Source organism: Lissotriton helveticus, chromosome 5_1 (genome assembly GCF_964261635.1).
Source record: "Lissotriton helveticus chromosome 5_1, aLisHel1.1, whole genome shotgun sequence".
NCBI classification, from domain to species: Eukaryota; Metazoa; Chordata; class Amphibia; order Caudata; family Salamandridae; genus Lissotriton; species Lissotriton helveticus.
Genome location: NC_136065.1, coordinates 437227799 through 437299887, shown reverse-complemented (window position 1 = coordinate 437299887; position 72089 = coordinate 437227799).

The following is a 72089-nucleotide window of genomic DNA, read 5'->3' as shown; positions in this document are numbered from 1 at the left end:
TGTTTCTGAGACAATCGTGTGAATAAACATGGAGGCAACACATCATTGAGTGTGTAAGTGAAATTTATTTACAGGTTGTGCATTGGTGCTGGTGGATATATACAAGTAAGTGTTGGGTGGGGGAGTGTGAGTTGAAGGTCATGGTAGATGAAATGTCCATGCTGACACCACATTGGGTGATGTCCCGCTAGTCCAGCAGACCTGTGCCAATACTTGGCGTAGTGGGACAGGATAGTTTGCGGGTGGATGGCAGCCTCAGGCAGTGTTACATTCATTGTCGGCCCCTCTTTGAGCGTGTAGATGGAGGTTCCCCACTGCTCTCAGCTCCATCCAGCCTCGGACGGCCCCTCCGTCTTGGAGGCGCTACGGAGTCAGCTTGTGGGGCAGGTTGCTCAGGGGCCACATCCATGTCCAGGGGCACAGGTGGCGGTGGCGGTGGTGTTGCAGACCGTGGCGGCTGGACACTTGGTTGAGGGGGTGCGGGGGGGTGTTGCGGTCTAACCATACCCTCCACAGTGATGTGTGCTGGCCCAGGAGGTCCACTATTTGGTCAAGGCGGCTGTCAATGGACCGCAACACATTGGTGTTATCAACCGAGTCCTGGTGGGCACGATCAGCGTGTCCCTGCCCACGCTCATAGGAAGCCTGGACTCTGCCGAGGGCTTCCAGTGTCTCAGCGGCAGGATGGGGTGGGTGTCCTTCCCCAGCTCACCGGTGTGAGGTACTCCTGCTTGGGGGATGTTGTCTCGGCTCTCTCCTTTCCCGTCCTCTCTCCCTGCTTGCCTGGGATGTTGATGGCCCTGCGTCTTGCGGTGGGTCAGGCAGGGTGGCACAGGCAGGAGTGGTGGTAATGGTGGTGGTGGAGGTGGTGGTGGTGGGTCTACAGCTCACTGTGGCAGGTGTTGCAGGAGTGAGACAGGCCACGGTTGTTGAGGTAGGGATTTCCAGTGAGCCAGATGGCCCTGGCTGTGTGCATTGGCCCGCTCCCTCCTCCGCACCGGAGCTGGCTGTGGCATCGTCACAAGAGAGTCCTGGATGTGAGTGAGGAGAGTGTGGCGGCGGGTTGCTGGTTTCACCAGTCAAATTGCGATCACCTGTGGGAAAAGATTTTGGTGATCAATACTTTGGACATGACATGTTTTGATTGACATACATTACTTTTCAGTATCCTCTCGCACACACTCCACCCTCCACCACCCTCTCCTTGTGGACATGGAGGCCTGTTGGGAGTTTTAGTGCTGGTCTCTCACACACCCCACCCACCACCACCCTCCCTGTGGACATGGGGGCCTGTTGGGAGTTGTAGTGCTGGTCTCTCACACACCCCACCCTCCACCACTCTCCCTGTGGACATGGGGACCTGTTGGGAGTTGTAGTTGTGACCTCTCTCACACACCCCACCCTCCACCACCCTCCCTGTGGACATGGGGGCCTGTTGGGAGTTGTAGTGCTGGTCTCTCACACACCCCACACACCACCACCCTCCCTGTGGACATGGGGGCCTGTTGGGAGTTGTAGTGCTGGTCTATCACACACCCCACCCACCACCCCCCTCCCTGTGGACATGGCGGCCTGTTGGGAGTTGTAGTTGTGACCTCTCTCACACACCCCACCCCCCACCACCCTCCCTGTGGACATGGGGGCCTGTTGGGAGTTGTAGTGCTGGTCTCTCACACACCCCACCCACCACCACCCTCCCTGTGGACATGGGGGCCTGTTGGGAGTTGTAGTGCTGGTCTCTCACACACCCCACACACCACCACCCTCCCTGTGGACATGGGGGCCTGTTGGGAGTTGTAGTGCTGGTCTCTCACACACCCCACCCTCCACCACCCTCCCTGTGGACATGGGGGCCTGGTGGGAGTTGTAGTTGTGACCTCTCTCACACACCCCACCCTCCACCACCCTCCCTGTGGACATGGGGGCCTGTTGGGAGTTGTAGTGCTGGTCTCTCACACACCCCACACACCACCACCCTCCCTGTGGACATGGGGGCCTGTTGGGAGTTGTAGTGCTGGTCTCTCACACATCCCACCCACCACCACCCTCCCTGTGGACATGGGGGCCTGTTGGGAGTTGTAGTGCTGATCTCTCACACACCCCACCTACCACCACCCTCCCTGTGGACATGGGGGCCTGTTGGGCGTTGTAGTTGTGACCTCTCTCACACACCCCACCCTCCACCACCCTCCCTGTGGACATGGGGGCCTGTTGGGAGTATTAGTGCTGGTCTCTCACACACCCCACCCACCACCACCCTCCCTGTGGACATGAGGGCCTGTTGGGAGTCGTTTACATTTTGGTGAGTATGTAGCCCACATGCATGGGTTGGAGCCTGGGAGCTTTTTCTTCTCAGTTGTGTGAGGCAGGCCATGTCTATGTGCTCGTGGTGCTTGGTTTGTACTTACCAGCCTCTTCTCCTTCCTCAATTCCTTCCAGGCTCTCTGGGTGCAGTAGGCCCAGCACCTTTTCCTCCCAATCAGTATAGGGTATGGGCTCCGGGGGTGTGCCACCGCCAGTGTGATGTGCTCGGAGATGGTTTTTAGCACGGATGCCTTTGACCCTGGTTTTTAGGTCTGGATCTCGTGCTTTGTCCTTGGCACGGTCCCTGACGCATTCACCCGAGTTACTATCCTGTCCCACATGTGATTTTTCTGGGCCACGGTGGTCTGCTGGACTAGTGTCCCGAATAAGTGGGGTTCAACACGGACGATTTCATCCACCATGACCTTCAACTCTGTCTCTGTGAATTTTTGTTTTTTTTTGGGTGCCATGGTGTGTGGTGCTCAAGGTGTGGGTTGATTGTTTTGGGAGGTGCAGGTTTGTAGTGTGTAGGAATGGTGTGGTGGGTGTTTGTGTGGTGGGTGTGTTTGGGTGGTGGTTGTATGTGTGTAATTTGTCTCTGCTGTCAGTCGTCTCGGCCCTCTTGCTAGCAGCTATGCTGTGATGCAAAGGATTGTGGTAGTGGGTGGGAGTAATTTTATAGTCTGTGTCGTGGTTGTGTCCCAACGGTTGATGGCAGTCCGGTGCTAGGTGGGTGTGTTGACTAGTGTGGAATAGTAGGTGCTTGGGGGGTTGTCATTGTGGCTTGTGATTGGTGTGGGTGTTTCAGGTGGGTGTCCTGTGTAGTGTGTTTTGTATTTACTTACGTCTGCCATTTGTAAATTGGTTTGACGGTAGGGATGGTGTCCGTGTTGTCCTTCCACTGGGATGCTGGGTTTCTCGTTGCATTGTTTCCGCAGCGGTCGTGGAAGGAGGTGAGTTCCGTGGGACTGGCGGCGTGATCCTAATTGCGGGAACGGAGCATCCGCAGGTATTGCGGTGGCTGTGCCTGTTCCCGCGGTCATGTTCGTCCGCAGCGGACGGAGTTTCTTAGGTTCCGTCCGCTTGCGGCGGTCTCAGGTGTACTCCGTTCGCCGCGGACGGGGTTTGATGTACTCGGTCCGCCGCGAACGGAGTTTCATGGCATTATTATCCTAATCGCAACGGCGGTTTCTCCGCGGAGCGATCAGGAGTATCTTGGCCGCGTCCTTGGCGGACGGAACCCGTTTCCGTCCGCCATCCTAATCGACCCCTACATATCTCTATGCAACATTTATTTAATGTGGAAAGAAAAAAGAAAAATTACTGAAGGAGCCAAATTTATAACTTCACAGAAAGGCAAAATGCTTTTATGGTATATGGGCTATACATATACCCAAGAAAAACAACATGAAATGAAAGTGTTTTGGTAATGCAGCAAATATTACAGTAACAAATGTTATGGTCGAGCTATAACACAGGAAACAACTCTAACCAATATCACAGAACATAACCACCCTCCCAACGTGACAGAAATAGAAATTAGACAAATGCTTGACTCACTAAAAGAAGCAAGTACTAGTACAGACCTCCCTTCTACAACTATCCTTAAAGAACACTTAAAAGTTCTCCCCCAACATACATCAAGCCAACTACCTTCCATCGAATCGCTAAAAAGGACAATAGCTAGGCAAAAATGAACAACTGCAGCTACTCCACTTGCCCCAAAAACCTTTGAGCAAGTCCAAATTCCCCCTGAACTGAGATTAACTCATAATGACGAATCATTCATCCTATACGACAATGCATGTAAAGAAAAAAAGAATTATAATATTTGTTACAGCGGACAATATGGTGAAATTACACCAATGCGAAACATGGATGATGGATGGCACATTCTCTGAATACCCAAAACCTTTCTATCAATTATACACCATCCATGGACACTATCAGAACTGCAATATTCCCTTCATATATAGCCTACTATCCAACAAACAGCAAACTACGTTGAACTACTAAATAAAATAAAAGAACAAACAAATAATTACTTCCCCCAAAAATTATCATTGACTTTGAGAAAGCAATGATAAATTCAATTCTAAAACCCTACCCTCACACAGCAATCCAAGGTTGCTACTACCATTTTAACCAATGTATATGGAAACATATACAAAATTCAGCTCTAATCTCCCAATACTGCAATGACAGCACTTTTGCCTACCAGGTAAAAAAATTAATAGTGCTAGCCTACGTTCCTGTTACAGACGTAGCAGAACATTACAACCTACTGACAGATAGCCCCTAATATAAAAAAACGAAACAAAATTAAGCCCTCTATTATACTACTTCGAAGACACATGGGTAGGAAGGCTACACAGATCAGGACACAGAAGGCAACCAAAATTTCAAATCCCCTGGTGGAAAGTCTACCTTAGTACCCTAAATAAATAGGCTAAAAGTAACAACGCTGTCCAAGGATGGCACAATGCTTTGAAAGCAACTACAGGCCGAGGTACCCCCACACTACATCAACTACTCCAATCATTACAAAAGGAGCAAAGTTACCAATAACTTCGAATTGAGCAATCTGTAACAAAAAATGTACAATACCTTACAAGACCATGTAACCCTATTCCCAACTACCAGAGGCCTACAATATATGTCTATGATAGCAAAAACAATTCTTTAAACATATCTAACATACCTATACTGAGCAAATATTAAACATAAAATATATATATTAGATACATGTTAGAAACTGTAACAAAACTGTCAAATATAATAATAACATTTATTTACATATATCTGAACAGATTTCTTACAATTTCTAACATGTAACATAAAATAATTAAACAAATAAAATGACAATCCCACCCAAAAAATAAATAAATAAGAATTAGAAATCCCTCCCAACCCGCCCTGCTGACTCCGCCCACCCCCTCGTCACTAGCCTATTTAGGCTCCGCCCTCTTTTTCCCCAGTGTACACGAGCAGCCCTGTGGCAGAGGGCTCGCTCGCGGGTTGCACTGGAAATTTATTTTTAAAATACCTTTCTGCTCCCTCTGCTGACTACGAGCAGCGCAGCTTCTTTGTCCCGCTGATCAAGAGCGGTCGACGTTACTTTTTTTAGAAATCCCTCCCAACCCGCCCTGCTGACTCCGCCCACCCCCTCGTCATTAGCCTATTTAGGCTCCGCCCTCTTTTTCCCCAGTGTACACGAGCAGCCCTGTGGCAGAGGGCTCGCTCGCGGGTTGCACTGGAAATTTATTTTTAAAATACCTTTCTGCTCCCTCTGCTGACTACGAGCAGCGCAGCTTCTTCGTCCCGCTGACCACGAGCGGTCGACGTTACTTTTTTTAGAAATCCCTCCCAACCCGCCCTGCTGACTCCGCCCACCCCCTCGTCACTAGCCTACTTAAACGTCCCCTATGCGTCAGCGCAGCGGGCGCGCCGTAGGCGCGCCGGAGTTGCGCCAGAGTTAAGCCCGTCTGCGCCGTCCGCAGCCGGACGGGCCCAGGGGCTAGGGACGCCGCCACTGTTATCTCCTACTCCCGCTCTGCTCTTACGAGCCTACATGCTTCAGCTTGCCCCCTATCTCCCGACACATGGACCAGGATCTCCTCACTGGGGATTGCAGGTTACTCCCCCCCCCATCTGGGGCCAGCGCGATCACTCATTGCTCCCGCTCCTGTTGAGTCACAGCTCCGGGTATTATATCTAAACACTCGCTCTCTGGTCAGGCATCAAGCCGATATTTTCCATCTTCTCATGGCGGAGAGGCCAGACACCCTCTTACTATCTGAGACCTGGCTTACCGACGATTCCCTCCCTGACATTCTCGCCGCACTTCCCCCAGACTATTTTCTGTTGAACACCAATCGTCCCGGAGGCCGCCCCGGAGGAGGGGTGGCAGCGGTAATACGTAAGAACCTTAAGATTATCGCATCCGCCAGCATGTCCCTCCCCGAAGTGGACAACCTGGTCCTCCGTCTTGGGACCGAGGTAGGCGCAGTCTCCCTCATGGTACTTTATCGCCCCCCCACCCCATGCCTTCTTTCCCTTCCTCCTTTATTGAACAGCTGACTAACCTTGCCACCTCCTCCCCCCGCACTGTCATCGTTGGTGACTTCAACTACTGGTTTCAGAGCGGGGACGCTGGCCCCCATGCCATCGAGTTGTTTGATGCCCTCTCGAGCCTGAACTTCACGCAATTAGTCAGGTCCGCCACTCACAGTGGCGGCCACATTCTCGACCACATCTGGGTCCATGGGGTCAAGTCCTCCCGTCCACTTATTACACCCTGTGTGTGGTCCGATCATTTTTTGATTGACACCACCTTCTCGGCCGTTGGCCAGATCAGGATCCCACTGCTGGAGGGCGGCACCGCCCGCAAGTGGAGAGCCGTCGACTCCTCTAAATTTCTACCCCACCTCTCCCTAACCCGTCCCCTGCTCCCTAACGACTTAAGCACCAACGAGCTTCAGGGGCATATTTCTGACTGGCTCACGACTGCCAGCAATATCTTTGCCCCTCTAACCAAGTTTCCCCGATCCCGACACCATCACTCCCACAAATGGTTCACTCCTTACCTCAAGACCTTGCAGTTGGAACTCCGCCGATCCGAGCGCAGGTGGAGGCGCGACTATTGCTCGTCTAGCAGAGGCGTATATGTGGCCGCGCGCAATAATTACAAAACTGCCATCTCCGCAGCCAAAAAAGCCTACGCCTCAGGAAAAATCTTATCCGCCCCCTGCAAGCCCAAAGAGATTTTTAAAATTCTTAACGAATTCACTTCTGACCCCAGGACACTCCCTACTCAGGCCCCCACACAGGAATCTTGTAATGCGCTGAGCAAGTTCTTTGTTCAGAAAATTGCTCTGATTAAAGATACCATCCCGACTACTCCCCCTGGCGTGGGCTCTGTCTCTCCCCCTCACAATGCCTCCTCTTTTACTCAGTTTCCTCCCTTAGACCCTATGGCCCTGGCCACATTAGCCACTCATGTTAAGTCTGGCTCTCCAGACGACTGTTGTCCCCCAACCATACTACGAGACATCTGCCACTCTTTACCCGACTGCATCCTCCCCCTGCTGAATTCCTCTCTTTCGTCCGGTACGGTACCCTGCTCCTTTAAGGAGGCCGTGTTGGTGCCTCTATTGAAAAAGCCTGGGGCTGATCCCGCCGTCCCGGCGAATTACCGCCCCATCTCCCTTCTGCCTTTCTTCTCTAAAATCTTGGAAGCCCACGCCACCGCCTGTCTCTCACAGTTCATCGAGAGCTCCAACTTTCTCTAGGCCAACCAGGCCGGCTTCAGACCCGGCCACTCTACGGAAATTGTAATCTTGGCTGTGTTGGATGCCCTGAGAGACGGCGCTGACAAGGGTACCCCCCAGGCCCTGGTGTTATTAGATCTGTCGGCCGCGTTCGACACGGTGGACCACAACATCCTTCTCCACCGTGTCGAGCAAGCTGGCATCCAGGGCCTGGCGCTGGCATGGGTCAAATCCTTCTTGACCGGGAGGTCTCAGACCCTCAGCCTGGGCACTCTCAGAGCTCCTAGGGAATACTTGCCCTGTGGGGTCCCTCAGGGCTCCTCCCTATCCCCTCTTCTCTTCAACATCTATCTTCGACCCCTCCTTTTCTCTCTGAGGCAGTGGGACGTCACCGTGTTGAACTACGCGGACGACCTACAACTCATCTTTCCTCTCAACTCCCCCTCTGCTATTCCTAACTTCCAGGCAGTCATGTCCCACATTCTACAGTGGATGTGCCAAAACCAGCTCAAACTGAATCCAGGAAAGACGGAGCTCCTTCTTCCTGGTAGGAGCTCTACCTACTGGGGCCTGCATTTTTGGCCGAAAGAACTTGGCCACCCCCCACCCCTGCGGCCTCGGTAAAAAGTCTAGGGGTCACTATTGACTCCGGTCTCTCCCTCGGGCCCCAAGTGGGGACAGTAGTCTCCTCCTGCATGTTCCAGCTGCGCAGGATCAGGAAGGTGGCTTATCTCCTTACTCCTGAAGCCCTTCTGCAAGTAATCATGGCCCTTGTCCTCTCCCGCTTAGATTTTTCGAACGCTATTTACCACGGTCTGCCCAAAACATCTCTCTCCAGACTACAATCTGTTCAAAATCAAGCGGCGAGACTGGCCCTCGGGATTCCGAAATGGCAATCCGCCAAACCCCTTCTCTCTAAACTGCACTGGCTCCCTGTCATCTCCAGGGCGGCCTTCAAGATCGGCTGCCTCACCTTCAAATCTTTATTTGGCTCCTGTCCCGCCTTTTTGAAATCCCTTATCAGGTCCTAATGCCCTTCACGGAATCTGAGATCTTCCCACCTCCACCTTCTTTCCATCCCCCCCGTCAAACTTTGTAGATCCGGAGGCCGGAAATTCGCATTCCTGGCCCCTAAACTTTGGAACTCCTTTCCCCTTTCTCTCAAAATCTCTAACTCTCTCACCCTTTTCCGTAAATCCCTAAAAACATGGCTCTTCCCTCAATCAGGCTAAACCCCTCTGGTCCCTCAGTACTCAACCAGCGCCAAGAAACCCATGGTGTTAGCGCGCTTTACAAATTCCCCTTACAATACAATACAATACAACTTACTCACTTTGTTGCTGCAGATAATCCTTTGTAACCAAAGAAATCCTTCCATACTAGTAATCCATCCAAACAATTCAAAGGATCCCATAAAAAATGCAAAAAATTACAAAAACAATCTGCTCCAATACCATTCAGTAGATAACCCTTAAAAACCCGAAAATAGTCATCAAAAATAAAAAAAACGCTCCAAGGAAACCAAATGTAAAAATTAAAAATAAAAACACATCCTTAACGAATCTTCTCCAAAATCAATCGAACGATAAACCATTAAAAACTCAAAAATAGGTTAAAAATTAAAGAAACGCTCCTAGAAAACGCGAAAATGTAAGAAAGTGTGTTTAAAAAAGAATAAATAATATTCTACACACTTCTTACTAAAAAAAACGCAATCTTCTCCCAAAAACGACATCTAAGCGAAATGACTACCGCCTAAAACATTCACATCCTACAACTACCCAACACTAGAAAACCTATACACACTCCACAAACACTCAAACTATGGGGCCCATTAGGATGTCGGGCGGATTGCACCCGCCAGGCTGGCGGTAGCCACCGCCAGCCTGGCGGGGGCAATCCGCCCGACATTCTCACTCGTTTTCCCCCCGCCATATTAGTATGGCGGGGGGGACCTCGGCAGACGGAAAGACCGTCCGCCGCTTTTCCGCCTCGGTCGCCTTGCGGCCGGGGCGGAAAAGGAATAATATGGTGGCGGTGTCTATCAGACACCGCCAGCCATATTATGATGGGCATTTTACAATGCCTTTCCGTGGCGGCAATGCCGCCGCGGAAAGGCATGCGGTCCTCACTTTGGGGCCCCCTGTGGGCCCCCAAAGTGAAGGAGGGGTGGGGGGTGCACACGGGGGGTACCTGTGGTACCCCCCTACATTTGCATATACAATGCGGTAGGCACCTCGCGGTGCCTGCCACATTGTGGGGCCGATTCCGATCCTGGAAAAACGCTGTACAAATTGTGGTATGGAGCGTTTTCCCCATACAACTCGTACTTGTAAGGAGGCCTCTACAACCTAGGAAGTACGATCCGTACAAATAGACGCACTCCATACAAATTGTAAAAAAGACCATACAACTCGTATATACAAGCAATTCCGATTCGGATTGCTCTGTACACAACGTTCCCATGTATTCCCGGCAGCAGTTTACAACCCGGCAAGTACGATTCGTACAAACGGCACTCCATACAGCTCTTTTTTTACAAGAGCCAAAAAGTGCCGGAAAAACCTTGTACGCCCCGAAAACAGTATGAGACAGACCCCCTCATGTACGCGTCGTACACCCCATGAATACAGGGGTACGGTGCGTATGTACGGTGCGTACGGATGGCACGGAAAGTGGGGTACGGTGCGTACATACGCGATGAAGGGGTACTGGTCGTGTACGCACCGTACCCCAAAATCGCGTATGTACGCACCGTACCCCAAAATCGCGTACGTATGCGCCGTACCCCAAAATCGTGTATGTACACACCGTACCCCAAAATCGCGTATGTATGCAGTGTACCCCAAAATTGCGTACGTACGCACCGTACCCCAAAAACATGATTTTGGGGTACGGTGCGTACATACGCGATTTTGGGGTACGGTGCGTACACACGCGATTTTGGGGTACACTGCGTACGTACGCGATTTTGGGGTACGGTGCGTACATACGCGATTTTGGGGTACGGTGCATACGTACGCGATTTTGGGGTACGGTGCGTAAGTACGCGATTTTGGGGTACGGTGCGTACGTATGCGATTTTGGGGTACGGTGCTTGTACGGTGCGTACACGACCAGTACCCCAAAATCACGTACGTACTTTGCGTACATGCGCGATGTTGGGGTACGCACCATACACACGCCTCGCATGTGGGGGGACCCCTGTACGCCTCATACCCCTATACGACCCGTACCCCGGTATGAGTCGTACCCCCAGAACGAGTCATACTAGGGTACAAGGCGTATAGGGGTTCGCTTCGTTGCCTGGTACAAGTCATTCCCCGTATACAGGCCATTTTCCATACAAATCGTATGCTGACAACCCGGTACGAATCGTACTTGACGGGTTGGACAGCCTTTTTACAAATTGTATGGTCTTTTTTACAAGTCCGGGTCGTACAGCTTTTCCCGATCCGATTTGTAAGGATCGGGCCGATCTGTATGTATTTTTCACGTACGAATCGTACTACACGGGTTGGAAGGGACTTTTACAATTTGTATGGAAAAAAATACAAATCCTATTTGTATGGAAAATAAAAATCCAGGATCAGAATCGGCCCCTGTGTATGCAAATGCATACATGCATTTATGCCATTGTGGCGGGCGGTGCAGAGAGCACTGCCCGCCACAATGTTATAAATGCAGGATGCGGCCGCCACTGTGGCGGCCACATCCTAATACCACCCACGGGACCCCGCCCTTATGGCGGGCGGTCCCAATCCCCGACAGGATAGCGGGTGGGCAAAGTCCGCCCGCCATCCTAATAACCCCCTATATATCTAACTTAAATGAAATACTTAAAATTAAACTTACCCTTCCACACGCGAAGCAGCCTCCAACTGCAAGCTCTTCCACGTCGAAATGACCCAAAATAACATAACGCGGTTACAAAATAGTCCCTAACAAACAAATAGTCCCATTCATATTAACATTAAATAACCTTCTAAAATTATTTGATACATGTTTCAATAAACATTATCTAACTGTTGTATTTTTTTATTAAAACAATTTAAAAATGTAATAAAAATTATTTACAATGTCTTATATGTTGTTTTCAATTACTTTATATTAATTAACCAAACATTTGCCTTAATAAAAAATATTTACATGACAGTAAGAATATTAAATACTGTAATACATGTTACTATTATTTACTCTTTATATGTACAAATAATGTACCCAAAAACCTTACCTGTGTAATAATTCTTTACCTATGTAAAAATTATGATTATTAATATTTTATGTATTATTAATAATAATTTCTTCCCAAAAATATAATTGTAAATTATATATCAATGTTAACAATACCTACTTGTTTTTGCTTATATATATATAAATATGTTTGCTTCAAAAAATGTGTAAATATACAAAGACTGTATTATAAAATTATTTTAAAAAAAATTCTATATGACTTATAAAATAAATCTTTATTTTTACAATAATCAACGTGAAATAAACAAACAAATGTACACTGAATAAATGTTAATTTTCTTAAAAATGATTGTATTAAAAATGTGTCTACAATACAATTTGTTTTCACCAATATACAACTGTGACTATAATGTAAATATGTTATTAAACTATATATCATCAAAATAAAAATGTGTACTTAACATTGAAAAATGTCAATACCATTTTATTCTCATTTTATTACCATCTTTTGAACATAACAAAATCTTTAAAACATGCTTTGAGTCCGATTTATTTAATTTCACTTACTGTCAATTATAATAATTAATAATACTTTTATATACATTTTACTGTATAATTTGTATTTAAATACTGAAAATATCATTGTATATACACTTACAAAATGCTGGACAGTCAACCCATATAAAATACTATTCCCCCTCCACCTAGTATAAAGTCAGGGAAGGTGCTGGACACTAAACCCATATAATTTAATATTCCCACTCCACCAAGTATAAATTCAGGGAAGGTGCTGGACACTAAACCCATATAATTTACTATTCCCACTCCACCAAGTATAAATTCAGGGAAGGTGCTGGACACTAAACCCATATAATTTACTATTCCCACTCCACCAAGTATAAATTCAGGGAAGGTGCTGGACACTAAACCCATATAATTTACTATTCCCACTCCACCAAGTATAAAGTCAGGAAAGGTGCTGGACACTAGACCCATATAATTTACTATTCCCACTCCACCAAGTATAAAGTCAGGGAAGGTGCTGGACAGTCAACCCATATAATTTACTATTCCCACTCCACCAAGTATAAATTCAGGGAAGGTACTGGACAGTCAACACATATAATTTACTATTCCCACTCCACCAAGTATAAATTCATGGAAAGTGCTGGACACTAAACCCATATAATTTACTATTCAAACTCCACCAAGTATAAATTCAGGGAATGTGCTGGACACTAAACCCATATAATGTACTATTCCCACTCCACCAGGTATAAATTCAGGGAAGGTGTTGGACACTAAACCCATATAATTTACTATTCCCACTCCACCAAGTATAAATTCAGGGAAGGTGCTGGATAGTCAACCCATATAATTTACTATTCCCACTCCACCAAGTATAAATTCAGAGAAGGTGCTGGGCACTAAACCCATATAATTTACTATTCCCACTCCCCCAAGTATAAATTCATGGAAAGTGCTGGACACTATACCCATATAATTTACTATTCCCATTCCACCAATTATAAATTCAGGGAAGGTGCTGGACACTAAACACATATAATTTACTATTCCCATTCCACCAAGTACAAAGTCAGGGAAGGTGCTGGACACTAAACCCATATAATTTACTATTTCCACTCCACCAAGTATAAAGTCAGGGAAGGTGCTGGACAGGCAACCCATGTAATTTACTATTCCCACTCCACCAAACATAAATTCAGGGAAAGTGCTGGACACTAAACCCATATAATTTACTATTCCCACTCCACCAAACATAAATTCAGGGAAAGTGCTGGACACTAAACCCATATAATTTACTATTCCCACTCCACCAAGTATAAAGTCAGGGAAGGTGCTGGACACTAAACCCATATAATTTACTATTCCCACTCCACCAAGTATACAGTCAGGGAAGGTGCTGGACAGTGAACCCATATAATTTACTATTCCCACTCCACCAAGGATACAGTCAGGGAAGGTGCTGGAAACTAAACCCATATAATTTACTATTCCCATTCCAACAAGTATAAACTCTGTAAAGGTACTACATAGTAAACACATATAAATGAATATTTCCACTCCAAAAACTATATACTTAAGAAAGCTGCTAAACAAAAAAAAACATTGAATTTACTATTCCCAACTCCACCAAGAATATACTCTGAGAATGCGCAGAACAATAAACACATATAATAAAACTTCATAAATAATACATACCTCTTACATCACAATTATTTTAAAAATATTAAACATAATCCAAATTCTCAATTAAAAATTAATATTAACAATATTTTTCTAATTTTGTATCATTAATACAATTTTTTTTATAATTTTGAAATATATTTCTAAAAATTTAAAATAATTTTAAAATACTTTGTACCTATTTACATAATTTCTAACAATACTGCGAGAAAAACTTTACATTTTAAATACATAATAACATTATTTTTCGCAAAACTTTTCCAAAAAATAAATATGTTAAATTATTCTAAATTATAGCACAATTCTTAAAAACATAATACTTTATTTACACTATCATGAATTTGTATAATTCATATTTTTAAAATTGTCAAAATAAATTAACTTTTTAATTTTTAAATTAAAAAATTTAATTTTAACAAAACAATATTACACAACAAACACACAAAACCCCCAAAATAAATGGCAACATTTAACATTTTAATTTAATTTTTATAAATATTTCCTAAAACATATATTTTTTAAATTTTATATTCTCTTATCCAAAATGAAAATTTCAATATTTTTTTAAAATAAAAACATTTTTTAAAAATAAATTTCTTTTTTTAAAAAAATACACACCCTACACACCTAAAAACATAAATAACACACCAAATTCAAAAAAATTCCAAATTTTTTTTATTTAAATTTGTAAATTTACAAAAACATTTTTTTAACACACTCCCCACCCACATCCCAGTCCTAAAATTGATTATAAATGTTATTAAAAAAATAAATTTTTTAAAAATATTTATAAATAATTTTTTTTAAAAAATTCAAATTCACATTTTTAAAACATTCCCTACCCTATTCCCCGAAAAACCCACATCCCGCTCCTAAAATGTATTGTACATTTTTTATATTATTTTTTTTTAATTTTTAAAATTTTAGATAAAAAAAATTCAAAATCACATTATTAAAACACTCCCCGCTCTATTAACCTGAAAAACTACAACCCACCCCTAAAACATAAAATAAAAAAATAAAAAAATAAAAATATTCAAATATATATATTTTAAAACACTCCCCACCCTATTCCCCTACAAACCCGCATCCCACTCCTAAAATGTATTATACATTTTTTTTAATAATTAAAAATGTTAATAAAATTATACAAATTTAAATACAAAATTAGATATATTTAATTTTATAAATTAACAAACATATATATTTTTTTTACAAATACCCAACTTTTTTGACATTTTTAACAGTCTATATTTCAAACATCGATATTATTATACTCTATATTTTGACTTTCGATATTTTGACACTATGGGCTCCATTAGGATGACGGGCGGACATTGTCCGCCCGCCACCCTATCGCAGAACGGGACCGCCCGCCATAAGGGCGGGGGTCCCGTGGGGGGAATTAGGATGTGCCCGCCACAGTCCTGTAGTTTTAGCATTGTGGCGGGCGGTGCACTCTGCACCGCCCGCCACAATGTGAAAAAAATGCTTTTTTGCATTTGCAGGCCCCGCGGTGCCTGCCGCTTTGCATATGCAAATGTGAGGGGGTACCATAGGTACCCCCCATGTGCCCCCCGACAGTGGTGGCAACCTGGGGGCCCTGCAGGGGGCCCCCGCACCAATCTCCGCCTGCCTTTCCGTGGCGGCATTGCCGCAGCGGAAAGGCCTCTACATATTGCCATTGTAATATGGCTGGCGGTGTCCATTGGACACCGCCACCATATTAATCTATTACCGCCGCAAAGCGGCGGACGGTCTTTCCGTCCGCCATTGTCCCCTCCGCCATCCTAATCAGGCGGAGGGGAAAACGAGAGTGGTTGTCGGGCGGATTGCCTCCGCCCGATATTGTAATGGAGCCCTATATTTTAAGTTTAGATATTTTTAACTAACATAAAATAACGATATTTTAATCAGTCGATATTACCTACTCGATATTTCTAACTTCGATATTTATTTTAAAAAAAGAATCGATAAAACATACCTCGATATTACTTACCTCAATATTACTGCCATCTCACTATTTCTCATTCGATATTCTGTCCAATCGTTAAAAATGACTCGATATTTAGACTGCACACCGTTTTCACTCTTTAATCTATTCAACGTCTACCCATCCATGCTTACAAGCAACCTTTCACCCTTGCTTCAATATATCTTTTCATCAATTGATCCTTCCATCAAAAGATAATTTTACCAATCTCCCAATCCTTTCATCTGTCATCCATGAAGCCTTCCTTCATTCGCTCTTTTCAACCTCCAATTCACCAAACCCTTTTTTTTCTTCCATATTTGTGCTAGCATTTGCTCACCTCCATATTGAGAGGCTTGGGCTCCAGTTTTTCATGATTTGTTAAAAAAATATAGAGCCTCAATCCATCTAATGAAAAATGGTCTGCCCAATAAAAAATATAGGTGTTCAGGGTAACTCAAACAATCATGCTAACCTATAATTGGTAACAAGAGAAATATATCGTGACAATGGATCAGCTCTGTTATCACTTTACAAATTTAATTAGGCCTTTATCTAATATTTGGTAGTATTCTGGTCTATACTACCCCCAAAGTGTTTACACCTGTGCATTATTTCCTTACATCTCATGTTATACTAAAAATAAGATTACAAATCCTCACCCAGTAGATGTGTCATTTGTTTTAATAATATTATGGTTTGCTCCTCCCCATGGTTAGTATTATTCTATCCATGGTGGAATTTGATGAAGTTCTTCGGAGATCTCAATGTAGAGTCACACAAAAGTGCAGAGTGAATTAGTTCTACTCTCCAACAGATGATATTATTTTTACACCTCCCATAAGGATAGGTCTTTTGCAATAGCACAAACATGAATGCCTCGATAAAAACATGAGTGTCTTTATTAAAGCTTTCAAGTCTGTTGTGTCAACATGATTCTGCTCAGATCAATGTTGTCAGGACATGGTGCCTGAAGTGCAAAGCATTTTAATGGTCGAAAACCCTCATAATCATAAAATTGTAGGATATGCGACCACTAAACTACTCTATTTATTGTATTAACCCCAATTAATAATACAGGAAAGTTTTCCAAATCATTAAATGGGTTAAGTAAACATTAAGGAATTGCTATTTGGAAAGGGGTGTGTTAAGAGCATTCCTGCCAGATACAATTGCTTGAGGTATGTATTAATATTTTTCGAAATCTGGTTGCAAAACATTAGCATTTTTCTACCAACTGAAAATTGATAGCAGCCCACTCGCAACGGGGAAGTGACATCTTCCCCTTTGAGAATGTTGATAAAACACTTTTTTAGGAGTAGGCAAGTTTTTTTTAACGGATCATTCTTTTTAACACATGTCTCTGCAGTAAAAACAAAGGATTGCTTTATATCAAAGCCATCACAGACATAATTGCCTACTTACCTCCACAAGCCACCATACCTGTGATGGCTGTGAGTCATAGTAGATTGCAATTTGCAATCTACCCTATTAGTACTCATGAGGCTGGTTGAATATCCACCAACGACAATTTGGTATTTTGCGAACCGATCTATTACTACATAGGCCAGTTTACAAAATACCACACGGACTGCAAAAATACTGGTCGCAATTTACCAGTGCTTTGTACATCTGTCCCCTGGTCCTCTCCCTACTCCATGCCTAACACTTAGGGGTCCATTAGGATGACCAGCGGACTTTGTCCGCCCGTCATCCTACCGGTGAATGGGACCACCCGCCATAAGGGCGGGGGTCCCGTTTTACATATTAAGATGCGCCCGCCACAGTGGCGGGCGCTTCCCGCATATCTAGCATTGCGACGGGCGGTGCAGAAAGCACCGCCCGCCGCAATGCTAAAAATGCATGTTTTGAATTTCAATGCACAGCATGACAGGCACCGCGAGGTGCCTGTCATGTTGTGCATTGAAATGCAGGGGGGTACCATAGGTACCCCCCATGTGCATCCCCCACCCCCACGGAGTCCCTGGGGGCCCGCAACTGGCCCCCGCAGGGGGACTCCGCATGCCTTGCCACGGAAAGGCATTCCCAAATGCCTATCCTAATATGGCTGGAGGTGTCTAATAGACACCGCCACCATATAAACACTTTTCCGCCCCGGCCGCAAGGCGACCGGGGCGGAAAAGCGGCGCACGGTCTTTCCGTCCGCCGCGGCCAACCATGCCATGATAATATGGCGGGGAGGTTTTTAGTCAGGATGGCGGGCGGATTGCCCCCGCCAGGCCGGCGGTGGCTACCACCTGCCTGGCGGGGGCAATCCGCCCACCATCCTAATGGACCCCTAAGTCTAGAGTGCCTTGTGTGTTTGGTATGTGTTTTTTTTTTACAAAATGACACACCTGTATCTTGTTGTTGCTCGTCTTGCTGAGAAGGAGTGCATTTGTCATGCTCACATTCAACATCTTCTAGACTCTGTCCTTTGCAGGCCAAACCTCCATTAGATGGTGTTGGGTTATTGCAAAGCCTGTCTCTTCTCTTCTTTCCAGAGCAGTTACTGGGACAAGGAGACCATGGCGACCATTCAGACCACTGACCATTTACTGGAAAAACAAACAGGTAAGGAAACGCTTACCATCAGAAACATTGAAGTGCAGTGATGAAACAGCTGTACATTTTGAATCATATGACACAATGGTAAATAAGATTTGTAAAAAATTATACAGAATTGGAAAAATGCAGATTGTAATATATGAGGTATGGAGTGCTTTCCCAGGTCTTCTGATAAGCATTCAGCAGGATGGATCAGTAGTTGGTTGGGGCCATCTCCTAGGTGGAATATTTATGATTTATAAATCCAGCCCGAAAGGGGCCACCAGGTTTTCCTACCCTTCTGCCTTGCCCTTGTTCCCTAGTGCTCATACAGTGCTATTTCCAAATTAAAAAAAGTTTTGTACTATTGGGCTTGCAAACTAGTGGAGCAAAGAACAGTGTGCCTCAGCTCCAACGAGTCATACAAACTAAGATGGTCAGACCTGAATCTTTGCTGCCATTTAGTAGTAGGTTTATCCAGATTGTCCAAGGATCACCCTCTAGGCATGTATACAATTTAGTAATCGTGCAGTGTACCTCTGCGAGTAATAAGAGCAGCAGGGTCACCCAAGAAAACCCAGCAAAACCACCCACTTTCCTCTGCAAAAAATCCCTCACTTAAAGGTATTTCAAAAAAATCTTTCAACCCGATATCGAGTCTAACCCGAAGATCTGCAAAGGGAACCAGGTGAAGTCCAAGGTAAAAGTTCCAGAGCCTTCCAAACCCATGCCTCAAGCACCTTAATATACATGACTCCTTAAAACTATCTGGCAACGGCCTGTTCCTCTAGATAGGAGTATACCAGCTATACTTCCCCAAACCCAGTTTATTCCGGCAGCCGGACTAGTTTTTAAAAGCAGACATCAGGATCTTCAACCGTGATTTTTGGTCGTAACTGGGCTCAAATATTTTAAGGAAACATCCCTTGGCAACTTCCCCAATAAGCAGCTCATGAATAGATGGAACATAATCCTTAGACCCTTGACCCCCTGCAATGTTATCAAACAGTGGGTGCATATATTTTGAAGCTGTAGCTAGATAATAGAATTTAAGGTTAGGTAGTCTGCATCCGCCCTCTAGCCATGCAAGGTTAAAAATATGTTTGCCTTCCTGATTTTCCACAGGACCAGATAAACCTGGAAACTATGACATCTATTAGTTTAAACCATGAGCTCTCAAATTCGAGTTGAATAGTAAAAAAACTAGTACAACACTTTTGTGAGAAATAGCATTTTTGCTATATTACACCTACCTATGATCGATAAATACAAGTTATCCCATCTTAAAAAATATTTTATAACTTTGCTAATAACTGGAGCCATATTGATCTCAACGATCTGTTCCAATTTGTAGTAATAGTGACCGCTAAATAAACTGCCCGCTCTACCACCCAATGATCTCGGGTTACCGTAAATCTATCCACCACTAACTGTGTTTTGTTGCTGTTTAATAAGTACCCTGACAGTTTACCAAAATCAGTGGCCGTATCCTCCATTGATTGCAAAGCCCTGTCGGGGTCCACCGCAATTGCAGCTATGTCGTCTGCACAAGCTAGAGTTTTTGTCTCCCACCCGTACTGCCTGACAGGTGTAATATCCAAGTCTCCTCATGCTTGCGGACAAAGGGATCTATATACAAAGCACACAATAATGGGGAGCAAAGACACCCATACCTAGTTCCACTATCAATTGGAATCGGCCCAGATAATTTTCCCATCATCTGCAGGCGAGCTGCAAAACATCGCCTGAATTGCATTAATAAAAGATACCCCCACCTCCGAAGCTCAAACGCGCACATTGTCGTCCATAGGTAATTCTAGGCATCCTGTTGAATGCTTTTTCGGCATTCAACAGGGCTACCACCATGGGCCGTTTGCAACCTCCATTGTGTCCAGGAGAGCAATCACCTGGAGAACATGATCGGAGGTATCCCTCCCGGGAATTAAGTCATGCTGCTTTGCTGCAACTAGTCTAGAGATGATACGCCTCAAACGATTAGATATAAACTTTGAGTACACATTTATAGCAGTATTTATTAATGTGATTGGCCTATACAAGCCGGGATTATTCTGTACTCCCTTTTTAAAAAAAAAACAATAATGTTTGCTAAGGCCCAAGAGTCATAGGAGAGCGGAGTCCATTCTTGACCTGAAAAAAGAGCTCCTGAATATCAGCAAGCAGTACCTGTGAAAATACTTTATAAAATTCTAAGGGGGTCTGGATAGGACCCACTGCCTTCTCCGTGACAAGATCCTGCAGTGCTAGTTGGATTTCGTCCACAGAAAAATCTCTCCCAGGAGATCACGATCTTCCTGAGTGGCCTTTTCTAGAGCTATCGAACTAAAAAATTGTTCCAGATTCTCTACCCCAAAAGGACTCTGCACATTATACAAACTACTATAATATTTTCAAAAGACTTCCCGTATCCCATCCAGATTGGTTACTGTTATCCATTGATCATTCAGTATATCACTGATATACCCCGCAGCCAACTTTTGTCTGGTCCACGCCGCCTGTGCACGCCCTACCCGTTCATTATATTCAAGGCACTCTTCTTTCCTAGCCAGAAATTTTACAGCCATCTTTTTAACTTTCATTTCATACAGTGTTCATTTTATAAATGAAATTTGAGGTTCAGCGGGGGAGCGATCACTTAAGGTATGCATTAATATTTTGTGAAATCGGGTTGCAAAACATTAACATTTTACTACCAATTCAAAATTGATAGTAGGCCATTCGCAAATAGGACAGTACCTCTTCCCCTTGGAGAATGTTGATACAAACATGTTTTTAGGAGTAGGCATTAGTCCATAGGATCACTGCCTACTTCCAGACTTTCTTAATATTTTTAAACACATTTTTCTGCAGTTGAAGGAAAAAAGGATTGCCTTATTTAAAAGCAATCACAGACATGATTGTCTACTTACCTCAGCAGGCCACCATTCCTGTGATGGCTGTGAATCATAGTAGATTGCAATTTGAGACCTAACAAATTAGTACTCATGAGGGTGGTTGAATATCCACCAACTACGATTTGGTATTTTGCGAACCGATCTATTACTACATAGGCCAGTTTGCAAAATATCACAATGGCTGCAAAAATACTGCTTGCAATTTGCCAGTGCTTCGTACATCTGTCCACCAGTCCTCTCTCTACTACATACCTAACTCTAACCGTAGAGTGTCTTGTGTGTTTGGTAAGTGTAATTTTAACAAAAAGGACACACCTGTATCTTGTTGTAGCTCACCTTGCGGAGAAGGAGTGCATTTGTCATGCTCACATTCAGCAGCTTCTAGTCCCTGTCCTTTGCAGACCAAACCTCCATTAGATGGTGTTGGGTTATTGCAAAGCCTGTCTCTTCTCTTCTTTCCAGAGCAGTTACTGGGACAAGGAGACCATGGCGACCATTCAGACCACTGACCATTTACTGGAAAACAAACAGGTAAGGAAACGCTTTCCATCAGAAACATTGAAGTGCAGTGATGAAACAACTGTACTTTTTGAATCATATGACACAGTGGTAATAAAGATTTGTAAAAAATTATACAGAATTTGAAAAATGCAGATTGTAATATATGAGGTATGGAGTGCTTTCCCAGGTCTTCTGATAAGCATTCAGCAGGATGGATCAGTAGTTGGTTGGGGCCATCTCCTAGGTGAAATATTTATGATTTATGAATCCAGTCCGAAGGGGCCACCAGGTTTTCCTACCCTTCTGCCTTGCCCTTGTTCCCTAGTGCTCATACAGTGCTATTTCCAAATTTAAAAAGTTTTGTACTATTGGGCTTGCAAACTAGTGGAGCAAAGAACAGTGTGCCTCAGATCCGAGTCATAAAAACTAAGATGGTCAGACCTGAATCTTTGCTGCCATTTAGTTTTAGGTTTATCCAGATTGTCCAAGGATCACCCTCTAGGCATGTATACAATTTAGTAATCGTGCAGTGTACCTCCGCGAGTAATAAGAGCAGCAGGGTCACCCAAGAAAACCCAGCAAAACCACCCACTTTCCTCTGCAAAAAATCCCTCACTTAAAGGTATTTAAAAAAAAATCTTTCAACCCGATATCGAGTCTAACCCGAAGATCTGCAAACGGAACCAGGTGAAGTCCAAGGTAAAAGTTCCAGAGCCTTCCAAACCCATGCCTCAAGCACCTTAACATACATGAATCCTTAAAACTATCTGGCAACGGCCTGTTCCTCTAGATAGGAGTATGCCAGCTATACTTCCCCAAACCCAGTTTATTCCGGCAGCCGGACTAGTTTTTAAAAGCAGACATCCGGATCTTCAACCGTGATTTTTGGTAGTAACTGGGCTCAAATATTTTAAGGAAACATCCCTTAGCAACTTCCCCAATAAGCAGCTCATGAATAGATGGAACATAATCCTTAGACCCTTGACCCCCTGCAATGATATCAAACAGTGGGTGCATATATTTTAAAGCTGTAGCTACATAATACAATTTAAGATTAGGTAGTCTGCATCCGCCCTCTAGCCATGCAAGGTTAAAAAAATGTTTGCCTTCCTGATTTTGCCACAGGACCAGATAAACCTGGAAAATATGACATCTATTAGTATAAACCATGAGTCTCAAATTCGAATTGAATAGTAAAAAAACTAGTACAACACTTTGTGAGAAATAGCATTTTTGCTATATTACACCTACCTATGATCGATAAATACAAGTTATCCCATCTTAAAAAATATTTTATAACTTTGCTAATAACTGGAGCCATATTGATCTCAACGATCTGTTCCAATTTGTAGTAATAGTGACCGCTAAATAAACTGCCCTCTCTACCACCCAATGATCTCGGGTTACCGTAAATCTATCCACCACTAACTGTGTTTTGTTGCTGTTTAATAAGTACCCTGACAGTTTACCAAAATCAGTGGCCGTATCCTCCATTGATTGCAAAGCCCTGTCGGGGTCCACCGTAATTGCAGCTATGTCGTCTGCACAAGCTAGAGTTTTTGTCTCCCACCCGGGCTGCCTGACTGGTGTAATATCCAAGTCTCCTCATACTTGCGGACAAAGGGATCTATATACAAAGCACACAATAATGGGGAGCAAAGACACCCATACCTAGTTCCACTGTCAATTGGAATCGGCCCAGATAATTTTCCCATCATCTGCAGGCGAGTTGCAAAACATCGCCTGAATTGCATTAATAAAAGACAACCCCACCTCCCAAGCCCAAACGAGCCCATTGTCGTCCATAGGTAAATCTAGGCATCCTGTTGAATGCTTTTTCGGCATTCAACAGGGCTACCACCATGGGCCGTTTGCAACCTCCATTGTGTCCAGGAGAGCAATCACACGGAGAACATGATCGGAGGTATCCCTCCCGGGAATTGAGCCATGCTGCTTCGCTGCAACTAGTCTAGAGATGATACGCCTCAAACGATTAGATATAAACTTTGAGTACACATTTATAGCAGTATTTATTAATGTGATTGGCCTATACAAGCCAGGATTATTCTGTACTTCCCTTTTTAACAAAAAAACAATAATGTTTGCTAAGGCCCAAGAGTCATAGGAGAGCCGAGTTCATTTTTGACCTAAAAAAAGAGCTCCTGAATATCAGCAAGCATTACCTGTGAAAATACTTTCTAAAATTCTAAGAGGATCTGTATAGGACCCACTGCCTTCCCCGTGACAAGACGCTGCAGTGCTAGTTGGATTTCGTCCACAGAAAAATCTCCCCCAGGAGATCACGATCTTCCTGAGTAGCCTTTTCTAGAGCTATCGAACTAAAAAATTGTTCCAGATTCTCTACCCCAAAAGGACTCTGCACATTATACAAACTACTATAATATTTGCAAAAGACTTCCCGTATCCCATCCAGATTGGTTACTGTTATCCATTGATCATTCAGTATATCACTGATATACCCCGCAGCCAACTTTTGTCTGGTCCACGCCGCCTGTGCACGCGCTACCCGTTCATTATATTCAAGGCACTCTTGTTTCCTAGCCAGAAATTTTACAGCCATCTTTTTAACTTCCATTTCATACAGTGTTCATTTTATAACTGAAATTTGAGGTTCAGCGGGGGAGCGATCACTTAAGGTATGCATTAATATTTTGTGAAATCAGGTTGCAAAACATTAACATTTTACTACCAAATTCGAAATTGATAGTAGGCCATTCTCAAATAGGACGGGACCTCTTGCCCTTGGAGAATGTTGATACAAACATGTTTTAGGAGTAGGCATTAGTCCATAGGATCACTGCCTACTCCCAGACTTTCTTTTTTAAGTATTTAATATTTTAAACACATTTTTCTGCAGTTGAAGGAAAAAAGGATTGCCTTATTTAAAAGCAATCACAGACATGATTGTCTACTTACCTCAGCAGGCCACCATTCCTGTGATGGCTGTGAATCATAATAGATTGCAATTTGCGACCTAACCAATTAGTACTCATGAGGGTGGTTGAATATCCACCAACTACGATTTGGTATTTTGCGAACCGATCTATTACTACATAGGCCAGTTTGCAAAATATCACAATGGCTGCAATAATACTGCTTGCAATTTGCCAGTGCTTCGTACATCTGTCCACCGGTCCTCTCTCTACTACATACCTAACTCTAACCGTAGAGTGTCTTGTGTGTTTGGTAAGTGTAATTTTAACAAAAAGGACACACCTCTATCTTGTTGTAGCTCACCTTGCGGAGAAGGAGTGCATTTGTCATGCTCACATTCAGCAGCTTCTAGTCCCTGTCCTTTGCAGGCCAAACCTCCATTAGATGGTGTTGGGTTATTGCAAAGCCTGACCCTTCTCTTCTTTCCAGAGCAGGTACTGGGACAAGGAGACCATGGCGACCATTCAGACCACTGACCATTTACTGGAAAACAAACAGAAAAGGAAAAACTTACCTTCAGAAACATTGAAGTGCAATGAGGAAACAGCTGTACATTTTGAATCATATGACAAAGTGGTGATAAAGATTTGTCAAAAATAATACAGAATTGGAAAAATTGAGGTTGTAATATATGAGGTATGGAGTGCTTCCCCAGGTCTTCTGATAAACATTCAGCAGGATGGATCAGTAGTTGGATGGGGCCATCTCTTAGGTGGAATATTTATGATTTATGTTTTCAATTCAGAGATCAAAATGGAATGCGAAGCAACCAACTTAATCAGCAAAAGTCCAAATATGTTTAAAGGGAGTCTAGGAATGAGTTGAAAGAGACAAACATAGGAGGAAATGATTTGGCATCTACCACTTCGGAAAAACCTCTTAGCCTCCAAATGTATATTTCTGCTTTGTTTCCTTTTTATTGATGCTTTTATATTTTTCTTCAATAATACAGAACATAATCACAAGACGGCAGGTGTGTGCATCAAAAGATAAAAGCAAAAATGAAAACATCAGATCTATAGAGCTAATGCAAGTTCATTTCCATTCAAAACGTCATAATATTAGAATCTCACAAATCTAATCCCTATCTATAAACATTTTGAAATTATTAGCAAAAGTAGTGCAGATATTAAACATTATTATAACACTATAATCAATAAAAGGGACAATAAAGCATACAAATGATGTTCAACACAATCGGTGTGTTGACCCACCGTCAACATGCTGACAGGACTGAATCCAGTCCGAAAGGGGCCCCCAGGTTTTCTTACCCTTCTGTCTTGCCCTTCAACCCTTATGGTTATAGAGTGCTCTTTCCAAGTTAAAGAAAGCCAGGAATTGCCCCTGCCATTACTGAGATGATGGAGGTTGTTGGTCCAACCAAGAAGAAGCTATACACAACAGACAAACTACCAAAGCCACAAAAATCAGAGGCTCCCCATTTTTCCTTGAGCTGGATTTGCTTATCCCCAGTAGCATAGTTTATAGAGTAAGGGATATATCTATGTCAAGGATTTCACTTAAAAACTAATGACTTCACATCTAAAGACATCCAAGTAAGTACAATTGCAAAACATATTAGTTAAATCAGCCTTCAGCTTGTGGCAACATGGGCTGTGTATCCCTGTCAAACCTCCCCATTTAGCAATTTCGATTGCGTAAAAAATAAATCAAATATAGTTTTGTACTATTGGACTTGCAAACTAGTGGAGCAAAGAACATTGTGGTTCAGCTCCAACGAGTCATAAAAACTAAGATGGTCAGACCTGAATCTTTGCTGCCATTTAGTATTAGGTTTCTTCAGATTGTCCAAGGATCCCCCTCTAGGCATGTATACAATTGAGTAATCTTGCAGTCTACCTCCGCGAGTAATAAGACCAGCAGGGGCACCCAAGAAAACCCAGCAAGACCACCCACATTCCTCTGCAAAAAATCCCTCACTTAAAGGTATTTTAAAAAAATCTTTCAACCCGATATTGAGTCTAACTCAAAGATCTGCAAACTGAACCAGGTGAAGTCCAAGGTAAAAGTTCCAGAGCCTTCCAAACCCATGCCTCAAGCACCTTAATATATATGAATCCTTAAAACTATCTGGCAACGGCCTGTTCCTCTAGATAGGAGGATACCAGCGATACTTCCCCCAACCCAGTTTATTCCGGCAGCCGGACTAGTTTTTAAAAGCAGACATCAGGATCTTCAACCGTGATTTTTGGTAGTAACTGGGCTCAAATATTTTAAGGAAACATCCCTTGGAAACTTCCCCAATAAGCAGCTCATGAATAGATGGAACATAATCCTTAGACCCTTCACCCCCTGCAATGTTATCAAACAGTGGGTGCATATATTTTAAAGCTCTAGCTAGATAATACAATTTAAGATTAGGTAGTCTGCATCCACCCTCTAGCCATGCAAGGTTAAAAATATGTTTGCCTTCCTGATTTTCCCACAGGAGCAGATACACCTGGAAAATATGACATCTATTAGTTTCAACCATGAGCTCTCAAATTCGAGTTGAATAGTGCAAAAAAAGTAGAACACTTGTGAGAAATAGCATTTTTGCTATATTACACCTACCTATGGGGTCGATTAGCATGGCGGACAGATTGCCCCCGCCGGGCCGGCGGTAGCCACCGCCAGCCAAGCGGGGGTAATCTGTCCGCCATCCTCACAGAAAAGACCGCCCGCCACATTAGGATGGCGGGGGGGTCCGCGGCGGACGGCAAGACCGTCCGCCGCTTTAAGTGCTTACATATGGTGGCGGTGTCTGCGAGATACCGTCAACCATATTACGATGCCGGCTGTCATATGCGCCGTGGAAAGGCATACGGTCTTTGCTTTGGGGGCCCGTTGCGGGCCCCCAGGGTAAAGGGGGGTGGAGGGTGCACATGGGGGGTACCTATGGTACCCCCCTGTGTTTCAAAGTACAACATGGCAGGCACCGCGTGGTGCCTGTAATTTTGTGCTTTGAAATGCACAACATGCATTTTCAGCACTGTGGCGGGCGGTGCTTTCAGCACCGTCCGCCGCAATGTAAAAAATGCGGGATGCACCCACCACTGTGGCGGGTGCATCCTAATTCGACAAACGGGACCTCTGCCCCTGTGGCGGACGATCCCTTCCTACAACAGGATGGTGGACGGACTTTGTCCGTCCGCCATCCTAATCGACCCCTATGTTCGATAAATACAAGTTATCCCATCTTCTACAATCATTTATATCTTTGCTAATAACGAGCCATATTGATCTCAACGATCTGTTCTAATTTTGTAGTAATAGTGACCCCTAGATAAACTACCCGCTCTACCACCTGTTAATCTTGGGTTACCTGAAATCTATTCACCACGAACTGTGTTTTGTTTCCGTTCAATAAGTACCCTGACAGTTTACCAAAATCTGTGGGCGTATCCTCTATTGATCGCAAAGCGCTGTGGGAGTCCACCGTAATTGCAGCTATGTCGTCTGCACAAGCTAGAGTTTTTGTCTCCCACCCGTGCTGCTTGGTTGGTGTAATATCCAAGTCTCCTCATGCTTGCGGACAAAGGGATCTATATACGAAGCAAACAATAAAGGGGAGCAAGGACAGCCTTACCTAGTTTCCCTCTCAACTGGAATCAGCCCAGATCCTTTCCCCATCATCTACCGGCGAGCTACAATGCATCGCCTGAATTGCCTTAATAAAAGAGACCCCTACCTCCCAAGCCCAAACGAGCCCATAGCCATCCATAGTTAATTCTAGGCATCTTGTTGAATGCTTTTTCGACATCCAACAGGGCTACCACCATGGACTTGTTTGCAACCTCCGTTGTGTCCAAGAGAGCAATCACTTGGTGAACATGATCGGAGGTACCCCTCCCTGGAAAGAAGCCAAGCTGCTTTGCTAAAACTAGTCTAGAGATGATACGCCCCAAATGATTAGACATGAACTTTGAGCATACATTGATAGCAGTATTTATTATTGTGATTAGCCTATACAAGCCGGGATTATTCTGAACTTTCCATTTAAAGAAAAAAAAAGAATAATGTTTGCTAAGGCCCAAGAGTCATAGGAGAGCGGTGTCCATTCTTGACCTGAAAAAAGAGCACCTGAATATCAGCAAGCAGTACCTGTGAAAATACTTCATAAAATTCTAGGGGGATCTGGTTAGTACCAACCCCCTTCTCCGAGGGAAGATCCTGCAGTGCTAGTTGGATTTCGTCCACAGCCAAATCTCCCCAGGAGATCACGGTCTTCCTGTGTAGCCTTTTCTAGAGCGATCAAATGAAAAAATTGTTCCAGATTCTCTACCCCAACAGGAGTCTGCACGTTATACAAACTACTATAATATTTGCAAAAGACTTCCCGTATCCCATCTGAATTGGTTACTGTTATCCCTTGACCATTCAGTATCTCACTGATATATCCCGCAGCCACCTTTTGTCTGGTCCACACCGCTAGTGCAGGGCCTACCCGTTCATTATATTCATAGCACTCTTGTTTCCTAGCCAGGAATTTTACAGCCATTTTTGTAGCTGTCATTTCATTTAGTGTTGATTTTATAACTGCAATTTTGAGGTTGAGAGGGGGGGGGGCGATCACTTAAGGTATGCATTACTATTTTTAGAAATTGGGTTGCAAAACATCAACATTTTAGTACCAATTCAAAATTGATAGTAGGCCATTCGCAAATAGGAAGGGACCTCTTCCCCTTAGAGAATGTTGATTAAAAACATTATTTTAGGAGTAGGCATTAGTCCATGGGATCACTGCCTACTCCTAGATATTCGTTTTTAAAACATGTAATATTTTTAAAATCATTTCTCCGCAGTTGAAGGAAAAAAGGATTGCTTTATATAAAAACAATCACAGACATGACTGTCTACTTACCTCATCAAGGCCACCATTCCTGTGATGGCTGTGAATCATAGTAGATTGCAATTTGCGACCTTCCCCATTAGTACTCACGATGGTGGTCAAATATACACCACCTACGAAATGGTATTTTGCTAACCAACTATTACTACATAGGCCAGTTTGCAAAATATCACACTGGCTGCAAAAATACTGGTTGCAATTTGCCAGTGCTTTGTACATCTGTCCCCTGGTCCTCTCTCTACTACATGCCTAACACTAACCCTGGAGTGCCTTGTGTGTTTGGTAGGTGTGTAAGTTTGACAAAAGTTATACACCTGTATCTTGTTGTAGCTCGTCTTGCTGAGAAGGAGTGCATTTGCCATGCCCGCATTCAGCAGATTCTTGTCTCTGTCCTTTGCAAGCCACACCTCCGTTGGATGGTGCTGGGTCATTGCAGAGCCGTACTCTTCTTGTCTTTCCAGAGCAGGTACTGGAACAAGGAGACCATGATGACCATTCGGACCACTGACCATTCACTGCAAAACAAACAGAAAAGGAAAAACTTACCATCAGAAGCACTGAAGTCCAAAGAGGAAACAGCTGTACATTTTGAATCTTATGACAAAGTGGTGATAAACATTTGCCAAAAAGTATACAGAATTGGAAAAATTAAGAGGGTACTATGTGATGTACGGAGTGATTACCCAGGTCCTCTGATAAGCATTCAGACGGATGGATCAAAAGTTGGATGGGGCCATCTCCTAAGTGGAATATTTATGATTTATGTTTTTCAATTCTGAGTTCAAAATAGAAGAAGAAGCAACCAATTTAATCAGCAAAAGTCCAAATATGTTTACAGGGATTTTAGGAATGAGTTGAAAGAGATAGACATAGAATAAATGATTTGGCATCTACCACGTCGGAAAAGCCTCTAGATGTATATTTCTGCTTTCTTTCTTTTCTCGAGCCTAGAGCCGCGCATGCGCTGCTGCTCGACTTTTAGTAAGGGGTTTTTCAAAGTGCTACCCACAAGCTTTTCCTGGCCTGAAGCTTGGGTGCACGCTCCCGTGCACGCGCGCAGCCGCCATCTGCCTTTTGCCTTTCTTATCTCTTTATCTCTTGACATTTGTTCAGGCTCGCAGGACAATTGCAGCAGTGTCCGCATGCATAAAAGAACTTCATGCAGGCTGCACTGAACAAAAGTAGCACCAGGCTTTCTCTCCTCACGTCAGAACCAGCATCCGCCATTGTTTGATTCGGATGGCTTTGCAGAAGTAAGATACGACTTAAACACAATTAACCTGGCACTTCCAGTTCCTTATTAATTAAACAGGCTAACATTTCGGGGGATACGGCAAATCAGGCTAACTGAAGTGTGCCGCGCTTGTCTTTCAGCGTGTGCTCATTTTCTAAGTGACCCGCAAGCCGCCCTTGTGCCTGCTTTTATTAGCTCTGTTTTTATTTCGTAATTCCAGGCCTTGGGACACTCTGCTGAGGGTCGCTGGGACTCTGGCATTTGCCACAATATAATTTACTATTGCAGAGCAGTTGCACACTTGTTTTGGAGTGCGTCAGATGTGGCCGTGGTTGTGCAGCGTCTCCTGAAGGCAGTGTCTGGGTGCGAGTGTCAATGGCTTGTTATTTGTAAAATCCAGATCTTCCATTCACAGTAGTCCCGTTGACGGCAGCCTGTCACTCCAGGTGTGTTTGTGTGGAATCTAGGTAAGTGTGTCATCTTTATTGCTTGAGTGTTAAACCCGTAGTGTTAAACCCATTGCAATACACCACCACACAGTAATTACATAAACATATATTCAAAAAATCACCTCCTTCCCTTTCTCTCTAGTCTATATCGGTCACTAGGCAGTGATGTCCCTCAGGGCAGAGATTCCTCACTGGTTTTTACATCCGGGTGGGAACTGGAGGACGGAGTGACGTCATAAATGGATGAGGACAGTCTGGTACTTGGCTGTGACGTCACGCAAGAAACTGATTTCGAATTGTGATTACTATTCTGTGAAGAACCAGGAATAAGATGACGTCGACCAAAGGAGAACGCGTCTGAGGGAGCAATGACCCCAGTAGAAGGCGGGCTTCATGGCGCTTTACTTTCCTATCTTGCTCTTGTTGCCTCCAGCGCCGAGAGCCTGCCTTGAGCATCCAGCAGCGAGATCAGGTTTCAGTTCTGAAACCCGTCCACTAGTACGTGGGCCCTTGGGGCTATTAATACTTATGCATTTAAACCCTCAGTTTTCTACACTTCGTCTGGTATATTCCGTGTTTTCAGGAGCACATGCTTCATGGAGGTATTTAACCAAAAGCCTGCCTGTAGTGTTACCTTAGGACAGTGAAACTCGCTTGAGATTTACATGCGGCCCCAAGGCAGTGGCACCGGGCTGCCTTTTACTCCACGAGACATGGACATTAAAAAGATGTTAAATAAACAGCATGTATTTGTTTTTAGGTTACTTGCAGCTAAAGAAATGAATTAACTAGTGTCCTCTCTCAGTTTAACTTTAGGAACACGTTCACTTTTAAAGAACTCAAACGTGTAAAACAGATATGATAAAGTGTCTTTAAAATTCAAAAAAAGTTTTTCATTAAGATGGAGAGCGTCAATAAATAAGATAATCAGTGCAATCGCAAGTATTTTTTTTAAAGTGATAACTTTCAGACATGAATTTCTCCACCCCCATCGCCATATCAATATTGAACCAAGAGGCGAACTAGTTATGTACACCCTTGAGCATCCCTAGTTGCTATAATACATGAATGGTTTATAATGTATTAAATCAAACACAGGAGAAGGTTGTGTACAACTCACATCCAGAAGTCTTGTACTTTGAGGTCCTCTTATGTGATAATGCCTAGGATCACACAATTTGGTCAAGTGAGGAAGAAAGGTTTCCTGGTTCTACATTGTGTAATTCAATTCAGCCACTCAATGTAAATATTTCACTTCCCCTACACCCACCTCACACTACTCCCCAGTATCACCCTAGACCATCACACTGATGGCATTAGTGCACCCATCACCCATACCACAGACCAAACTTCCTGGCCCCTGTGAAAATGTTTGCAAGCACCCATGACATAGGAGAAGCTTGAATTCTGACTTCACTCCAATAGGTCTCGCTTTTGGGCCCTTATAAGTATTTAGTTAAGCAGCACAATATCCTTGGTGCAGCAACATGAACTGTTGCGTGGCTAAACACTTATAAGGTCCCAATGGCGAGACCTTTTGGCTATGCTAATGCTTGTTTATTGATGCTTTTCTATTTTTCTTCATTAATACAGAACATAATCACAAGGCGGCAGGTGTGTGCATCAAATGATAAAAGCAAAAAAGAAAAGAAGAGATCTATAGAGCTAATGCAAGTTAATTTCCATTCAAAACGTCATAATATTAGAATCTCACAAATCTAATACCTATCTATACATTTTGAAATTATTAGCACAAGTATTGCAGACATTACGCATTATTATAACACTATAATCAATAAAAGGGACAGTAAAGCATACAAATGATCTTCAACACAAGCGATGTGTTGACCCACCGTCAACCTGCTGACAGGACTGAATCCAGTCCGAAAGAGGCCCCCAGGTTTTCCTACCTTTCTGTCTTGCCCTTCTCCCCTTTTTCTTATACAGTGCTATTTCCAAATGAAAGAAAGCCAGGAATTGCCCCTGCCATTGCTGAGATGATGGAGGTTGTGGGTCAAACGAAGCTGAAGCTATACACAACAGACAAACTGCGAAAACCACAAAAATCAGTGGCATCCCATTTTTCCTTGAGCTGGATTTGCTTATCCCCAGTAGCACAGTTTATGGATTAAAAAATATATCTATGTCAAGGATTTCACTTAAAAACAAATTACTTCAAATCTAAAGACATCCAAGTAAGCACAATTGCAAAACATATTAGTTAAATCAGCCTTCAGCTCGCGGCAACAAGGGCTGCGTATCCCTGTCAAACCTGACATGATTGTCTACTTACCTCAGCAGGCCACCATTCCTCTGATGGCTGTGAATCATAGTATATTGCAATTTGCGACCTTCCCCATTAGTACTCATGAGGGTGGTCGAATATCCACCAACTACGATTTGGTATTTTGCAAACCGATCTATTACTACATAGGCCAGTTTGCAAAATATCACACTGGCTACATAAATACTGGTTGCAATTTGCCAGTGCTTTGTACATCTGTCCCCTGGTCCTCTTTCTACTACATGCCTAACACTAACCCTGAAGTGCCTTGTGTGTTTGGTAGGTGTGTAAGTTTGTCAAAAATTATACACCTGTATCTTGTTGCAGCTCGTCTTGCTGAGAGGGAGTGCATTTGCCATGCCCGCATTCAGCAGATTCTTGTCTCTGTCCTTTGCAAGCCACACCTCCGTTGGATGGTGCTGGGTCATTGCAGAGCCGGACTCTTCTCGTCTTTCCAGAGCAGGTACTGGAACAAGGAGACCATAGTGACCATTCAGACCACTGACCATTCACTGCAAAACAAACCGAAAAGGAAAAACTTACCATCAGAAACATTGAAGTCCAAAGAGGAAACAGCTGTGCATTTTGAATCTTATGACAAAGTGGTGATATAAACTTGTCAAAAATTATGCAGAATTGGAAAAATTAGGAGGTAATATGTGAAGTATGGAGTGTTTACCCAGGTCCTCTGAAAAGCATTCAGAAGGATGGATCAATAGTTGGGTGGGGCCATCACCTAGGTGGAATATTTATGATTCACGGTTTTCAATTATGAGATCAAAATAGAAGATGAAGCAACAAATTTAATCATCAAAAGTCCAAATATCTTTACAGGGATTCTAGGAATGAGTTGAAAGCGTCAGACATAGAAGGAAATGATTTGACATCTACCACTTCGGAAAAACCTCTAAGCCTCTAAATGTATATTTCTGCTTTCTTTCTTTTCTTATTGATGCTTTTCTATTTTTCTTCATTAATACAGAACATAATCACAAGGCGGCAGGTGTGTGCATCAAAAGATAAAAGCAAAAAAAGAAACAGAACTGATCTATAGAGCTAATTAAAGTTCATTTCCATTCAAAACGTCATAATATTAGAATCTCACAAATCTAATACCTATCTATAAACATTTTGAAATTATTAGCAAAGTAGTGCAGACATTACACATTATTCTAACACTATAATCAATAAAAGGGACAGTAAAGCATACCAATGATCTTCAACACAACCGGTGTGTTGACCCACCGTCAACCTGCTGACAGGACTGAATCCAGTCAGAAAGGGTCCCCCAGGTTTTCCTACCCTTCTGTCTTGCCCTTCTTCCCTTGTGCTTATACAGTGCTATTTCCAAATGAAAGAAAGCCAGGAATTGCCCCTACCATTGTTGAGATGATGAAGGTTATGGGTCCAACCAAGCTGAAGCTATACTCAACAGACAAACTGCCAAAGCCACGAAAATCAGTGGCGTCCCATTTTTCCTTGAGCTGGATTTGCTTATCCCCAATAGCATAGTTTATGGAGTAAGGAATGTATCTATGTCAAGGATTTCACTTAAAAACTAACGACTTCACATCTAAAGACATCCAAGTAAGTACAAGTGTAAAACATATTAGTTAAATCAGCGTAGCTCAGCTCCAACGAGTCATAAAAACTAAGATGGTGAGACCTGAGTCTTTGCTGCCATTTAGTATTAGGTTTATCCAGATTGTCCAAGGTTCCCCCTCTAGGCATGTATACAATTGAGTAATCGTGCAGTCTACCTCCGCGAGTAATAAGACCAGCCGTGGCACCCAAGAAAACCCAGCAAGACCACCCACGTTCCTCTGCAAAAAATCCCTCACTTAACGGTATTTAAAAAAAATCTTTCAACCCGATATCGTGTCTAACCCGAAGATCTGTGAACGGAACCAGGTGAAGTCCAAGAAAAAAGTTCCAGAGCCTTCCTAACCCATTCCTCTCGCACCTTAATATACATGAATCCTGAAAACTATTTGGCAACTCCTTGTTCCTATAAATAGGAGTATGCCAGCTATACTTCCCCAAACCCAGATTATTTCGGCAGCCGGACTAGTTCTTAAAAGCAGGCATCAGGATCTTCAACCATGATTTTTGGTAGTAACTGGGCTCAAATATTTTAAGGAAACATCCCTTGGCAACTCCCTCAATAAGCAGCTCATAAATAGATGGAACATAATCCTTAGATCCTTGACCCCATGAATTATTATCAAACAGTGGGTGCATATAGTGTAAAGCTGCAGCTAGATAATACAATTTAAGATTAGGTAGCCAGCATCCCGTCTCTAGCCAGGCAAGGTTAAAAATATGTTTGCCTTCCTGATTTTGCCACAGGACCAGATAAACCTGGAAATTATGACATCTATTAGTTTCAACCATGAGCTCTCAAATTCGAGTTGAATAGTGCAAAAAAAGTACAACACTTTTGTGAGAAATATGATTTTTGCTATATTACACCTATCTATGTTCAATAAATACAAGTTATCCCATCTTAAAAAATCATTTATAACTTTGCTAAAAACTGGAGCCATATTGATCTCAACGATCTGTTCCAATTTTGTAGTAATAGTGACCCCTAGATAAACTGCCCGCTCTACCACCTGATGATCTTGGGTTACCGTAAATCAATTCACCACTAACTGTGTTTTGTTGCTGTTCAATAAGTACCCTAACAGTTTACCAAAATCAGTGGCCGTATCCTCTATTGATCGCAAAGCGCTGTCGGGGTCCACCGTAATTGCAGCTATGTCGTCTGCACAAGCTAGAGTTTTTGTCTCCCAACTCTGCTGCCTGACTAATGTAATATCCAAGTCTCCTCATGCTTGCAGACAAAGGAATCTATATAGAAAGCACACAATAAAGGGGAGCAAGGACACCCTTACCTAGTTTCTCTATCAATTGGAATCAGCCCAGATCCTTTCCCCATCATCTGCAGGCGAACTACAATACATTGCCTGAATTGCCTTCATAAAATACACCCCCACCTCCCAAGCCCAAACGAGCCCATAGCCGTCCATAGATAATTCTAGGCATCCTGCTGAATGCTTTTTCGGCATCCAACAGGGCTACCACCATGGGCTCGTTTGCAACCTCTGTTGTGTACAAGAGAGCAATCACCCGGTGAACATGATCGGAGGTAATCACCCGGTGAACATGATCGGAGGTACCCCTCCTGGAAATGAAGCCATGCTGCTTCGGTGAAACTAGTCTAGAGATAATAAGCCCCAAATGATTGGACATAAACTTTGGGCATACATGTATAGCAGGGATGTATGACGTTACAACGCATACTTTTACAACGCACACCTTTACAACTCATTTTGTACAACGCAACATCTATTACAACGCATTCCATTACAACTCATGCCATTACAACGAATTTTTAAAAACTACCTTTACAACGCATTCCATTACAACGCATACTACCTTTACAACACATACCATTACAATGCATAACATTTCATTGCATGTATGGTAAGTATTGGATAGTGTAGGGGTAAAATTACTATTCTAACTCCAGGGCGTGCAACAGTAGGATAAGTGTTGGATAGTGTAGGGGTAAAAATTACTATTCTAATTCCAGGGGGTGCAACAGTAGGGTAAGTGTTGGATAGTGTAGGGGTAAAAATTACTGTTCTAACTCCAGGGGGTGCAACAGTAGGGTAAGTGTTGGATGGTAATGGTATGCGTTGTAATGGTATGCGTTGTAATGACTGCATTGTAATGACATGCGTTGTAATGGTATGTGTTGTAGTGTCATGCGTTGTAATGGTTGCGTTGTAATGGCATGCTATGTAATCTATGTTGCGTTGTAAAAGTTTCGTTTTAATGGTAGTGCGTTGTAAAAGTTGCGTTGTAAAGGTTGTTTCCCGTATAGCAGTATTTATAAATGTGATTAGCCTATATAAGCCAGGAATATTCTGAACTTCCCCATTTTTTTAAAAACAATAATGTTTGCTAAAGCCCAAGAGTCATAGGAGAGTGGAGTCCATTCGTGACCTGAAAAAAGAGCGCCTGAATACCAGCAAGCAGTACCTGTGAAAATACTTTATGAAAATTCTAGCGGGTTCTGGTTAGTACCCATCGCCTTCTCCGAGGGTAGATCCTGCAGTGCTAGTTGGATTTCGTTCACAGACGAAACGCCCAGGAGCCCCCAGGAGATCACGGTCTTCCTGTGTAGTCTTTTATAGAGCTATTGAACTAAAAATGGTTCCAGATTCTCTACTTCAAGAGGAGTCTGCACATTATACAAACTACTATTATATTTGCAAAAGGCCTCCCGTATCCCATCTGAATTGGTTACTGTTATCCCTTGATCATTCAGCATCTCACTGATATACCCCTCAGCCACCTTTTGTCTGGTCCACACCGCTAGTGCACGCCCTACCTGTTCATTATATTCATAGCACTCTTGTTTCCTAGCCAGGAATTTTACAGCCATCTTTTTAGCTGTAATTTCATTCAGTGTTGATTTTATAAATGCAATTTTGAGGTTGAGCGGGGGCGATCACTTAAGGTATGCATTAATATTTTTAGAAATCGGGTTGCAAAACATTAACATTTTAGTACCAATTCAAAATTGATAGTAGGCCATTCACAAATAGGAAGGGACCTCTTCCCCTTCAAAAAAGTTGATTAAAAACATTATTTTAGGAGTAGGTATTAGTCCGTGGGATCACTGCCTACTCCTAGATTTTCTTTTTTTAAACATTTAAATTTTTTTAAAGACATTTCTCCACAGTTGAAAGAAAAAAGGATTGCTCTATATAAAATCAATCACAGACAATATTGTCTACTTACCTCATCAAGGCCACCATTCCTTTGATGGCTGTGAATCATTGTAGATTGCAATGTGCGACCTACCCCATTAGTACTCATGAGGGTGGTCAAATATTTACCATCAATGAATTGGTATTTTGCGAACTGATCTATTACTTCATAGGACAGTTTGCAAAATATCACACTGACTGCAAAAATCTGGTTGCAGTTTGCCAGTACTTTGTACATCTGTCCCCTGGTCCTCTCTCTACTACATGCCTAACACTAACCCTGGAGTGCCTTGTGTGTCTAGTAGGTGTGTAAATTTGACAACAATTACACACCTGTATCTTGTTGTAGCTTGTCTTGCTGAGAAGGAGTGCATTTGCCATGCCCGCATTCAGCAGATTCTTGTCTCTGTCCTTTGCAAGTCACACCTCCGTTGGATGGTGCTGGGTCATTGCAGAGCCGGACTCTTCTTTTCTTTCCAGAGCAGGTACTGGAACAAGGAGACCATGGTGACCATTCAGACCACTGACCATTCACTGTAAAACAAACAGAAAAGGAAAAACTTACCATCAGAAGCACTGAAGTCCAAAGAGGAAACAGCTGTACATTTTGAATCTTATAACAAAGTGGTGATAAACATTTGTAAAGAATTATACAGAATTGGAAAAATTAAGAGGGTAATATGTGAGGTGTGGAGTGTTTACCCAGGTCCTCTGAAAAGCATTCAGAAGGATGGATCAATAGTTGGATGGGGCCATCCCCTAGGTGAAATATTTATGATTTATGTTTTTCAATTCTCAGATCAAAATAGAAGACGAAGCAACTAATTCGATTAGTAAAAGTCCCAATATGTTTACAGGGAATCTAGTTTTAAATATCGTGCTACAAAAATAGTGCAAGTAAAAAATCAACTACCAACATATTGTGAAGTTAATTATAGATTTAATATCCTTAATTCCATATCTTGATAACTTGCAAATATATATCCCTTAAAGATAGATTCAAACGTTTTGGTACTTGATATTCTAGATGCAATATTTTTGTGGCAGATTTGAAACTCAGTTTTCAAGATATACATATGTTCAAGGTACACAGTTGTGTAGTCAGGAACAGTAAATGTATAATTAACTATGCTTACCTACATTCACAATAGTTTGCTGGTCAGTATTCTGACTACGAAATTACTGTTGCACAATATTTTTGCACACAATGTTCTGACATACAACCACTTCCAAGGTCATATTTGTAAAGTGTTTTTTGATTTGTCTTCATTTTGCGTTGAAATAGATGTTAACTGAAGTATTTTGTTATAAGATCAGATCTGTCAAGCAAGCGTCTATGACAAACAGGTTGCTCCCAGAAAAAGTCAGTCACATGTGTAAACAAACAGAGAGGTAAAATAAGTTATACACCACACTGCACACCACACACAAAGCATCCTCTTTTGGAACAAAAAGGTTTGATGGAGGAAAGACACACAAAAGTCCACATGTTGAGCACTGACTGAAAGACCCGATTACCAGCCACCACCTGGAACAATATTTACAACAAGGGGTGGTGATGGACAGAGTCTCTGAATTAAGCAGAATACTCTCACCCAGTCAAGAGATCAGGGCTAGATCCAACACCGTTTTTTAGCTCATTGCACCATCCCAGTTTCAGAACCTGGCTGTATGCAAATTAGTCTGTCCCTGGCCCAGTGCATCATGGGAACAGGGCAGACCAGACTACAAAAGCCAATTCTTACACTGGGAAGGAAACAAGCTTCCGGGGACCGGTTTCTGGCATTTCAGCCGTCTTCGGCCCGGCTTGCTTGAATCCTGATGGTGCAATGAGCAAGGGACTCACATCTGAGTATACCCTTCCACGCTTAGGGTGGACAAAAATATTTACAACAAGGGGTGGTGATGGACAGAGTCTCTGAATTAAGCAGAATACTCTCACCCAGTCAAGAGATCAGGGCTAGATCCAACACCGTTTTTTAGCTCATTGCACCATCCCAGTTTCAGAACCTGGCTGTATGCAAATTAGTCTGTCCCTGGCCCAGTGCATCATGGGAACAGGGCAGACCAGACTACAAAAGCCAATTCTTACACTGGGAAGGAAACAAGCTTCCGGGGACCGGTTTCTGGCATTTCAGCCGTCTTCGGCCCGGCTTGCTTGAATCCTGATGGTGCAATGAGCAAGGGACTCACATCTGAGTATACCCTTCCACGCTTAGGGTGGACAAAAATATTTACAACAAGGGGTGGTGATGGACAGAGTCTCTGAATTAAGCAGAATACTCTCACCCAGTCAAGAGATCAGGGCTAGATCCAACACCGTTTTTTAGCTCATTGCACCATCCCAGTTTCAGAACCTGGCTGTATGCAAATTAGTCTGTCCCTGGCCCAGTGCATCATGGGAACAGGGCAGACCAAACTACAAAAGCCAATTCTTACACTGGGAAGGAAACAAGCTTCCGGGGACCGGTTTCTGGCATTTCAGCCGTCTTCGGCCCGGCTTGCTTGAATCCTGATGGTGCAATGAGCAAGGGACTCACATCTGAGTATACCCTTCCACGCTTAGGGTGGACAAAAATATTTACAACAAGGGGTGGTGATGGACAGAGTCTCTGAATTAAGCAGAATACTCTCACCCAGTCAAGAGATCAGGGCTAGATCCAACACCGTTTTTTAGCTCATTGCACCATCCCAGTTTCAGAACCTGGCTGTATGCAAATTAGTCTGTCCCTGGCCCAGTGCATCATGGGAACAGGGCAGACCAGACTACAAAAGCCAATTCTTACACTGGGAAGGAAACAAGCTTCCGGGGACCGGTTTCTGGCATTTCAGCCGTCTTCGGCCCTGCTTGCTTGAATCCTGATGGTGCAATGAGCAAGGGACTCACATCTGAGTATACCCTTCCACGCTTAGGGTGGACAAAAATATTTACAACAAGGGGTGGTGATGGACAGAGTCTCTGAATTAAGCAGAATACTCTCACCCAGTCAAGAGATCAGGGCTAGATCCAACACCGTTTTTTAGCTCATTGCACCATCCCAGTTTCAGAACCTGGCTGTATGCAAATTAGTCTGTCCCTGGCCCAGTGCATCATGGGAACAGGGCAGACCAGACTACAAAAGCCAATTCTTACACTGGGAAGGAAACAAGCTTCCGGGGACCGGTTTCTGGCATTTCAGCCGTCTTCGGCCCGGCTTGCTTGAATCCTGATGGTGCAATGAGCAAGGGACTCACATCTGAGTATACCCTTCCACGCTTAGGGTGGACAAAAATATTTACAACAAGGGGTGGTGATGGACAGAGTCTCTGAATTAAGCAGAATACTCTCACCCAGTCAAGAGATCAGGGCTAGATCCAACACCGTTTTTTAGCTCATTGCACCATCCCAGTTTCAGAACCTGGCTGTATGCAAATTAGTCTGTCCCTGGCCCAGTGCATCATGGGAACAGGGCAGACCAGACTACAAAAGCCAATTCTTACACTGGGAAGGAAACAAGCTTCCGGGGACCGGTTTCTGGCATTTCAGCCGTCTTCGGCCCGGCTTGCTTGAATCCTGATGGTGCAATGAGCAAGGGACTCACATCTGAGTATACCCTTCCACGCTTAGGGTGGACAAAAATATTTACAACAAGGGGTGGTGATGGACTGAGTCTCTGAATTAAGCAGAATACTCTCACCCAGTCAAGAGATCAGGGCTAGATCCAACACCGTTTTTTAGCTCATTGCACCATCCCAGTTTCAGAACCTGGCTGTATGCAAATTAGTCTGTCCCTGGCCCAGTGCATCATGGGAACAGGGCAGACCAGACTACAAAAGCCAATTCTTACACTGGGAAGGAAACAAGCTTCCGGGGACCGGTTTCTGGCATATCAGCCGTCTTCGGCCCGGCTTGCTTGAATCCTGATGGTGCAATGAGCAAGGGACTCACATCTGAGTATACCCTTCCACGCTTAGGGTGGACAAAAATATTTACAACAAGGGGTGGTGATGGACAGAGTCTCTGAATTAAGCAGAATACTCTCACCCAGTCAAGAGATCAGGGCTAGATCCAACACCGTTTTTTAGCTCATTGCACCATCCCAGTTTCAGAACCTGGCTGTATGCAAATTAGTCTGTCCCTGGCCCAGTGCATCATGGGAACAGGGCAGACCAGACTACAAAAGCCAATTCTTACACTGGGAAGGAAACAAGCTTCCGGGGACCGGTTTCTGGCATTTCAGCCGTCTTCGGCCCGGCTTGCTTGAATCCTGATGGTGCAATGAGCAAGGGACTCACATCTGAGTATACCCTTCCACGCTTAGGGTGGACAAAAATATTTACAACAAGGGGTGGTGATGGACAGAGTCTCTGAATTAAGCAGAATACTCTCACCCAGTCAAGAGATCAGGGCTAGATCCAACACCGTTTTTTAGCTCATTGCACCATCCCAGTTTCAGAACCTGGCTGTATGCAAATTAGTCTGTCCCTGGCCCAGTGCATCATGGGAACAGGGCAGACCAGACTACAAAAGCCAATTCTTACACTGGGAAGGAAACAAGCTTCCGGGGACCGGTTTCTGGCATTTCAGCCGTCTTCGGCCCGGCTTGCTTGAATCCTGATGGTGCAATGAGCAAGGGACTCACATCTGAGTATACCCTTCCACGCTTAGGGTGGACAAAAATATTTACAACAAGGGGTGGTGATGGACAGAGTCTCTGAATTAAGCAGAATACTCTCACCCAGTCAAGAGATCAGGGCTAGATCCAACACCGTTTTTTAGCTCATTGCACCATCCCAGTTTCAGAACCTGGCTGTATGCAAATTAGTCTGTCCCTGGCCCAGTGCATCATGGGAACAGGGCAGACCAGACTACAAAAGCCAATTCTTACACTGGGAAGGAAACAAGCTTCCGGGGACCGGTTTCTGGCATTTCAGCCGTCTTCGGCCCGGCTTGCTTGAATCCTGATGGTGCAATGAGCAAGGGACTCACATCTGAGTATACCCTTCCACGCTTAGGGTGGACAAAAATATTTACAACAAGGGGTGGTGATGGACAGAGTCTCTGAATTAAGCAGAATACTCTCACCCAGTCAAGAGATCAGGGCTAGATCCAACACCGTTTTTTAGCTCATTGCACCATCCCAGTTTCAGAACCTGGCTGTATGCAAATTAGTCTGTCCCTGGCCCAGTGCATCATGGGAACAGGGCAGACCAGACTACAAAAGCCAATTCTTACACTGGGAAGGAAACAAGCTTCCGGGGACCGGTTTCTGGCATTTCAGACGTCTTCGGCCCGGCTTGCTTGAATCCTGATGGTGCAATGAGCAAGGGACTCACATCTGAGTATACCCTTCCACGCTTAGGGTGGACAAAAATATTTACAACAAGGGGTGGTGATGGACAGAGTCTCTGAATTAAGCCGAATACTCTCACCCAGTCAAGAGATCAGGGCTAGATCCAACACCGTTTTTTAGCTCATTGCACCATCCCAGTTTCAGAACCTGGCTGTATGCAAATTAGTCTGTCCCTGGCCCAGTGCATCATGGGAACAGGGCAGACCAGACTACAAAAGCCAATTCTTACACTGGGAAGGAAACAAGCTTCCGGGGACCGGTTTCTGGCATTTCAGACGTCTTCGGCCCGGCTTGCTTGAATCCTGATGGTGCAATGAGCAAGGGACTCACATCTGAGTATACCCTTCCACGCTTAGGGTGGACAAAAATATTTACAACAAGGGGTGGTGATGGACAGAGTCTCTGAATTAAGCAGAATACTCTCACCCAGTCAAGAGATCAGGGCTAGATCCAACACCGTTTTTTAGCTCATTGCACCATCCCAGTTTCAGAACCTGGCTGTATGCAAATTAGTCTGTCCCTGGCCCAGTGCATCATGGGAACAGGGCAGACCAGACTACAAAAGCCAATTCTTACACTGGGAAGGAAACAAGCTTCCGGGGACCGGTTTCTGGCATTTCAGCCGTCTTCGGCCCGGCTTGCTTGAATCCTGATGGTGCAATGAGCAAGGGACTCACATCTGAGTATACCCTTCCACGCTTAGGGTGGACAAAAATATTTACAACAAGGGGTGGTGATGGACAGAGTCTCTGAATTAAGCAGAATACTCTCACCCAGTCAAGAGATCAGGGCTAGATCCAACACCGTTTTTTAGCTCATTGCACCATCCCAGTTTCAGAACCTGGCTGTATGCAAATTAGTCTGTCCCTGGCCCAGTGCATCATGGGAACAGGGCAGACCAGACTACAAAAGCGAATTCTTACACTGGGAAGGAAACAAGCTTCCAGGGACCGGTTTCTGGCATTTCAGCCATCTTCGGCCCGGCTTGCTTGAATCCTGATGGTGCAATGAGCAAGGGACTCACATCTGAGTATACCCTTCCACGCTTAGGGTGAACAAAAATATTTACAACAAGGGGTGGTGATGGACAGAGTCTCTGAATTAAGCAGAATACTCTCACCCAGTCAAGAGATCAGGGCTAGATCCAACACCATTTTTTAGCTCATTGCACCATCCCAGTTTCAGAACCTGGCTGTATGCAAATTAGTCTGTCCCTGGCCCAGTGCATCATGGGAACAGGGCAGACCAGACTACAAAAGCCAATTCTTACACTGGGAAGGAAAAAAGCTTCCGGGGACCGGTTTCTGGCATTTCAGCCGTCTTCGGCCCTGCTTGCTTGAATCCTGATGGTGCAATGAGCAAGGGACTCACATCTGAGTATACCCTTCCACGCTTAGGGTGGACAAAAATATTTACAACAAGGGGTGGTGATGGACAGAGTCTCTGAATTAAGCAGAATACTCTCACCCAGTCAAGAGATCAGGGCTAGATCCAACACCGTTTTTTAGCTCATTGCACCATCCCAGTTTCAGAACCTGGCTGTATGCAAATTAGTCTGTCCCTGGCCCAGTGCATCATGGGAACAGGGCAGACCAGACTACAAAAGCCAATTCTTACACTGGGAAGGAAACAAGCTTCCGGGGACCGGTTTCTGGCATTTCAGCCGTCTTCGGCCCGGCTTGCTTGAATCCTGATGGTGCAATGAGCAAGGGACTCACATCTGAGTATACCCTTCCACGCTTAGGGTGGACAAAAATATTTACAACAAGGGGTGGTGATGGACAGAGTCTCTGAATTAAGCAGAATACTCTCACCCAGTCAAGAGATCAGGGCTAGATCCAACACCGTTTTTTTAGCTCATTGCACCATCCCAGTTTCAGAACCTGGCTGTATGCAAATTAGTCTGTCCCTGGCCCAGTGCATCATGGGAACAGGGCAGACCAGACTACAAAAGCCAATTCTTACACTGGGAAGGAAACAAGCTTCCGGGGACCGGTTTCTGGCATTTCAGCCGTCTTCGGCCCGGCTTGCTTGAATCCTGATGGTGCAATGAGCAAGGGACTCACATCTGAGTATACCCTTCCACGCTTAGGGTGGACAAAAATATTTACAACAAGGGGTGGTGATGGACAGAGTCTCTGAATTAAGCAGAATACTCTCACCCAGTCAAGAGATCAGGGCTAGATCCAACACCGTTTTTTAGCTCATTGCACCATCCCAGTTTCAGAACCTGGCTGTATGCAAATTAGTCTGTCCCTGGCCCAGTGCATCATGGGAACAGGGCAGACCAGACTACAAAAGCCAATTCTTACACTGGGAAGGAAACAAGCTTCCGGGGACCGGTTTCTGGCATTTCAGCCGTCTTCGGCCCAGCTTGCTTGAATCCGGATGGTGCAATGAGCAAGGGACTCACATCTGAGTATACCCTTCCACGCTTAGGGTGGACAAAAATATTTACAACAAGGGGTGGTGATGGACAGAGTCTCTGAATTAAGCAGAATACTCTCACCCAGTCAAGAGATCAGGGCTAGATTCAACACCGTTTTTTAGCTCATTGCACCATCCCAGTTTCATAACCTGGCTGTATGCAAATTAGTCTGTCCCTGGCCCAGTGCATCATGGGAACAGGGCAGACCAGACTACAAAAGCCAATTCTTACACTGGGAAGGAAACAAGCTTCCGGGGACCGGTTTCTGGCATTTCAGCCGTCTTCGGCCCGGCTTGCTTGAATCCTGATGGTGCAATGAGCAAGGGACTCACATCTGAGTATACCCTTCCACGCTTAGGGTGGACAAAAATATTTACAACAAGGGGTGGTGATGGACAGAGTCTCTGAATTAAGCAGAATACTCTCACCCAGTCAAGAGATCAGGGCTAGATCCAACACCGTTTTTTAGCTCATTGCACCATCCCAGTTTCAGAACCTGGCTGTATGCAAATTAGTCTGTCCCTGGCCCAGTGCATCATGGGAACAGGGCAGACCAGACTACAAAAGCCAATTCTTACACTGGGAAGGAAACAAGCTTCCGGGGACCGGTTTCTGGCATTTCAGCGGTCTTCGGCCCGGCTTGCTTGAATCCTGAAAACTGTGTTGGATCTAGCCCTGATCTCTTGACTGGGTGAGAGTATTCTGCTTAATTCAGAGACTCTGTCCCTCACCACCCCTTGTTGTAAATATTTTTGTCCACCCTAAGCGTGGAAGGGTATACTCAGACATGAGTCCCTTGCTCATTGCACCATCAGGATTCAAGCAAGCCGGGCCGAAGACGGCTGAAATGCCAGAAACCGGTCCCCGGAAGCTTGTTTCCTTCCCAGTGTAAGAATTGGCTTTTGTAGTTTGGTTTGCCCTGTTCCCATCATGCACTGGGACAGGAACAGACTAATTTGCATACAGCCAGGTTCTGAAACTGGGATGGTGCAGTGAGCTAAAAAACGGTGTTGGATCTAGCCCTGATCTCTTGACTGGGTGAGAGTATTCTGCTTAATTCAGAGACTCTGTCCCTCACCACCCCTTGTTGTAAATATTTTTGTCCACCCTAAGCGTGGAAGGGTATACTCAGACATGAGTCCCTTGCTCATTGCACCATCAGGATTCAAGCAAGCCAGGCCGAAGACGGCTGAAATGCCAGAAACCGGTCCCCGGAAGCTTGTTTCCTTCCCAGTGTAAGAATTGGCTTTTGTAGTTTGGTTTGCCCTGTTCCCATCATGCACTGGGACAGGAACAGACTAATTTGCATACAGCCAGGTTCTGAAACTGGGATGGTGCAGTGAGCTAAAAAACGGTGTTGGATCTAGCCCTGATCTCTTGACTGGGTGAGAGTATTCTGCTTAATTCAGAGACTCTGTCCCTCACCACCCCTTGTTGTAAATATTTTTGTCCACCCTAAGCGTGGAAGGGTATACTCAGACATGAGTCCCTTGCTCATTGCACCATCAGGATTCAAGCAAGCCGGGCCGAAGACGGCTGAAATGCCAGAAACCGGTCCCCGGAAGCTTGTTTCCTTCCCAGTGTAAGAATTGGCTTTTGTAGTTTGGTTTGCCCTGTTCCCATCATGCACTGGGACAGGAACAGACTAATTTGCATACAACCAGGTTCTGAAACTGGGATGGTGCAGTGAGCTAAAAAACGGTGTTGGATCTAGCCCTGATCTCTTGACTGGGTGAGAGTATTCTGCTTAATTCAGAGACTCTGTCCCTCACCACCCCTTGTTGTAAATATTTTTGTCCACCCTAAGCGTGGAAGGGTATACTCAGACATGAGTCCCTTGCTCATTGCACCATCAGGATTCAAGCAAGCCGGGCCGAAGACGGCTGAAATGCCAGAAACCGGTCCCCGGAAGCTTGTTTCCTTCCCAGTGTAAGAATTGGCTTTTGTAGTTTGGTTTGCCCTGTTCCCATCATGCACTGGGACAGGAACAGACTAATTTGCATACAGCCAGGTTCTGAAACTGGGATGGTGCAGTGAGCTAAAAAACGGTGTTGGATCTAGCCCTGATCTCTTGACTGGGTGAGAGTATTCTGCTTAATTCAGAGACTCTGTCCCTCACCACCCCTTGTTGTAAATATTTTTGTCCACCCTAAGCGTGGAAGGGTATACTCAGACATGAGTCCCTTGCTCATTGCACCATCAGGATTCAAGCAAGCCAGGCCGAAGACGGCTGAAATGCCAGAAACCGGTCCCCGGAAGCTTGTTTCCTTCCCAGTGTAAGAATTGGCTTTTGTAGTTTGGTTTGCCCTGTTCCCATCATGCACTGGGACAGGAACAGACTAATTTGCATACAGCCAGGTTCTGAAACTGGGATGGTGCAGTGAGCTAAAAAACGGTGTTGGATCTAGCCCTGATCTCTTGACTGGGTGAGAGTATTCTGCTTAATTCAGAGACTCTGTCCCTCACCACCCCTTGTTGTAAATATTTTTGTCCACCCTAAGCGTGGAAGGGTATACTCAGACATGAGTCCCTTGCTCATTGCACCATCAGGATTCAAGCAAGCCGGGCCGAAGACGGCTGAAATGCCAGAAACCGGTCCCCGGAAGCTTGTTTCCTTCCCAGTGTAAGAATTGGCTTTTGTAGTTTGGTTTGCCCTGTTCCCATCATGCACTGGGACAGGAACAGACTAATTTGCATACAACCAGGTTCTGAAACTGGGATGGTGCAGTGAGCTAAAAAACGGTGTTGGATCTAGCCCTGATCTCTTGACTGGGTGAGAGTATTCTGCTTAATTCAGAGACTCTGTCCCTCACCACCCCTTGTTGTAAATATTTTTGTCCACCCTAAGCGTGGAAGGGTATACTCAGACATGAGTCCCTTGCTCATTGCACCATCAGGATTCAAGCAAGCCGGGCCGAAGACGGCTGAAATGCCAGAAACCGGTCCCCGGAAGCTTGTTTCCTTCCCAGTGTAAGAATTGGCTTTTGTAGTTTGGTTTGCCCTGTTCCCATCATGCACTGGGACAGGAACAGACTAATTTGCATACAGCCAGGTTCTGAAACTGGGATGGTGCAGTGAGCTAAAAAACGGTGTTGGATCTAGCCCTGATCTCTTGACTGGGTGAGAGTATTCTGCATAATTCAGAGACTCTGTCCCTCACCACCCCTTGTTGTAAATATTTTTGTCCACCCTAAGCGTGGAAGGGTATACTCAGACATGAGTCCCTTGCTCATTGCACCATCAGGATTCAAGCAAGCCGGGCCGAAGACGGCTGAAATGCCAGAAACCGGTCCCCGGAAGCTTGTTTCCTTCCCAGTGTAAGAATTGGCTTTTGTAGTTTGGTTTGCCCTGTTCCCATCATGCACTGGGACAGGAACAGACTAATTTGCATACAGCCAGGTTCTGAAACTGGGATGGTGCAGTGAGCTAAAAAACGGTGTTGGATCTAGCCCTGATCTCTTGAGTGGGTGAGAGTATTCTGCTTAATTCAGAGACTCTGTCCCTCACCACCCCTTGTTGTAAATATTTTTGTCCACCCTAAGCGTGGAAGGGTATACTCAGACATGAGTCCCTTGCTCATTGCACCATCAGGATTCAAGCAAGCCGGGCCGAAGACGGCTGAAATGCCAGAAACCGGTCCCCGGAAGCTTGTTTCCTTCCCAGTGTAAGAATTGGCTTTTGTAGTTTGGTTTGCCCTGTTCCCATCATGCACTGGGACAGGAACAGACTAATTTGCATACAGCCAGGTTCTGAAACTGGGATGGTGCAGTGAGCTAAAAAACGGTGTTGGATCTAGCCCTGATCTCTTGACTGGGTGAGAGTATTCTGCTTAATTCAGAGACTCTGTCCCTCACCACCCCTTGTTGTAAATATTTTTGTCCACCCTAAGCGTGGAAGGGTATACTCAGACATGAGTCCCTTGCTCATTGCACCATCAGGATTCAAGCAAGCCGGGCCGAAGACGGCTGAAATGCCAGAAACCGGTCCCCGGAAGCTTGTTTCCTTCCCAGTGTAAGAATTGGCTTTTGTAGTTTGGTTTGCCCTGTTCCCATCATGCACTGGGACAGGAACAGACTAATTTGCATACAGCCAGGTTCTGAAACTGGGATGGTGCAGTGAGCTAAAAAACGGTGTTGGATCTAGCCCTGATCTCTTGACTGGGTGAGAGTATTCTGCTTAATTCAGAGACTCTGTCCCTCACCACCCCTTGTTGTAAATATTTTTGTCCACCCTAAGCGTGGAAGGGTATACTCAGACATGAGTCCCTTGCTCATTGCACCATCAGGATTCAAGCAAGCCGGGCCGAAGACGGCTGAAATGCCAGAAACCGGTCCCCGGAAGCTTGTTTCCTTCCCAGTGTAAGAATTGGCTTTTGTAGTTTGGTTTGCCCTGTTCCCATCATGCACTGGGACAGGAACAGACTAATTTGCATACAGCCAGGTTCTGAAACTGGGATGGTGCAGTGAGCTAAAAAACGGTGTTGGATCTAGCCCTGATCTCTTGACTGGGTGAGAGTATTCTGCTTAATTCAGAGACTCTGTCCCTCACCACCCCTTGTTGTAAATATTTTTGTCCACCCTAAGCGTGGAAGGGTATACTCAGACATGAGTCCCTTGCTCATTGCACCATCAGGATTCAAGCAAGCCGGGCCGAAGACGGCTGAAATGCCAGAAACCGGTCCCCGGAAGCTTGTTTCCTTCCCAGTGTAAGAATTGGCTTTTGTAGTTTGGTTTGCCCTGTTCCCATCATGCACTGGGACAGGAACAGACTAATTTGCATATAGCCAGGTTCTGAAACTGGGATGGTGCAGTGAGCTAAAAAACGGTGTTGGATCTAGCCCTGATCTCTTGACTGGGTGAGAGTATTCTGCTTAATTCAGAGACTCTGTCCCTCACCACCCCTTGTTGTAAATATTTTTGTCCACCCTAAGCGTGGAAGGGTATACTCAGACATGAGTCCCTTGCTCATTGCACCATCAGGATTCAAGCAAGCCGGGCCGAAGACGGCTGAAATGCCAGAAACCGGTCCCCGGAAGCTTGTTTCCTTCCCAGTGTAAGAATTGGCTTTTGTAGTTTGGTTTGCCCTGTTCCCATCATGCACTGGGACAGGAACAGACTAATTTGCATACAGCCAGGTTCTGAAACTGGGATGGTGCAGTGAGCTAAAAAACGGTGTTGGATCTAGCCCTGATCTCTTGACTGGGTGAGAGTATTCTGCTTAATTCAGAGACTCTGTCCCTCACCACCCCTTGTTGTAAATATACCACCTGGAACAAGACATTACGTGGGGTTGTATTATGATACAAAGTTCCAAACCTCTAAATCTTTCAGATACAAAAAGGAGAGCCTTGATTATTTGTCTTAAGAGGAGTAAAATAACATACTCCCCGATACGTCTATTGTAGACACTGAAGTAATAGGTTGTTTACGCAACACTCCCAAAATTGTGGTTGCTCCATTCTGATGAAGTTTCAGAATCTGTTTAACACCTGCCAGTGACGAAATGCTAGGGGCCCGATTCACAGAACTAACTTAAGACAACATCCTAAACTTACTACTTTTGGTATTCACAGAAGGCATTTAGTAGTTGTAAAGTTAGGATTTTGTCTTAAGTCTGTCTTAAGTCTGTCCTAAGTTTGTCTTAAGTTTGTCTTAAGACTGTCTTAAGTCTGTCTTAAGTCTGTCTTAAGTCAAACTTAAGACAACATCCTAACTTTACTACTACTAAATACCTTCTGTGAAAACTAAAATTAGTAGGACAGACTTAAGACAGACTTCAGACAGACTTAAGACAAATTTAGGACAGACTTAAGACAGACTTAAGACAAAATCCTAACTTTACTTCTACTAAATGCCTTCTGTGAATACCAAAAGTAGTAAGTTTAGGATTTTGTCTTAAGTTAGTTCTGTGAATCGGGCCCATTGACTTTCATAAACACTCTTCACAGTCTTATGGAACCATCTGGGGCCCATTTAGGTAAGAGCGGTGGGGCCGGGTGGGTTTTGACATACGATCACGAGGGAATATTAATTATTTATTTAATTTTCCATTGTGGGTATCAGTCGAATTCCCCCCCCAACCCAGCCCCACCACCCTACTACTCTTACCTGCACGAGCCCTGGCTGTATCGAGCCCATTATTTAAACATACATCAGTCACTTAACTTCTTCCCACATCATCGTATCATATTGAATTAATAATGTTATAATGTATTTATAATATTTCCCTTCAAACCTTTCCTATTTGTTTGATACACTCTTTGATGTGTATGGGAGCCCAAACCAACAGTTCACAAAGCTCAGTATACAGAGGACTATGACAGCAGGCGCCTTTTAAATTTGATTAAGATACAATAGGAGTCTCACATCACTGTAACATGTAGTACATTGCATCTTCAGACATCTGTTATAGTTGTGCCTACGGCAGAGTACAGAACAGTGCAGAGTGTACCAATAAAAAGGGTTGTAGTATGCACAAACCCTATTTTGCAGATCAGTATCCTATTGCCAACTTCCCAAATAGGGTTTGCTAGGGGATTGCAAAACAATTGCAGTTACCAGCAATTTCAAATTGGTGGTAAGCAAGTAAGAAAACGGGAAGGGGTCCCTAGGAACCCCTTCCCCCTTTATGTTTGCCAACGAAAATATATTTTAAGAGCAGGCAGTAGTCCCACAGACCACTGCCTCGCCTTAAAAAAATGATAAGAAAACTTTTCATTCTTTCTTTTAAATGCATCCCATTTTCCTTCAAGGAAAACGGGCTGAATTTGAAAAAACAATGTTGCTTTATTGAAAAAGCAAAAACAGACATGAGGGTCTGCTATCCCCAGCAGGCCACTATCCACGTGATAGTAGCACCATTCCCAATGCCTCACAAATTGCAACCTGCATCACGAATATTGAAGAGGCAGGTAATTTGCAATCCCACAGGGAACCTCTAAATGCATCTGAGACACATTAGTACATTCCGTTTTGCGAGTTGCAAATTGCAAAAAATTGCAATTTGTGACCTGCAAAACGGCCAGCACCCCCTCCCGCTCTTATATAGGGCCGCGGGGCGGTCACCGCAGGGACCGCCACGGGCGGCAACTAGTCTAACTATGCCACTGGCCAATACTCTGAACCAAGATTACTTGTTTGCAGTGTTGCAGGAACTGGGTTTTAGAATGGTGATTAGGAAATGGATACAGTTTCTCTATTGCAGCCCAAGAGTTAGGCTCAGAACTGTAAAGGTTATAGCTAAGGTGTGGCCAATTCAACAAAGTGCTCGACATGGGTGGCATCTATCCTTCCTTGTGCTGGCCCTAACCAGGAAACCAATGGCTGCTGTGCTGCTTCAACAAAGCGCACTCTGGGACATGGGGATAGGGAAGTATATACATATGATCTTCATTTAAGATGATGCTTTGATATCTCAGCAATACAGAAACAACCTGGACTCAGTACTCTGCACCTTTGGCAGTTTGGCAACGTGTCAGGTATGAAGGTGAATAAAGCAAATCCCTGTTTATACCCACTCTGGCTGCCAGGGTAGAAGGAGGAGGGGTATCCCCCTCCTCATCCTGGTCCCCACTATCTGCTATTTGAGCATCGAGGTGTAGCACATTGTCACAGTCTAGTTGATGAAAACTTAACCAGGGTAGTGGTAAATATTTGTAAATCACCCAACCTTGAAAATGAGTCCCACTGATAATTTAGAGTAGGATAGTTGTAGACAAGATGATAATCCTGTTGAGACTCCCTTATTTCTTTACTGCCATTCTGGTAAGTCTGGCCAGAAGACTGATTGGCTACATCAGAAGCATATTAATAGATTTTATATGGGTGATGAAGACACAGAACCTAATTGTGCAACTTACAATTTCCTACATGAAGGGCCGGCTGGTTGCCACTGATTGTAAGTGATAATATTTGGCTGCCCAACTCCAGTGGGTTGTCAGATGGTAAGATGGATCTGACAGTCTTGTGGTGCAATAAATGTTTGAAGCACACAGCACAATGTGGTTCTAACTCAACTCTTCAGACATAGTATTAAACATGACATTTCCACCAAATTAATGGACGTCCCTCGATTTTGCTGTTGCAATGTCTTATCCATATGGATACCAGCTAAGCTTATGCACCTTTGATGCTATTGTGGTGTTTACCTAATCACAAGAGAGTGGCTAGAAAGGGACCATTTGGTGGCATGGGAAGGCGCTGGCATCGCAACAGTAGGGCACTTGGTGAACAGTGATATTCTACCTAGCAATTCTGATATTTAACACACAAACATCACCACACAAAAATAACTGCGGTATTAAAGATGGCTCTCCACAAACTGCTACTGGTATTAAGAGGTGGCAGTGTTGTAGTTACACATGGCATTATTGGCCATTTACATGGTAGGTTTGACAGCACTGAGGGAGGTGTTGATAGGTGATTTCAACAAATTTATGCCTGGTGGAGATTTGTGGAAGGTGTTGGGATACCTGAAGTTTGTTTCTAGGAAAGCTAGATTCCTACTGATACACAATCTGATTACCTCACTCATACCGGACATTCAACCACCTCCTTTTAAAAGTATTTATCAGCAATTGATGTACTTCTAAGATTTCAGGCTATTGGAGTGAATGTCTAACATATGTTTTAGTTGTGCCCATTTATACCATCATATTGAGATGATATATATACTTTCACGGGAGGACCAACAGACACCACGATCAGTGATGATCTCAAAATGCGTTTACTGGGGCCAATGGCAAGTACCAAAAGTAATGAGGTAGAATGCAAATTTATAGATCTTGCCCTATTATTTGCCAAACAACTGTTGTCAATGTTGAGGATGAGAGGCACATTTCAGAGTGGAAGAGTGGGCTTCGCAAATGAGAAGAAGCAAAAGGGACTTCCTTGTCCTGATAACAAATAAGGAATGGTCATCACACCCAGGAAACACAGCGGGACATGCTACTCCTGAAATTTCCTTGATCAAATAATATTTCTCATAGACGACTAAATATGATGCGGATAGTGTAATTAGTTAGAAGTGCCCTCCTTATCGGGGCAATCTGGTGTCATGGCCATGAACAGCATCTGAATAGGAAATGTATAATCAAATAAGGTATACTGATCTGGTGGAAAATTGTGGATTCTACACATACAGAATCCTCACCATTAGTTAACACCACTAAACTTGTAGATGTTACCTAAAGAACAGTCAAAAAATAAGAGGTGCCCTATTTACTTAAAATGTACATCGAAAGTCAGCAGACTGGTATACTTCCTGAAGACCAACGTTTGTCCTACATAGTAATTATACATAAAGAAGGCAGGCCAGCGGAGGTGGGCAACTCTTATCACTCTATTTTGCTGCTTCTTAATGCAGGAGCCAAGATCCTGGCCAAAATGTTTGCATCCCGATTCATCCAGATCATCTCTGAAGTGGTACACCCTGACCAGTCCAGCTTTTTGCTCAGACGAAACCCGGCTCTCAATATACACAGACTCCAGGGAGTGCTCGGCAGGGTAGATACCATACGTGAAGATGCAGTAATCCTATCTCTTGATGCTCGCATGGCCTTCAACACTGTGGCATTACCTCTTTCTAGTTCTAGAACATATGGGCTTTGGCCCCAAGTTTCTCATCTGGCTCCGGCTTTTCTACTCAGGACCTCTGGATTAAGTGGTGGTGAATGGGTGGACTTCCTGAACATTTTCGGAACCAGACAGGACTGCCCCCTATCGCCACTAATCTTTGCTTTAATCCTGGAACCCTTAGTTACCTGAGTCCAGGGAGACCCAGTGATTCGGGGTTTACGTTGGACAGAGAACTGGGAAGATAGAATATCCTTATACACCAACAATGTTCTGCTCTACGTCACAACACCACGATCCTCCATTGCCAGATTTCTGCAGATATTCACCAATTTTGGCAAATACTCTGGCTACACTATCAACTGGTCCAAATCCATTGTATACATTCTGTGTGGAGCTGTGCCAGACCTGCTACTGGAGTGAGCAGCAGGAGTGGTGAGAGATGGTTTTCGATATCTTTATATATATGTTACCACCAGCTCAGACCTCTTTTATATCCATAACCTCCAGACCCCACTTATGCAACTTCAAGGAGGCATCCACCATTGGAGATCACTGCTATTCTCCTTGCTTGGAAGGGCAGCTTTGTTTAAAATGATGGTGCTACCACGTTTTCTCGACACCCTACAAAATATACCATTCCAAGTGCCGGGGGCATATTTTAGATCCATAGAGAGCGAGGTTAGGGAACTGCTATGGGAGGGAAAGATTCAAGAGTGATAAGATGGAGGGATAACCTTGCCCTATATCCAGAAATATTATTGGGTTGCACAATTAGGGGTCATTAATCAGTGGATTCACCTACCTCCAGGTGAGCCTGCAAATCGCATGGACAATTATGTTCTGCATCCGGGAGGGAGGGAAGAGGTATGTGTGAGCATTATACACCAGTCCCAAGCGTCTCCACCTCACAGGACCAACAAAGCTCCCAGTCCGGCTTTGGCACACAACACACAAAACACTAGGCTGGCACTATGGGACACTTAAAGATTAGGCACATTGAGGAAATGCCCCGGCTTTGATAAACGGGTTTTTATAGGTGTCTCTTGTAGTGACGACCGGGTTCTGCCTGCACACATTGCTATGTTAGCATAAGCGTATTAGAAGTTTAAACGTCATTTTGCCACTTTGCCGCTTTTGCACACAACACTAAATGTATCTCTTGTTGTAAGTTAAACTGCTTGATTTTCTTCACATGAGAACGGTCTGCTTTCCACATCTATAGACTTGCTCGGCGACCTCAGTCTGTACACTTTGTGCTGTAGTCTTCAAGGTCAAATAACAATGTATGCTGTTGATTCAAGTTCATCGGCCCACGCTCTAGACACTACATGCACACAGCTGCGAATAGCTGAAACTCAAGTGCCTTTAATATTACACTGCATTCATGTTTTCAGGCACTTGGAGAAAAACCTTTCCATCTACAGAGAGCGTGCTGATCCTGTGATGTGATTCACCTCAGCTGAACTTGGAGGTATGGGGTTCCCTGTTTAAACCTAGAGACCTTCTATTATTATAAAACCTAGCTCCGAGCCAGGGGAGGGTGGTACACAAGGTCCTATAAGACCTGTTTTCACTATCATTATAATATGATTTCTCCCTTTGTGTTTTATGGAAATTGTAACAATGCTGAATGTGTTATTTCTAATTATATGCCTGCTTATGTTAGCCAAAATACTGCATCTTAGAGCACGTAGTTAAAATATAAATTTTAAACTTTACTGTGTCTCTGATTACTCATGTTGTGGACTTGTATTAGAATATAAACGAAAGAGTGTTCATGATTCCCACCATTCCTAAGAGTATTCTAAGTCGCTTGTTCTGGGTTGTCTAATCATTGGCAGCTTCGCGGTAGGACGGAAAACGAATGAGACACTGATGCTAGTCGGATGGGGGTTCTGGGTACTGAGGTGAGTTTTTGGTACACCACAATTCACTGAGGTCCTGGTTTCCTGCGCATAGTTCTGTGCATGAGCAGAATCTCCGCAACACTCTAAAGTAGGAGATCGTTGGTCCAAAGGTGAGGTAGTCTCATTTACTGACCTGCAAAGGGAATATGAGCTAGCACAGAAGGAGACTTTTGGTTACCTACAAATAAGTCATGCCAGGTTAACGGTGATCCCATTGGGAGATGGCCTTCCAGAATCGTCCCGACTGGAAGATAGGCTTTTAACGGTCCATATGAGTCACAGGGCAATCTCCCTAAACTACCAAAAATTTATTAGTATCTCCTCTGACCCCCTCCAGCATCTCTGAGACCAATGGAATGCAGACCTGGGTGACCGGGCAGATGAGGATTGGCCGGCGGACGCCCTGGACTCTCCCAGGGAGGTAGCCATAATGTCCCAACTTAGATTAATACAACTCAAGATACTCCACAGATCCTATCTTTCCTGTAATACTTTAGTTAAGATGGGCAGGGGCTTGGATTCCACCTGTTGCAGCTCTTGAGGTCCTTCCTGAACGTGTGCAGGGTAGGGGACAGTCTTATTTCACCAGGAGCTCGTTCTAGATCTTGGCTGCGATGTAGGAGAAAGCTCTCCCGCCAGCTCTGTGTCTGCAGATGCGGGGGACCTGCGCTAGGGCAAGGTCGGTAGAGCGGTGGTTCTTCCTGGGTACGTGGAAGGAGATTCTCTCGTTGAGGTATTTGGTTCCGATGTTTTTGAAGGATTTGTAGGTGTGGATGAGAAGTTTGGAGGTGGCCCTCTTCTCGACGGGGAGCCAGTGGAGTTCTCGTAGGTGTTGGGTCATGTGCTCGTGACGTGGAGTTCCAAGTTCGAGTCTGGCTGCGGTGTTCTGGATGGTAGGGAGTCTGTGGGAGTCTGTGAGACTGGAAAAAAGACATGGACTGGTGCAAAGTAGCGGAGAAGGTTTTCTATGAAACCAGGGGTTGCCCAAGAGAGAGGGGGCAGGTTTGGGATAAGTGGAACATTAGAGCGGACGTCCATGCGTAGCCCCCCGCCCACATTATCTGCTGGTGCATTTGCATCAGGACTCGATGGGACCAGACCGGAGAGTCTGGAGTAACAGTGAAAAATGTAAACTCGCTTGCTGGATAACCTATTTGCGCATTCGACTACTGTGGTGTGTTTGCTGCCATATGATGTGTTGTACGATCAATAAAAAGAAGTTTAAAAAATAAATAATAAGAGGTGCTGGACATATGCTAATTTCATGGTTGTTTAACTAGAATTCTTTTAATACTAGGTTTTTGGGACTGCATTGCATCCAAACTTGCCTATTAAAATTGAATCACAGTGTGTTAAATTGGATAAAACAAAATATAGAAATAATTATTTTTAAAATGAGGCATTTCCAAGTGATGCGTTTTGAGAATTTGGGTCATTAGTTGCAAAGGATATGAGACATTCACAAGTAACAAGTCATCTACTTTATCTTCACTGGGAGCCAATTACCGCATTGTAGCACTTTACTCTCTCAGGGTGGTGAAGGAAAGCAGTCAAGGCCTGCTCATGGGAGGTTAGGTGGGCTAGTATCCTCAGTTCATTGATATAAAATAAAACCACTCAATAAATCTCTGTCCAGTGAGTGCTTTTTCTTATAAAATGAAAAGTACTTTATTACACACACACATTTACATCCTAGACACTGTGTTACAAATATGTACAAATATGTACAAATAGGTAAATGGAAATACCTTTGGTGACGTCTTCAGAAACTTCTACACCCCGCAAGCCCTGAATCCTGCTCTAACAATGACCACACCTATACGAAACATAGAATATGGGTGTTGTAAATATAGTGGGGCTAATTTACGAGCCCCTTGCGCCACCGATGTGTCACATTTAATATGGGGGAAAAAGTGACATACCGGCGGTGAAAGGGGCTTGTAAATGAGCCCCTGTGTTTTTTCATTACAGAGTATTTTTACTTCAATATGAAATGTGTGTTTTCAAATTAGTGACAAGTGAATAATTGTGAGTCCCTCAAATGCATATTCATAGCATGTTTATCCGTGTTACAGGTATGTCATAAAATGGTGATATCATGCTTATGCAGATTATTCATGACAGTTAAACATATATGATTCAAAATATAAGTATTAGGTGTTACTAATTCACAGAATTTCTATAAGCCTAGTGACAGCGAGCTTCCGTCCTTTAAAAAAAAAAAAATTAAATTCATTTATTATATAAATTAGCGTCTTAATATTCATACTTCAAAATGTCGAAATTCATACATCAAAACTCATCAATATTATCGGATTCGCAGAAATTAAAATTTAACATAAACACTTAATCAGAAATTCAGCAAGCTAGTAAAGCAGAAACAACATTTCAAGTCCAATAGCTTAAAATGCCTATTGCCCTAAAATGTCGTCCATTGCTCCATAGTCCCATCAACTTTTAAACGTATGCTCAGATCTTCCGTTCCTTAAAACATAAACCTAGTTAAAGTACGTATCAAAAGTATAACTTGATCCTAAATAGTTCACTGGAATCCCATAAACCCTTCTAGGCGAAGTGTAGTGCTACTACCTTTTTCCTAAAAATCCACCAATTCTGTCAAAGTAAGCATCCCCATTAAAAAAACTCTGCCCAGATCTTGTCAAACTTTTTCAGCCCACCCTTTCGTAGGGCATATGCTTGTTCACTTCTTTTGACCTGTTCTATTTTCCAGATCCAATCATATTTTGATGGTTTTAGATCTGATCGCCACCTTTGAAGTAGAAGTGACCTGGCAACTGCCATTCCAATATAAAGGAGTTTGATCGTTTTGTCAGGTAGGCTGAGATCTGGGTCATAACCAAGGACTATCAACAAGGCATTGGGACCACTTGTTAATATGCTGTCTGATGTTAAATAACCAAAAATGTCGATCCACAATTTCTGGATCAGGGGACACTGTGAAATTATCTGTGTTGGCAGAGTGATGATAGAGGCACCGAAAACACTGCCCTGATTGATTTGGATAGGCCTTAACTATAAAGCTAGGAGTTCTATACAGTAGTCACTTGCTAAAAAATAGCATCATTTGCCAATTGGCCCCCCTGAGCGTGCTGAAATTTAATGTATTTATTGTAGACCAGACATTTGCATTAACGTCCAACTCTCCGTATTTTCCCATTTAATTATAGCCTTTGCTTCCAGATCTATCCCCTAGATTGAGGCAAGACGTTTTTTCCAAACCCCCGTTTTTTTTAAGCCGTATCTTCTAATAAGTCATGAACTAGATTTTAATACACTTGGTACTTTACCTCTGCTAACCAACTATATGTCCCTAGTAAAGTGCACTACCACTGCCCAGGGCCTGTAAAATAAATGCTACTAGTGAGCCTCCAGCACCGATTGTGACATCCACTTAAGCAGCCCTGTCAACATGTCTCAGCTCTTCTATTGCAAAACATGTGTATGCAGTTTTAAACTGCTATATCGACCTGACAAGTTTACCCTCTTGCCGGGACAAACCTTCCTTTTTAAGACATATAAGTCACCCCTAAGGTAGTCCCTGGGCAGCCCAAGGGCAGGGTGCAGTGTATTCAAAAATTAGGACATATACATTTACATGTACATGGTAGTGAAAACCCCCTACATTTTGTTGTTTCACTACCGCAAGGCCTATCTGTGCTAAACTACCAGAGGGTGAGCACTTTAGGGTAATTAGGCAATTTAGGATGCACATCTGACCTACCCTGACCTACCCTGACTAGGATTGTAGTTCCTGCTTGCACAAAGTGCATACCTCTTCCAAACAGAAACCTCAATTTCTAACATCCTGTTGCTGAATCTGTCCTTTGTCTAGGCTCTTGGTAGCATCCTTCATCCAGGCACTTCTTCCAAGCCCCCTTCTCATCCCACTAGCAGAGTACCCTCCCTGTCACGCCGCTCCTCAGGCCCCACAGCTTTGGCTGTCTCGCAGGGTACCTGTGTGTCTGCAGTTGTGGCAGTTTCCTGCTTCCTGATGGGGCCACCCAGTTGTTGGACCAGCCCACAAAAGATCCAGGTGAACCCCCCAGAGCTTCAACAAGCAGGCCCATGCCTCTACCATCCCTCAGAGTGTATAAGCGGGCTAGCACCACTGGCCCTGGAGAAAAGCCCCTAGCCCCTTGGCTGCCAACTGGCGTCAATGTCCTTTAGTCCATCCTTGCAGATGCATCAGGCAATAGTTTCCAGCTGGGCATTCCTCAGACATTGTTGCTCCCAGGTCCAGTTGGTTCTTAAGTGGCTCTCCCTTTTGCAGGTATTTTGAAGTGGGAGGGGTGTTCTGGAAGTTGGGCGCCTTTGTCCTATTGTTGTGGTGCCCATCATCACTCCACGCCGCAATCCTTCTGTACAGCATTCTGGGACATTTCAACATTTCAGCTTCAAGGCTTATGTAAGGGTTCTCACGTACCTGATCACTGTCCCATGTTACTCCCACTATAGGGCCCATTTAATGTTTGGTGGATGGGGTTTTATTCTAAGGTCAACAGAGTAAAGTACTCTGTCGCCTTGACTGAGTCCCCACCTGCCAAATTCTGAGATGTCTGTCAGCCCTGCAGATATCTCAACATCGGCAGGAACCACTGTCACTTCGGTTCCTGTCAATGCATTGTAAGTTTAACGGATGCTGCTTCAATATGTGGGATTTTGTTTTGGAAAATAAAAAAAACAATGCACCCCTCACCGTGTGAGATTTCTACAATGACAAGGGTGGCATTTTGCAGTTTTCACTGCCCCATTGCCCCAGGTCTCACCTGGCATTGACAGACTGTTAAAACTGTCCATTGTGTTTGCTCCTTTATATTGGATGGACGGGCACATGGCCAAACCTCCAACGGTCCTTACTTCTTTGGGCCGTCACAGGTTTATATCAGCGCCAGAGTAGTTCTAGATTATTGACAAAACTCTGGCTTTCCACCAACACATCAGACTATTCTGGAAAGCTTCATTGATTACCATAATAAATTGAGCTCTGTTCCACTTTCACTCTAAAAATATGTTTGGCCCAAATCACTTGATTGGGACAAGCTCTTCTATTTTCCCTATATTATTATCTTTTATTTCTTATGCTTGACTGTTCATTGGATGGCTGAGAGCAAGTGGTGTGCAAGAGGGGTGACACCCAGTGCTTAGCCTCTGGCAGAAAGTGTCGTAGTTCACTATGTTCAGTCTAATTCAAGCTGTTTTTGATTCTGGACAGATCTGTCACGAGGGATGGGGAGGATGGCAACCAGGGCTTTTTTCTACCTCGACCTGTGCTTTTCAGGGCCCCAGAGTCCTATTATAAAATGCATTCTGGAATAAAAAAAACGTTCCTGGCTTTTTGATTCATGAAGAGGCAGTACAGTGGCCTCATACAATTCTACAGCTGCCCTGTAAAGTTAATCTCTTGCCCCAAAAGCATTTTACTTGTTAGAATTAGAGTGGGGCCCCGCATAAAGTTATGAACCCAGATCCTACTCCCACAAAAGCTTCTGAAAGACCTGGTTGTTTTGGGGTGGTGATGAAGGTCCGCCATTTAGAGGGCAGCAGATTGTATGAAGGTGTGCAGTCAGTATGGGGAGTGTGAAATAGGACCAAGGAGAATACAAAGACAAAAAAAGACAAAAAGGAAAGCACTTTTTTGCCAAATGTTGCTGTATAAGTGGCAGATAGTTCTGTGAACCTGCACATTTTAATGTACCCTATTTTCCATTTCAAAACTTCATGTGACTTATTTAAAATTAATCTAAAAATTGCAACTTATTTTCTTGTTTTAGATTTCTTCAGCATATTTTCTCAGTTGTTGGCAATTACAGTAAGCAGCTACTTGAGGTGCTAAACTACCAAACTGATTTTGATTGGGTCTTTACACCAGTGTTCCTCTATAGAAGAGTCTATGGCTCCAATTAAGAATTAGGCATAGCTAGCTATGGATATACTTGGTATCTGGAATTGACAATTTAGATGTTATTTTAATGCCTAACTATGCCTATTACGAGCTAATTCCCATGGAATGGGGAATATCTGCACAGACAATGTTTTTACGTCTCGGCTAGACAGAGCATGTGCTGCTCAGCTAGAAAGCATATGCGCAGTCTCGAAGAGACATGTTGTGTTCTATCTGTGAGCTTACAGGCCACCCATATCCTACCAATGGTAAACGTCAGCATCGCTCTCCTTTTCTTTGATGCCTTTCGTCATGGCATGTGGGTGTCATGCCCTCTTTTTGTGTTTGGTCCTCCCATAGTGCATGGACCAAGTACATGTCTCGATAAACTGCTCCAAGTTTGTGGAGCAATTTCTTTGTTTGTTTTCAAGCACTCCATCGGAGTACTTGTGTTTTCAGCTTGTCCTCCTTGTACACATACACACATACCACTAAAATGCATGCATGCAGGCATACATAAACAAATGCATTTCTTAACCCCTTCGATTGCTGATGACGAGCTGAGCTCGTCATCAGCTACGGCGCTCGTGTGCTGATGACGAGCTGAGCTCGTCATGTAACGCGGGTTTTTGAAAAATCCAGCGCACAGCGGGAAAACCGCTAGCGCGCAAGGTGTTAAAACACAAACAGCACACATTTTTTTTTGTAGCATGATCCAATGGTATTGGAGTGCTCACTCCGTCCCCCGTCTTGCCATAGCATGAACACGAGCCGATTGGTATTGGAGTGCTGTAAGTGTTCAACAGTTACATTCCCTAATGCCACATTCATTTTTGCTTGCTGATCCTGCTTCAACTAAGGAATTTCCACCCCCCTTCAATGATCTTTCCTCCCTACCTGTCCTGCCATTGCTTGCCCATCTCCCATCCAACTACTACCTCCCTCATCGCTGCTGCTTTTATTTCTTTATTTTTTTTGCATGGTCCAATGGTATTGGAGCGTGTGTTCTGTCCTCAATCTTGCAAAGTGCTAACACCAGCTGATGGTATGGAAGCACTTTAAGTGTTCACTAGATACATTACACAATGACACATTCATTGTCGTACGCAGGGGGAAGTGTAACTGATTTGCCCACAATCACATACTGTTCAGACAACCCTGAGATGCGAACCTGGTTCCCAAGTTCCCCTGTCATCTGCTCTGGCCATTATGCCACATTCTCGCTTCACTTCAAAGCTCCTCAACTGTTTCTCACCATCACTTCCACATTTGTTCAGCAAGACCCCGTCAACACCGAACAAGTATTGGCAAATCCAGTAGATCTCAGCAATGCCTGAGCTATTGGCCTTGTCAATGTGAATGTCTTTTAGCCTTGTCATCTAGCAGCAAATCTGATGTTCAGCATGGCTGAAAGGCACTGAAAAAAGCACTATGATGTGGAAAATGCAGGCCATGTCTTAGCGCTTTTTGTATTAGGAGGGGCAGGACAATAAACTCAAAATAAACTTTAGAAATGCAGTGCTGCACCATATTTACAAGAATATGGTGCAGCCCTGTGTTTCCCCGTGCTCTGGCGCTAAATTTAGTTGCCTATCGCAAACGCAGGCTCCCTTGCACCATAGTGCAAGGGTGCCTTAGTTGTGGGGAGCGATTGTTTACGCGCAGGAAGGTGTCCCTTCCTGCACATAAACAATCTGAAATGGGAATTTGACACTTCTATGTGTGCTGCTCAAAGCAGCACACAAGTTGCAAAACGTAATTTTTTTTTAACGATTGTTTATGTGCAGGAAGGGACACCTTCCTGCACATAAACAATCTGAAATGGCGATTTGAAACTTCTATGTGTGCTTCTTAATGCAGCACACGTTGCAACACGTAATATTTTTAGGATTGTTTCTATCAGGAAGAGACATGGCTTAACAATGCCTTGTAAACAAGGCAAAGCCCATATCGCCACCACAACGTCTTTAAAAGTGACGTTGTGTTGGCGAAAGAGGGCTTGTAAATATGCCCCACCATGTCTACCAGTGTAAGGCAGTTGTCACAGCTCTGTACAGCGCAGTGCTGAGGGGACCTAGCAATTTACATTTGCTTGTAACAGATGAGAAAGGTCGAGGGTCCTAATTGCTGAGTGGACAAACCATAGGTGTCATCAGAAATATAGAAGATATAAGTATTCAAAATACTTTCAACTCTTGGGCTACAAGGAACAAGAGACTGAAGATTTAATAAGATGTGGTAGGGATAGGGAATGAACTAGACCGAATTAAAACAAACCCTTCTTTTACATTAAAAACATATTGTGAGACAAATCAGCCTACAAAAGGAACTGAGGGCATGAATATCAAAGATAAACTTACAATTTTGTGTAACTTTACTACTTCTTGGAATCAAACTATGTGCAGAGCTTAACAACTCCACACTCCCGGCAGAGTTCTCTGCACCCGGAGACTCCGTACTCGGGGCAGAGAACTTGGAGCTCATAAGTATAGGGATTGCAGAGTTGCATGTAGTTTGTGAATTCCCAAAAGTAATTAGTGTGCACACAAATGTATGTTTACCTCTGTGAATCACGCCCTTAGCCTTTTGCCTTCTTCATTGGTGTGGAACTGCTCTTTGCCTTGGGAGTTGCCACCTTATACCATATTTACAAATGTAAACTTTATCATTGTTCCTATCTGGTGTCATGAGAGGTGCAACAATGAACGTCTGTGGTAGGTATATTGTGGTGCGCTGTTGCACACAGACTTACCTGGACAATCATTTCTTACTGGGCAGGGCTTCATATTGGTGGAGGGACCAATGCAGCGGATGCCACTCTTTGGGTGAGTACACTTGCGGATACGCACCTGGTTCTGTTTTGTGCATAGTTCGGTGCATAGGGACCAAGGTGACCATGGAGTCCATATGCTGCGTGCTACAGGGAAAACAGAAGAAATAACAGCCACATAAGCATAGGACACAAATAGATCATACTTTATGGTTCAAATCTTTTTATCATTATTTTGAAGAGGCAGCAAAGTCATGCAGCATGGGACAGTACCAATATATGTAGAGAATTCTAGTGAGAATGCCGCAAAGTACATATAAGAAAGAGAGAAAACCTTTCCACAACAATTCTCCCTCCACCCGTGCCCACGGGTACTCACTCCAAAGAAAGAAGGCTGGGAGATCGCATCTGAGCAACCTACGCAACCCTGTCTGCAAAACTGTAGGTCCGTCTGCTCTATTATCAGTCAGGAAAATCACTATGCTTTTGCCAGAAGAGCCTCTGCTGCCTGTGCTGGTGGAAACTATTGACCAATTGCCTATTGGATAGTGGGTTTTTGGTCAAGAGATGTCAGACTGTTCACTCTATTTATAGCAGATGTAATATTTTATTCTTCAAAACCAGCAGGAAAAATGTGCAGCCCCTAACAAGAGATATACAAATATCCCCAAGTGCTGGGAATAAAAATCCCAGCATGGCAGGGTCATTAGTTTTCTTTTTTTCAAAAACAAAGTTATGCTTTGAGAGGTTATTTTTTAAAAACAAAAACCTTTTACTGAAGACCTAATTTAACTTAGCGAAGTTACAATGCCTTCAGAGGAGTCGCTCTGATTGTGGCCCCACTAATGGCTCAGCGATCTCCTTTAAGCAGGTGAAGATCTCTAAATATGGTGGGTGGTCATCCGCTAGCCCTTGGTCCTACCTCCACTTTGCTGTTTCAACCACCCTCGTGAAAATGGATTGAGATAAACCAAAAGGATCATGTCTTTAGACATGGGTTTCGAAGAACATGTGTGTATCCTGATCTCCCTTATACGAGTGTCCATCCTCTGCTGATGAAGAACAGCACAGGTGCACCATCCAGGAGGCTGTCCTAGGTACAGGGCTGTTGACCCCTGTAGGATGCATCCATTGCCCATCTTGTAAATGCCATTCTTATATTAAGTCAATGCTGACAAGCACAGGCACTCAACTCGAACACCACACGCGCAGGCAATGTTCTCAATGGAGTCACTCAAGACAACTGTGAGGTATACTTCCCCAGCCAGTAACAGACTGCTACCATGGAATAATGAAGTTATCCTCCATAAACAAACACATTTAACGCCATACCTACACATTGCTTCCCATTGCCAATAAATCCACTGTTGCACTTGCAGGTATATGAGCCAAGAATGTTCACACACGTGGCATCTGAATGACACCGGTCATTGTTCTTTTCACATTCATTGAGATCTAGAATACAGTGGAAAAGATTTTCAGTGAATCTGCATTTCTATTTTGAAGCCATTTACAATTCACCAACTTTAGATTTATTGAGTAAAGAAATGTTGTAGTTCAAGGGAAACCACTGTTTAAGAAATATCCCATACATAGTTTCATTAAAAAAAACTGACGTGTGAAAAACATTTTAATTTAACATAACCACTGTATTCTGAACATTTTTTGTTTCTCTCTTGTTGATGACAAAGTTATTTTCTATTGGTTTTTGAGTAAGATCTTTCAGCACATAATGATCCATCAGTGATATCTGTCATGGGTTCATGTATGGCAATTTAAATTTGCATACCACCAACCTCAATGGTCTCTAGCACAAGTATTCCATCAGCATGAATATACATGCATTAATCCATCTCTAAATTCTTCTGGTCAAGTTACAACTCGGCTTTCCACTTAGGTGCAAATATTCAAACTGAAAATTTTGAAAGACTGGTACTGTAAATGTACTTGTTTTTATATAGCACTTACTACTCCTGACAAGACAAGGAAGCACTTTTGGGCAAGTAGTATGCTGCTCTGGAACTCAAAGAGGATGAGTGGTGAATTAGTATAGGGAGATATGACATTACTTTGAGCAGTGTATTAGTGAGTTTGTCATTTGGATTGAAAAAAGGATAGTGAAGGGATTGAAGAGGGAAGGGTTTGCATTTATATAGCGCTTACCACCCCTGATGAGGAGTTGAAGCGCTTTTCGGCGGGTAGCATGCTACTCTAGAACCCAAACAGGATTAGTGGGGAATTAGTATAGGGAAATATGAAATTAATTTGAGCCATGGACATGTTAGTCTGTTGGTTGGATTGAAAAGGATAGTGGAGGGGTAGAAGAGGGGATGGTGTAAGAAAGTGTTTTTGGGGCTCATAGCAGTAGGAGGAGGTTTGAGATGAGTAAAGGGTAGGTGGAGGGAGGAAGAGTCAGTGGAAAGGGTTTACAAAGGCATGGTTGGGAGATCTGAATGGTAAGAGAGGTATGAGATGGTGCAAGGAGGGGTAGAGGAGGGAAGAGTCTAGAAAGGATTGTTTTGGGGTCATAGTAGTAGAATGAAGTTGGAGATGAATCAGAGAGTGAAGGTAGACGATATATTGAGAGAGGTATAGGGTGAGATATCGGGTAGTGCATTGGAGATGCTGAATTAGAAGTTAAGTAATAATATAAAAGTACATAAGTACATTGAAGGTATATATGTATAAAGAAGGTCATATATGTAGATTTAAGTTTTATTTAATAAACCCACACTTTCAAGTGTTGCTGTACTTTAAGTTAATGTATTTGTTTTTTATAAATGTTGTTGTTGTAATTCAAAAGTGAAGCAATTGTAGATACATTGTTATGATAAATATGTACTTATGTATGCAGTCACCAATATACATGTTAAACACAGAATAATATAACCGTAACTAATATGTACATCTGTTAAGCAGAACTAACGAATATCTATATATGTCTAAACATAATTAGTATGCACATTTACACAAAGCAATACACATTTGAAGGTACACACATATATATACCAAGTAAATGTTTATATTTACAGGGCTATGCTCTACATTTATGTTTGAGAATGGTGGTTATGTGGGGAAGAGCCAACTCTTGAGTAGTCTTCTGAAGATAGGGTAGTTATCTGTGGATCTTATGTTTTTTCTTGTATGGTGGGATTTTGAGGTGAGGTGCCAGTCTAGCCGGAGGTTCCTTTCTTGAATGTATTTGGTGATTTTATTCCTGATGAAGAGTGGTCCTGTTCCATGGATTGCTTTGTGGGTGATACAAAGCAGCTTGAATGTGGATCTTCTGGCAACTAATAACCAATGTATGGCCTTCAAGGCAGGAGAGATGTGGGCTTGTGGCTTTATATGCGAGTAGTCTGGCAGCAGAGTTCTGAACCAGTTGTAGTCTTTCCATAGTTGTTAAAGATGATCCGTGGTAGAGGCTATTGGCGTAATCGAGTTTAGACAGAACATGAGAAATAGTAGCTTGGACTGTGTGTGCAAATTCCAGGTGGGGGAAGATGCGTTGCAGAGTTTTTATAGTAACAAAGCATGATCTTGCTAGTTTATCCACTTGGGCATTTATTGATAGCTTGGAGTCCATGGTAATTCCGAGGTTTCTTACTCCCTTAAAAACTAGTACTTTACTATGAATTGAGGAAACAAATCATTCCAGGTCAACCAAACCAGTCACATCTCAATAGAGATAATCATTAGGCTAAATATAGATGGTCTTAATTGCAGTGACTAATCAAGCCAGTCTGAGGTCTGATTTGGGTGTAAGCTGAAGCACAATGACATCCCAATGTGAAATCTCTAACCTCCCCTTCTCCCCACAAGTTATTCTTTTTCTGCTTTGGACCATTTCATTAATTCACTCTCCAACACGAAATTGGCTTTGAAAAAGGAAAGAGGCAGTTCATGATAATCTGTCTCTTTGCTATCAATACAATCTACAGTTTATCTTCTCTTTCCTATGTCTGACAATCAATACTAATAAACATGTCTCTGGGGTATTCTGGAGGTTTCTGTCTGATGTATTGTTTCACCTCTCACCTCCACTCAGTATTGCTTAATGACCAGGCAGGCATACAACGCAATAAAATCCAGATATTAAAGTGCCACACCTGAGACACTGTCAGTAGGCGTGTGCGATAAATTTCGTCCACCGGCAGAGTTCGCTGAGTTTTGGTCACTCCACCTGTATGCCCTTGTCCCTGCTTCTGCCAGTGCCGTAGGTTCATAGGTTCAAGGCCCTGTGCCTCGGTTGTATATTTTGCCTTCTCCATTGTCTTCCTCATTAAATTGTGTGTTTCTCTCCATTTTAGTTCTGTGCCCCTGGTTGTTTATTTTCTGTTCACAGTATTGTTCTTTTCACCCGAGTTGTTGTGGTGATCCTTTTTCACTGTGCCCTGCTTTGCCCGTTTTCTCCTGCCGCTGCGTCCCCTGCGGCCATGACCCTTGCTCGTCCCATTCGCTGCCCCGCTCCCGCCTCCCAGCTGCTCTTCCCTCCCACCTCCCCTCATAATGGCAGGTGCCTGCACTGCCGCGCCAAAGGCAAGATTGTCTGAGCCCGTCCGCGCCTTCACCGCACCCAACGCCAGACCCCCTGGCCCGCGCGACAGCCACGACGCCCGACACCACTACGATGCTGGCACCCTCCACGCACTCAACACCGGTCGATCACACACCTGCTGCCTGGCCGCCCCGAAGCACACCCAAGGACCTTTCTCCTGCCAGAGCTGCAGCTTCATCAGCCTCCAAACCGCCAAACCGCCCACCGAGAAAGGACACAACCACCTCTGATGCATCCTACTCAACACTCGCTCCGCCCGCAAGCACTCCATAGAACTCTGGGACCTACCCGATTCCACCGCACCAGATGTCGACTTCCTGATGGAGACCTGGATGAACCCCTCCTCGGCACCCGACATCGCCATCGCCATCCCTGGCGGCTACAAGATCACCCACCGAGACCGCACCAACGGAACAGGAGGAGGAATCGCCATCGTCCACAGGGACACGCTCAGAGTCTTGACCAGCATCGACGACACCCTCAGCACCGCAGAACACCTACACTTCCAGATCCACACTGATCCCAACACCACCCTCAGAGGAACCCTCATCTACAGAACCCCCGGACCCCGGGCACAGTTCAGCGACTCCATTGCCGACTTCGTCAGCGCACACGCCCTAGCCTCCACAGACTACATCCTCCTCGGGGACCTGAACTTCCACCTCGAGAACAACAGCAATATCAACTCCACCCCCCTGATTGACAACCTCGCCAACCTCGGACTCAGACAGCTCGTCACAGCACCCACCCACTCCACCGGACACATGCTCGACCCCATCTTCTCTGCAAGCTCCCACGTCTCCTTCAGCCACACCACCGAACTCCACTGGACCGACCAGCCCTGCATCCACTTCACCTGCAAGAAGCCCAACACACACTGCTGCACCCAACAGATCCCTCACCACTGCTGGAACAAAGTCACCGAAGACCAGCTAAACAACACCCTCGCCCGAAGCCCACCCGTCGACCCCACCGACCCCGACACCGCCGCCCGCAACCTCAGTCAGTGGATCGACGACTGCGCCAACACTCTTGCCCCGATCAAGAAACCCTCCAACAGACACACCAACAAGAAAGCCAGCTGGTTCACCGTGGACCTCCAGGCTTCCAAGCAAACCTGCTGAAAACTAGAGAAGAAATGGCACCGTGA